The sequence below is a fragment of the Peromyscus eremicus genome, chromosome 12 (genome assembly GCF_949786415.1).
Source record: "Peromyscus eremicus chromosome 12, PerEre_H2_v1, whole genome shotgun sequence".
NCBI lineage: Eukaryota > Metazoa > Chordata > Mammalia > Rodentia > Cricetidae > Peromyscus > Peromyscus eremicus.
Genome location: NC_081428.1, coordinates 71,757,731 through 71,814,807, shown reverse-complemented (window position 1 = coordinate 71,814,807; position 57,077 = coordinate 71,757,731). Strand labels below are relative to the sequence as shown.

The window sequence follows — 57,077 nt, the reverse complement described above, 5'->3', positions numbered from 1 at the left end:
TAACTGTAGCTGTAAGTTTCTCTGGTCCCACCTTGCCTTGAGGTCCTGCAGCCACTTTATAAAATAATCATTCAGAGGCTTATATTAATTACCAACCGTATGGCCTATGGAAGGCTTCTTGCTAGCTAGCTCGTTCATCTTAAATTAACCCATTTCTATTAATCTATGTTTTGCCATATGGCCATGGTGTTACCAGTCTGATAGCATCTTGCTGCTCTGTGGGTGGCCAGCTCGTGTCTCCCCTTGCTCTCCTTTCTCTATCTCTCTTGGATTTTCCCACCTGGCTCCATCCTGCCCTGCCATAGGCCAATGCAGCTTTATTTATCAACCAGTCAGAGCAACACATATTCACAGCTTACAAAAAGACATCCCACAGCACTTCCCTTTTTCTGTCTAATCAAAACAGAAGGTTTTAACTTTAACATAGTCAAATTATATACAACGAAACAGTTATCAAGCAAGAATTACAGTTACAATATCTAGTCTATTTATATTTGACAAAATTAGAAAATATTCTACCATCTATCCTACTTTTGTGAGTCTAAAGTCTTATATCTTATTCATCTTTTATCATGACTAAGGAAAACTATAATTACAGCTATCTAGTCTTTAACTCCATCAAAGACCCCAGAAGGATATAATATTACCTGAGTAAACAGGAAGTGCATTGCAAGCAACTTCCATAATTCTAGAAATGACAGAGACAGCTGGCTGCCTGGACAGTCATCCAAAGTTCCTCTGCAACGTTGGGGCATCCATTTTCAGCCTATAGGCCTATAGTCTCTCAGTCACTTTTCCCTGTGTCCTGGAGAATGTCTGGCAGTCTCCTCTGCAAAGCAGGAACCTGAAGGACCATTTTGCTTTGTTTTGACAAAATTCAGTGGTCATTTTCCTATGGGTTCTGTATATCCAGTTTATACAACATACTGTCAAGCAGTCCAGGCAAGAGCAGTTTCTTGTCCAAGTGGCTAACTTTGTGAGAAAGCAAACTCCATATGGAGTTGCTTTGATGCCCATCATCTTCTCTGAAGTAGATTGGTGATGCCAGGACAGACATATCTCATTGTGCAGAAAAATCTAAGTTTTAAAACATTTTAAGGGCTGGAGAGATGGCTCAGCCGTTAAAGGCTAGGCTCACAACCAAAAATATAAGAGTTCGGTTCCCAGCACCCACGGCTGTCTCTCCAGCCACCAAAAAAAAAAAAAAAAAAAAAAAAAAACACATTTTAAATGCCATATTCTGTAGGTCTTTGAAGTGTTTGAAGATTACCTACCTAATTGAAATATACTTTTATATACCTAAAAAACTTAACTAACATGACTATAATTTTGATTATTATACATGACTATTAATGTGTTTATTAATTACATTTTATAATTTTTTAAAATTTTAGCTATTTAGTTATTTTTGTTTTGTTTTGTTTTGTTTTTGAGACAGGGTTTCTCTGTGTAGCTTTGGTGCCTGTCCTGGATCTCACTCTGTAGACCAGGCTGGCCTTGAACTCACAGAGATCCACCTGGCTCTGCCTCCCAAGGGATAAAAGGAGTGTGCCACCACTGCCCAACTACATTTTACAATGTTAAATAAATTGCATAAACATTGTACCTTAAACAAGAGAAAAAATATTCATACAGTATAATAAAATTAAGTTTAAATTTGTATCAATAAACTAAAATCTTTAGTAATGTAAAATATTTCAAACAAGTTGTTGTTCTTTAAAAGTAGATTCAATAATTTACCCTTTTATCCTATCATATCTATGTCCCCTGCAGCTGAAATTTTCCTGTGTCCTGCCCGGTCTGTAGCTGCTCAGACCCAAGTAACACACAGAGGCTTATATTAATTAAAACTGCTCAGTCATTAGCTCAGGCCTACCACTGACTAGCTCTTACACCTAAACTCAGCCCATTTCTGTTCATCTATATGTTGCCATGTGTTCCGTGGCTTTACCTGTGTGCCATTACATGCTGCTTCCTGGACAGTGGGCTGGCATCTCCTGACTCAGCCTTCCTCTTCCCAGAATTTTCCCTGTTTGCTTATCCCGCCTATACTTCCTGCCTGGCTAATGGCTAATCAGCATTTTATTAAACCAGTATACAAAAGCATTATCCCACAGCAGTCCCCTTCTCTTCTTTAGAAAGAAATTGCATTTATAATCAACCCCCTTTAAATATAAACAAACATTGATAAAGAATATTTTGGAAATTTGGGTGTAGCTTCTCATACTACTTCCTGCTGATTGGGGCATTGACAATCTTATGGGGATCCTGAGAAAATTAAGAATTATAGTTAAATTTTGGCTGTATAAGTCTGTGAGGCTATACTGACCTTTCAGGGAGTCTTGGTTGATCAAACCATATTAGCCCAGAAGCAATCCACAGGTTCTCATCTTCTGTGGAAACAAAAGCAGAACCTCTTTTCCAAAGCAACGTATCCTTAGACACAAATTTTGAAGTCAAGACACCTATAAAATATACATATTGGTTTAACTGAGTATCCCCTACAATCATATGTCTGGAGTTAAAAATTTCAAAAACAACATAATAATATGTAGTATCCAGATTCTTTGTGTAATTTCCATCTTTATGTGGCTTAACGTTCATATTATTCTTTTTTTCTTTTTTTTTTTTGTTTTTTTGAGACAGGGTTTCTCTGTGCAGCTTTGTGCCTTTCCTGGAACTCACTCTGTAGCCCAGGCTAGCCTCAAACTCACAGAGATCTACCTGACTCTGCCTCCTGAGTGCTGGGATTAAAGGTGTGCACCACCACCATCAGGCTTAAAGACTTTATTTTTTAAAGCTATTTATTTACCTTTATATAACTGTCTATATTCCTTTTCTTCTCTCTTTCAGTCCTATGTACATTTTTACACATACTGTAAACCTTTTAGAGTTCTATTCCATCTGAATCTGTCATCACTTTTTTACTATTGATTTAAACTACAGTGTGGCTAGGACTGAAGAGGCAGCCCTGGCTGCTGGCTCTGCCCACTTCAGCTTCCCAATATGGCAGAGGCATGTTTATTGATAGCTCTGGGGAACCACGCTTGCCACCAAACTCTGGGAAACAGTGGTTCTATGCCTCCATACAGCCACATGTAGCCCAGAAACGCTTTTTTTCTTTTCTTTTTTTTTTTGTCTATACTAGCAAAAGCTAAATCCACCATGCAGTGTGCTGCATGGCATGGAGACACCTCTGTGTACCGAGGATGGGAATCCACCATGCTGTGCTCAAGCCTGAATGCTGTGGCATCTCTGTACCGTGGCCTGCATGAGAGACACAAGTAGGAAGCTGTCTTTGGCTCCATTATTGTGTGTTTAGAAGCCCCTTTTAAACTCTTTCAGGCCTTATGGAAATTTAAGAGCCCCAAGTTGGTACACCAACAGGTGCAGACGTAGACAAGGCACAGAGTCAGAGTGACAACAGAAAACTGTAGATGAGATTCCCTGTCCCGTCAGCCAGCTCCCAAATAACCACACAGAAACTAATTAATTATATGCTTGGCCGATAGCTTAGGCTTGTTACTAACTAGCTTTTACAACTTAAATTAACCCATATTTCTTAACTACATTCTATCATGTGGCTCAGTTTCTTTCCTCAGGACAGCATGCTCATCTTGCTTCTCTCCATGTCTCCTGGCAACTCCACCCTTCTTCATCTCAGAGTTCTCTCCTGTCTGGAAGTCTCACTTAACCTCTTCCTGCCTAGCTATTGGTCATTTAGCTCTTTATTAAACCAGTGAGAGCAACATCTCTTCACAGTGTACAGAGGGATTATTCTACAAAATTTCCTCTTTTTGTCTAATGAAAAAGGAAGGTTTTAACTTTAACATAGTAAAACTATATACAACAAAAACAGTTATCAAGTAAGAATTATAGTTACAATATCCATCCTTTGTATTTGGCAAAAATATTCTATTATGTCTTATCTTTGTGAGTTTAAAGTTTTATACCTAATTTATTTTTTATCATAGCTAAAGAAAACTCAACTATTAACTCCATCAAAGATGCCAGACATAATATTACCTAATGGCAGGGACATCTGGCTGTCTGAACAGTCACCCAAAGTTCCTCTGCAATGTTGGGGCAACTGTCTTTGGCCCACAGGCCTAGTATATCTGACAGACATTTCTGAGAAGCAGGGAATTTTGAAGGGCTGTTCTACCTTATCTTGGCAAAGTTTGGCAGTTGCTTTCTTTTGTGTCCTGCTTGTCTAATTTGGATAGCATACAGTCAGCAGTTGAGACAAGGGCAGTTTCTTGCCCAAATGGTTAGCTTTTGCTACAAAGAAAGCAAACTCCATGCAGAGGTTCTTCGATGCCCATCATCTTCTCTGAAGTAGATTGGTGCTGCCAAGAGCAGATGTGTGTGACTGCCATGAAAAGCCTCAGGTTATTAAACATCTTAAATGCCATATTCTGTAGGTCTCTGAAGTGTCTGAATACTTTCTATCTATCTAAATATATCTGTTTAACCCTGAAAACATACCTAATATGAGTACAAGTTTGATTATTATAGATGACTAAGTACTAACCTGCATTTCTTAATTGTACATTACATTTTTAAGTGAGCTGCATAAGCACAATACTCCAAACAAGAGTAGAAACATACATACAGTATAACAAAAATAACTTTAAATTTGTATCAATAAACCAAAATCCATACCAATGTAAAATATTTGAGGTTAATAGTTGTTCAAATGTAGACTCAACAATCTACCTTTTATCTTGTCATTTCTATATTACATCCCCCTTTTGTCCTTTAGAAAGAGATTCTTGAATGTAACTCCTTTGTTTAGCTTTTTTTTTTTAAACCATGACCAGTAACAACTTGTAACCAACCCCCCCCCCAAATGAAGATAAACATCGATAACCCACAGAATGACCAAAAATTACCCATTCCACCTCTTGGGAATGTGGGTGTCATGTTTTCTAGACTGCTTCCTGTTGTCTGGGGGCATTGGAATTCTTAAGAGACCCTGAGAAAACTGGGACAATGGCCAAGCCCCAGGAGAGTCAACTGTATTATTTGTTGTCTAGTCTCTGTGCAATGGGAAAGTTGCAAGGCTTATCTGAAGTCCTGGCTGGAGTAGTCTGTGAGGCTGGACCATCTCAGCCAGCAGCCTTGAAGCTGTTCAGGATGCAGAACTCTGAGGAAACTGCAACAGAGGCACTCTGAGAGGCTGGGTCACCTGGGCTACCCGTTTTTATTGATGTTTGGTCCCCTTGTGAAAAGCCAGTGAGAGGAGCAGAATACAGTGATGGTGCTGTCACCACTGACATCAGCCCAGGGACAGGACCAGAGTCTAGTTGAGCTTTATTCAAAGGATGAGAAAAGGTAGCAGGTTGACATCTTAAAGGAATGGCCCTCACAGTGCATCCCCTCTTTTAGAGCAGCTAATCCCACCTTCAGCAGGTGGTGGGCACACTCCTGAAATTACTGATGCCTGTACCGCAGTTACTACGGCCCTCGCTTGTCCACCTGGTTATGGCCTCCCTGGGCATCTAGACTCAGGCACTTTCTGTCGACTGGGTCTGGGTAATGTTTTTGCACTCCTTCAGGTACCAGCTAGGCTGGAACGTTAGCTCAGAACAAGTAGACTATTCAATTAATGTATACAGATCTCTTTCTAGAAAGGGCATGGTGCACAGAAGCACCCACCACCACCACCCTTGCTCTGCATGAATCATTACTGGAAAACTGCAGAGTCAGAGTGAGTGAAGGACCTAGTGGAAACAAGAAAGCTTTACCAGGGAGGGGCACTGTACACGGGTGTGGTGCTCCTACCTGCTTATAAATGTCACGCCAGGCAAGAAACGGCACTTCCCGTTTCTCTCTGCTGGCTGGCTGGGCTGCTCGCCATCACCTCTTTCTGTGCCTGGGAACATGGCCGACAGGAAAATAATCGCAGTGTTTGGAGCAACAGGTAAAAAAAAAAGTATTTTGTTTGTTTGTTTGTTTTTTGAGACAGGGTTCCTCTGCATAGCCCTGGCATAGAAATTCATGCTAACTTTGCTCACATTTCTGACTTCCTGGTTTTAGCTTTTGAGGCTCAGAGGGTGAGCAGAACCAACAGCCCTTGTGCTTAGTGTTTTTGATGTGAGCAGGTTAACTTGACTTTGTGAAAAACTATCCTTAGAAAGATAAAGATAGTCTTCCCCATCACTGGCTTACTTCTTGGTGTAAGTCTCTTTTGAAATTGAGCTCAGCGTGAGGTACTGCTCCCACTCACTGCTGGATAAGCTGCAGAAGCAAGCAGGAAGCAGGGAATGTGGAAGCCTGGCCACCACCACCGTGACATGAGAAGCCTGTGCCTTTTAAATCAGCCTCCACTTTTCCTCTCTTCCCCAACAGTTTGAGCCATCTTGGCAAACTGTTAATCAAATCAGTTGAGACCTATACCCCCAGCCTCTTAATGATCCCTTTGAAAATGTCAGCATATGGTGTCTCAATCCAAGGACAATACAGTCTTGGTTAATGTCCTCCAAAAACCTCCTCCCCAATGAGAACTCCTAGACCACTGGCTTTCCTTGCTGCTCCCCTTTTCCTTTTAAATTGGTTATTGTAGTACATTGTGTGTGTGTGTGTGTGTGTGTGTGTGTGTGTGTGTGTGTGTGTGTGTGTATGAGAGAATTGTGCAGGTTGTGATCCTGGACTTGGAAGCAAGCCCTTTATCCACAGAGCCATTCTGCTGGCTCTTCCTTGCTGTTTTTCAAATGCATAACCCTCTAGAGTTTTTGCACCTGCTCCCCCAGCCTAGAAAGATCTTTCCTGTCATTCACTCTGTTTTCTCCCACACAGCATTCAGGGCTCCGTTCAGATGTCACCTTCATGGGTGTTTCCAGACCTCCATTTAAAACATGAGATTTTGCTCTAGCCACGTCACCATCTGGATCCTCCCTACCTTGACCCGTCTTTCCTGTCTTTCCACACTGGAAAACAAGGTCCACATGGCCAGGGAGGCAGGTTACTCATGTGCCAAAAGGAAAGAAAACGAAGAAGAAGGAAAAGAAAAACAGGTTGAGGACTTTCGAGATGGCACACGCCTTTAATCCCAGCCCTTGTGAGGCAGGCAGATCTCTGTAAAGTCAAGGCCAGCCTGGTCTACATATAGAGTGCTGTGCCAGGCCAGCCAGGGCTACAGAGTGAGACCATATCCCTAAAACAAAAACAAAAGCAGAGTATGGCGAGAATGTTTTTCCTGAAAGACAAAAGTCATGGAAAGATTTTGAGCAGAGGAGTTGGCCTAAGTTTTCCGGGGAGGCTAGGAAGGAAGTCTGGTGAGCAGTAGACACTGGGACCCTTCTCAGGGGCAGGCCGGTGCCTGTGGGCTCAGGTCCGCTGGTTTGCTCCGCTGCTGAGGGGGGTTCTGGTAGCTGTGCAAACACGACATTCTGAACGAGTGCTGTCTTTATTCAGCTTTTTGTTTTTTATGTTCCAGCTGTTATTCTGCTCCCACTGTTTTTATAACACACAAATCTTGTCTGACTGAAGATTTTGTTGTTGTTGTTGTTGTTTTGTTTTGGTACTTTTTGTTTTTCAAGACCAGGTTTCTCTGTGTAGCCCTGGCTGTCCTGGAACTGGCTCTGTAGACCAGGCTGGCCTGGAACTCATAGAGATCTGCCTGCCCTTGGAATTAAAAGTTTGTGCTACCACTACCCAGTGGCAAGTTACTCTTAAAACAAATCCTAGTCTTTCCCTCAAGTCATTCTGGTTTTTAAATAAACTTATTTAAAACAAAGACCAAAAAAGAAAAAAAAAATCAGCTGGGTGTTGTGTTAACATGCTCCTGACATCCCAGCACTTGGGAGGCAGAGGCAGGATTTCAAGGACACTGTGGGTTACATTAAATCCTGTCTCAGTGAAAACAAGCAGAACACCAACCAAACCAAAGAGAGAGAAAGAAATCAGATGCAGTTTTTTGTTGTTTGGTTTTTCAAGACAGGTTTCTCTGTGAAACAGTCCTGGAACTCCCTCTGTAGACCAGGCTGGTCTTGAACTGATCCGTCTGCCTCTGCCTCCTGAGTGCTGGGATTAAAGGCGTGAGTCACCACTGGAGATGCAGTTTTCAAGATTTAAGTATTATTGTGTTGGACTCAGAGCTCTGGAAACTCAGTCAATATCCTTGGACCCTGAGAAATTATTTTCTAAGATAGTTTCCACACTTTCATTTTGAAATTCCTCTGGGCTCAGTCTCCTCACATTTCTTTTTTATTTTCTATTTGTCTGTCTGTTTCTCTCACCCATTCCAATTTTGGGCTCTGTGGCAATTTTATGTCTCTTTAGGGGTTTTTGTTTGTTTGTTTGTTTTTAGATAGGGCCTCACAGTCTATGCTAGCTTCAGACTCTCAGTGTGGCTGAGGCTGGCACTGAACTTCTGATCTCCTGCTGCTGCTTTCTGAGTGCTGAGTCACAGGTGTGCACCACCACACAGCTCTTCCCTTTTGAAACTTTTTTTTCCATTATAACACACTAAATTTCTCAGAGATTCTTCTCTAGAACACCTCTCACCCTTGCCCCCATGTGTATAAGTTTTTGAGACAGGATCTCTTGTAGCCCAGGTTAACCTTAAAGCTTACTGTGTAAGGATGACTTTACACTGATTCTCCTGCTTTGATATCGTGAGTGCTGGGATTACAGGCACAAGCTTTCCATCCCAGTTGTTGTGACACATGCGGGGACCCCAAGGGTGTCCCGTGCATGCAGAGAAACATGCTGGCATGCTGGGCAGATGCAGCAGCGGGCTGACGGGTGACCCATTCCATGGGGGCATGGCAGCGGGCTGACGGGTGACCCACTCCATGGGGGCATGGCAGCGGGCTGACGGGTGACCCACTCCATGGGGGCATGGCAGCGGGGTGACGGGTGGACGTTCACAACCCAGAGGTTGCATCTGCACAGGAATTGGTTTGTTATAATAGAGAGGTGAAGAGAAGACAGGAAACAGGGAGAGAAGAGAGAAAGAGAGAGGGAGAGAGAGAGGGAGGGTCGAGGGGTGCACACCTCGTGGGAGTGGAGGGAGAGAGAGGAAGGGGCAAAGTTTTTCCTGAAGAAGAGGCTTCTACATCAGGACGCAGGGTGGCCCCAAGGGGTGGGATTCCAAGGGGGCAGGTCAGAATATTAACATTCCCCCTTTTTCTTTATTATAAAAAGAGGTGAGTTATGGGAGCAAGTGGGGGAACAAGGGCGCTGAATTCTCATGGCTACTTCAAGCTGACAAGGGGTGAAGTGGGGAGGGGGGAACCAGGAGTCATGCAAGGCTGCAGATCTCGGGAACGTTCCTTGAGGGAGCTGAGGAGGCAGGTTGCAGCAGTGGTGTTCCAGGAGAAGAGGGAGGCGCCGGGAGGGGGGAATGGCACACCAAATCAGGGGTATAGAAGTCATGGCATCTGCCATTTCTCAGGCAGGAACAGTGAATCTGCAAAACATGCTCAAAAAATAGATGGAGTCAGAAATGGGCTCTGGAGATTATTAGTTTTCGTCAGACCAGATTTCTTGATGCAGTAGCAAAACTTTTCCTAGGAGCCTGTAGGTATGTGTAAGACAGCTGGAATGGATTTACATCATGGCAAAAGGTTTAAAAATCCATTTTGGAACTCTAAAGAACTCTTTGTAGTCATTGTTCTATCAATTTATCAAAGCTACATTTATCAGCATTAAAACTTTGAACCTCTTGAGTTATATCTGAAACCAGGCTATCCTGTACCATGAAGTCTGTGAATGAGGCATTCTGGTCTGTATATTGGAGAATATATATATATATATATGATCTTTGGATTGGAGCTGTTAAACTGATACCCTAGTCATCAAACATCATCAGACCTGAGAAGGATAAATTTAGGAAGTGAGACAGCTTTCCAGCTACCTAGGCAGCAATCCCAAGTCTCTCCATGGCTGGGGGGTCGGGGTGGTGCAGAAGCCACAAAGGAAGCACTTGTTCAACTGATAGGCCCAGAAGATCTGATAGATTTTTTTTCTGTGGAGTAGAAATTTGGGGAGACTGATCCACCTTGACTGTGCAGTATGGGGCACTTCGGTCCTCAGTTGTTCCACTTATTCACAGTCTGGACAGGATGTCAGCTTTTCACCGCATGGCCAGCCTTGCCATGAGCTTCCAGGTTCTTCTGCAGCCATCTGTCTTCTTGGAGGAGATACAGGATGCTGCCAGGAGCTGACATGTCTCTTTATCATAAAAAGGCTTTTATAGTAAATGCCACATTCTCAGATCTCTACAGGTGTTTGAGGACTAGGGGAACAAAATCTGTTAGATGTATTTATAACTTTGAGAGCTTATATATGACTTAAATCTGAATATACAGGTTTCCCAGTTAGTTACAGCTTAATGAAGTTAACAAAAACAGGGGGGCTGATCTCTGAGTATAGCCAGATTATAATACTGAAATCCAGATCATAGAAAAGCAAGTAATGAGCAACCAAGAAAAATTTTAAATCCTTTTAAAATCCTGAGCCTGTAACCCAAAGCATATCAGAATTGTATTAATGTTATAATCTGAAATTTAAAATCTTAATATAACATTACCACCTGCATGTGGTTCTGCTGATGCCCTGGAGGGCAGTGCATACCTCTTCGGACCCTGCCCACACTAGCAGCAGCGGAGGAATGAATGGCAGGCCCCAACTGGACTTCCCTCTGCCCAGATGGCTGGAGCCTGAGAGAGGCAGCTGGGGAATGCCAGGTCAAGGCTGGAGGACTTTTCCTCAGCCCATAAAACAATGGTGAAACAGTGTGTGGTGGGAGGTGATTCTCTACCTCCCTCCATACCAATGGCCTGAGCACCGGGCACCCCGCCCACGCTGCCCTTAGTGAAGATGGCGGTGAGGTCATATGACCTGCCTGTTTTGACCTTAGCCAAGATCAACTAGACCACATGGTTAACCTTATTTAAGGTGGCACCACCTGATCATGTGATCACCACTATCAAATATGGCACCTGACTTATGTGTTCATGTGTGTTTTTTGTTTTTTGGTTTTTTGGTTTTTTTTTTTTCGGTTTTTTTCAAGACAAACTGAACAGATAAGGAACAGGTAAAGTGAAGCATTTAAAAGTTAGTCAGAAACAAGTTAGTGTGGCCATCTCTCAAGCCCTGGTAGCAGAGAGGAAAGGCAGGCTAATGGAGGGAGGAGGTGCTTGGCTCTGAGCAGTGGAGGAGCAGCCAGTGGGGCGGGGGAAGGGCTCAGAGCCAAAATCCTGAGGGTGGAACAGGAGGTCCTGGAAACAGAGTTAAGGGACAGAGGGGAAAGATCTAAGAGATAAAATTACAGACAAGGAGAGGAATTAGCAGCAAGGGACGGGCAGAGAGAGAGAGAGAGCTTTCCCTGGCGGGCAATTTTACATGTCTCAGAAAGGAACCTGGTAACAGGTGATGATGTAATTGCTTAGCAGAGGCTGGAGTAGCATGGGGAGTTGGTGATGAGGAAGGAGCTGGGATAGGGTAGGCATATTTTTCCACAATGAAGAATAACAGCGCAAGATAGCTGTTGCTGGAGAATTTCTCTCCAGCTCCCGCCACCAAGTCCCGCCAGTCCCAGAGCCCACTTATAAAATAAACACACAGACTCTTACATTATTTAAACTGCTTGGCCATTAGCTCAGGCCTGTTATTGTCTAGCTCTTACTCTTATATTTAGCCCATTTCTATTAATCTTTACTTTGCCACATGGCTCATGGCTTACTGGTACCTTACATCTTCCTTGTCCTGATGGCGGCTGGCTGTGTCTCTCTCCCAGCCTTCCACTCCCCAGAATTCTTTTCCTTGTCCAGCCTATACTTCCTGCCTAGCCAATGGCCAATCAGTGATTTATTTACTGACCAATCAGCAACACACTTGACATACAGACCATCCCACAGCACTTCCCCTTTTCTTTTCTTAAAAAGGAAGGTTTTAACTTTAACATAGTAAAATTACATATAACAAAACAATTATCAAGCAAGAATTACAGTTACAATATTAAAGAAGAGATCCTATCTATCTTATATTTGTAAGTTTAAGGTTTTATATCTAACTTATCTTTTATTATAACTAAGGAAAATTGTAAGTATCTAGTCTTTAACCACATCAAAGACCTCAGAAGGATATACTACTACCTGAGAAATGGAGAAGGATATAAGCAACTTTTAGGAGTCTTGTAGGGTAGACAGAGACAGCTGGCAGCCTGGACAGTCATTCAAAGTTCTCTTGTAAAGTTGGGGCATCTGTCTTCAGCCCACAGGCCTAGAGTCTCTTATTCACTTTTCTCTGTGTCCTGTAGAATGTCTGGCAGTTTTCTCTGCAAAGCAGGAACCTGAAGGACCATTTTGTCAAGCAAAGTTCAGTGGTCACCTTTGTATGGGTCCTGCATGTCCAGTTGATCAGACAGTCCAGGCAAGAACAGTTTCTTGCCCAAATGGCTATTTTTGTCAAGGTGAAGATAAACTCCGTATGGAGTGTCTTCGATGCCCATCCTCCTCTCTGAAGTAAATCGGTGCTGTCAGGAGCAGACATGTCTCACTGTCCAGAAAGTCTAAATTTTTAAAACATTTTAAATGCCATATTCTGTAGGTCTTTGAAGTGTTTGAAGACTATCTATCTATCTGAAATATATCTATGTATACCTAGAAGACTTAACTAACATGGCTACAAATATTATCATAGATGACTAACTATTAATCTATTTTTTAATTATCCATTACAATTTTAAATGAGTTACATAAACATAATACCTCAAACAAGAATAGAAATATATATACCGTATAACAAAATTAAGTTTAAATTTGTATCAATAAACTAAAATCTGTAGCAATGTAAAACATTTTAAACAAGTTGTTACTCTTTAAAAGTAGGTTCATTAATCTACCCTTTCATCCTATCATATCTAAACTATCCCCCTTTTTGTTTTAGAAAGAGATTGTATTTATAATCAACCTGATTTAAATAAAATATTGGTTTTTCTCTGTCCCACACCAGAGGGCTCTTCTGATTTGGGACATAAGAATCTCTTAACCATTTTTTTTTTTTTTTGAGCAATATGTCTGGGTTTAGAGGGGGAGTGAGCCAATTCCATCTCTAAAGCCAGCTTGGTATATTTGGGAATTTGGGCGTAGCTTCTCTTACTACTTCCTGCTGGAGGGGGGCGCTGTATCTTATGGGGACACGAAGAAAATTTTAGGATCATGGAGTAGTCCATGAGGCTGTATCGTCTGAGCCAGTTGCCTTGAAACCATTCTGGATGTTGAATCATCTGGGCCATGGTGTCACTGGAGAACTTTCAGGGGGTCTGGGCTGGTCAAACCTGATGTATCTTAATCTGGAACAAATCCATAGTCTCTGGCTTTCTGTGGAAACAAAAGCAGAGACTCCTTTCCAAAGTAACATATCCTTATATCCAAATTTTGAAGTCAAGGTATCTTTAAAATATACATTTTGGCATAATTCAACAGCTTTTACCATCAAATGTTTTTTTGCAGTTAAAAATCCCAAAGACAACATAATCCAGATTCTCTGTGTAATATCCATTTTTATGTGGCTTATTTTTTATATTACCTTTACTGTCTCTTTAATGACTTTATTTTTTAAAACTATGTATTTGTTTCTATAACTTTATATATCATTTTTTTTGTCTCTTTTAAGCCTACGTATCTCTTACATACATTGTAAACTATTACATCTGAATCTGTCTTATTGTGAATCTCTTGCCTTAAACTGCAGCAGCTGTGGCTGCTGGCTCCGCCCACTTCAGCTTCCCAACATGGCGGCGGTCCGCTTTCCGCCAGCTCTGGGAGCCATAACTCTCAGAAATAGTGGGTCTACACTTTTACCAAAGTAGCGTGTAGCCCAGAAACCTCTTTTTTTGTTTTGTACTAGCAAAGGCTAAATTCACCACACAGTTTAATGTGCTACTTGCAGAGGCCTCATTCCCACCATACTGCAGGTCGAGAGCGCACGCTAGGAACCCGCCAGTAGCTCAAACCGGCAGCTGCCGCTTATTTGAGAGAGACAATTAGGAAGCTGTTTTTAGGTCCGTTTTAGAATCTTTTTTCTAAGTTTTTAGGTGGAAACTCTTGCCACCACGTTGGGCACCATTTGTTGCTGGAGAATTTCTCTCCAGCTCCCGCCACCAAGTCCCGCCAGTCCCAGAGCTCACTTATAAAATAAACACACAGACTCTTACATTATTTAAACTGCTTGGCCATTAGCTCAGGCCTATCATTGTCTAGCTCTCACTCTTATATTTAGCCCATTTCTATTAATCTTTACTTTGCCACATGGCTTGTGGCTTACCGGTACTTTACATCTTCCTTGTCCTGATGGCGGCTGGCAAAGTCTCCCTCTCAGCCTTCCACTCCCCAGAATTCTTTTCCTTGTCCAGCCTATACTTCCTGCCTAGCCAATGGCCAATCAGTGATTTATTTACTGACCAATCAGCAACACACTTGACATACAGACCATCCCACAGCAGATAGCCAATGGACTATCATCACAGAGGCTATGGGCCATAAAACTGAGTGGGCACAGGCTGCCTCCACATGCCGTCTCATAGGAGCAGGGGCCGAGGGGCTTAGAGCCCGAAAGACATGTGGTACCAGTGAGAGAAATGAGACTGACCTCCAGCATCCCAGAGAGTCAGTGAAAACTAACGAACAGCGCAAGATAGCCAATGTACTGTCGTCACAAAGGTTATGGGCCATGGAGGGCACAGGCCGCCTCTATATTCTGTCGCATAGGGGTGAGAGCCGAGGGGCTATGAGCCCCAAAGACACGTGGTGCTGGCACTGTGATGAGGGAAATGAGGGAATTCCTCATTTGTGGAAAAATGGCCAAAAGGAAGGCTTACTGAAGCTAGCGCGGGGGTGTGGGGGTGTGGGGCCCCACGGGACACAACGACGATGACACATGACACTTATCAATTATGCCAGTGTTGGATGAAGTGAGTGTTGAAGGTTCTAGGGCTCCTAACGTGTTTCAGGCTGATGGCAGGCAGGAGAATGGTATGATATGTTATTCGGGGACCCCAAGGATATCCCCACATGCAGGAAAACATGCTGGCATGCTGGACAGTTGCAGCGGCGGGCTGAGAGGCAACCCATTCCAGGTGGACATTCACAACCCAGACACTACATCTGCACAGAAATGGTTTATTATATTAGAGAGATGAAGAGAGGATAGGAAAGAGAGAGAGAAGGGGGGGTCGAGGGTGCACACTTCATGGGAATAGGGGGAGGGGGAAGGGGCAGAGGTTTTGCTTAAGAAGAGGCGGCCCTAAAGGGCAGGATTTCGAGGGGGCAGGTCAGAGTATTAACACCAGTTTATGTGGTGCTAGGAACTAAACCCAAGGTTTTGTGCATGCTTAGTCGGGGTTACCATTGCTGTGATGAAACACCATGACCAAAACAAAAGGGGACAAAAGGGTTTATTTGGCTTACTGATCATCATTGAAGGCAGGCAAGACAGGAACTCAAGCAGGGCAGGAACCTGGATTTAGGAGCTGATGCAGAGGCCATGGAGGAGCCTGCTTACTGGCTTGCTCAGCCTGGTTTTTTTTGTTGTTGTTGTTTTGTTTTTTTGTTTTTTTTGTTGTTTTTTTTTTCAGAACCCAGGACAACTAGCCAGAGGTGTCCCTGCCTCCCGTGGGTTGTGTCATCCCCCACTGATTACTAATTAAGAAAATGCCCTACAGGCTTGCCTGGCTACATCCTGATCTTATGGAGACATTTTCTCAGTCAGGACTTCAGTGGTGAAATAGGCAAACAGTACCATCTGAGCTACATCTTCAGTTCTCCTGAAACTTTAAAAAAATACCCTGAAGTTTAGAAGTTTGTCTTTGGGTTTCACTGTGATGTTCTCATCTCTACATGTCATTATACATTTGTTCTCATTCACCACTCCCGTCTTTACCCATCAACCTTACTCTGTGTGTGTGTGTGTGTGTGTGTGTGTGTGTGTGTGATGTGAACAGTGAGCAATGAACATGGATGTGTAAATGTCTCAGCAGCGTGTTGACTATGTTCTTTAGATGTATACCCAGAAGTGGTACAGCTGAGTCACATGGTAGCTTTACATATTTTTTCAATTAGCTTGACTTATTTATTTATCTTATGTGTATATTTCTGTGTGTGCATGTCAGTGTGCACATATTACATGGCACGCTTGTGGAAGTCAGAAGACAACGTGCAGGAGTCAGTTCTCAACTTCCACCACGTGGATCTTGGGGATTAAACTCAGGTTGTCTGGGTTGGCAGTAAGTACGTTTAGCTGCTAAGCCATCTCACCATCCCCATTTTTAACTTGTTGAGAAGCCTCTATACCGATTTCCATGGTGGTTGCACCAGTTTACATTCCTGCCAATGGAATACAAAGGTTCCCCTTGCCCCACATCCTGCCTCCAGCATCCGTCCTCATTTGTTGTCTTTTGATAGCCATTCTCACTGGGGTGAGACGGAGTCTCAAGCAACACTAATTTGCATTTCCCTGATGGCTATGTATGCTGAACGCTTTTTCAAATATTTATTGGCCCTTTGTATTTCTTCTCCCATCCACATACCAATCAGGTCCCACTCTGCTTAGCTTCCAAGATCAGATGAGACAGGCCGAGTTCAGGGTGGTGTGGTTGTAGACTATTTCTTCTTTTGAGAACCGTCTCTTTAGTTCATTCGCCTATTTATTGATTAGGTAACTTTTTATGGGTTTAGTTTTTTTTAGTTTTTTCATATATTCTAGCTATTAATCCCTTGTCTGATATATAGTTGAGAAAGATTTTTTTCCCCACTTTCTTTTCTTGGCTATGCAGAAGGCTCTTAATATCTGTTTGTTTTGTTTGTTTGGAGACAGGGTTTCTCTGTGTAGCCCTGGCTGTCCTGGAACTCATTCTGTAGATCAGGCTGGCTTCGAACTCATAGAGACCCACCTGCCTCTGCCTTCTGAGTGCTGGGATCAAAGTCAAGTGCCACCACCGCCCAGCAGCAGCTTGTGATCTCATCCGTTGATCCTTAGGATGAGTTGCTATGATCCTGGCATCCCTGCAGAAAGGGTCTGACCTTGAACTTACAAATGCTGAGGTATAGACAAGTATCATTATGTCTGACTTTTGTAAAATTATTCTCAGCTTCTCTTCTTGTGGGTACCCACCTGATGTACCACTGATCTAACCCTAGAGGAAGAACTACCATTTCACAAGCTGGCTTTGCCCATGAGCCTCAGGTGGTGGCCAGTAGCAAATCGGTTAAGGGTAAATGAATAGGTAGCCAAAATTTATCAGATGTTTGAGAAAAGCCTCCCCATGAAAATTAAAACAAACTGATAAAAAGAAAACAGAATCAGTAAAGGGGAGGGAATGGTTGAAAAAAAGAATGAGCACTCAAGATGGGAGGATATCTGGGCTATGGTGTAGTTTATTGGTAGAATATTCAAGTCTCAGAGTCAGCAGGGTGTGGTGACAAACACCTGTAATACCAATACTTGGAAAGTAGAGGAAAGAAGGTCAGGAGCTCAAGATTAACTTGGATGCATTGTGAGTTCAAGGCTATTCTGGACTACAGGAGGCCCTGCTCAACAACAAAATAAATAAATAAAAACAGAATCCCCCAAGAAACAAGAAAGCTGAACATGGTGACACTGGCCTGTAATTCCAGCGTGCAGGAAGCTGTGATGGGAAAATTGCTAGAAATCCAAGGCCAGCCTGGGTTACGTAGCTAGTTTCAGGTTAGCCGGGCCTACGGAGTGAGTGCTGGGCCAATTTAGCAAGATCTTCTGGAGGGAAAAAAAAGCTAAGTGTGGTGTTGCATGTCCTTAATCCCAGCACTTGTAGGGCAGAGGTAGGTGGGTCTCCCTGAGTTTAAGGCCAGCCTGGTCTACATAGCTAGTTCCAGGTTAGCCAGGGCTGGATAATGAGGCTGAGCAAGCCATGAGGAGCAAGCCAGTATGCAGTGTTCCTTCATGGCCCTGCTTCAGTTTCTGCCTCCAGGTTCCTGCCCCGACTTCCCTCCATGGTGGCGTGTGACCTGAGAGTTGTAGGATGAAATAAACTCTTTCTTCTCAAGTTGCTTTTGGTCGTGGTGTTTTATCATAGCAATAGAAACCTTTAACAATGGCAGAAATTGGTACCAGGATTTTGGAATATTACTATGACAGACCAGATCATGTTTCTGAGACCATTGTGGAAGGAGTTAGAAACTTTGGGCTAGAAAAACTACTGAGTGCTCAGTGCTTAGTGAGCTATTATGGGAATTTAGAAAATAAGGTTGAAAGCAGTGCAGACAGAGGAAGAAGGCTTGTGAAGTTTCAGAGGGAAGTTGGAGTGTCCCTTAAGACTTGATGGGGCTGTCTGACATTTTGAGTTAAGAGTCTGTGGGTCATTAAGAATTAATGGATTAAGACTCTGTGGGTGTGGTGGCGCACACCTTTAACCCCAGCACTTGGGAGGCAGAGGCAGGCGGATCTCAGAGTGAGTTCCAGGACAGACAGGACTACACAGGCAAAAGGAGGAAAGGAAAGGAAAGGAAAGGAAAGAAAAGAATCTGAGGTTCTGGTCAGCTGGGGCTGAAGAACCAGCCGTGATTAAGAAGAGAGCAGCATCACTGATTTGAAATCTTCACTGAAGTGTTTCCTCAGAGTCAGCACACAGACGCTGTGGTTCAGAGCCATCAAGGTGCTGGCAGCCAAACTTGGTACTATGTAAGAGTCTTCCCAGGTGGTGATAGTTCTGAAAGCATGAAGAGGTGGGTCATGGAGAGCAGCTGAAGCTCGGTCCTGTTGGAGGCCAGGAGAGACCATTGAAGATGCAGCCACAGTTGCAGTAGAGGAGAAGTTGAGGCTTGATACTATGTAGACAGTCAGAGCCCCTGAAGCCAAGAGGCTCTTGGCGAAGGTGCTGCCCAGCTGCCACAGAAACACCTATTGTGGAGATGTCAATACCATGGAAGGACCACCAAGGACAGCAGCAGCTGTGGCGTGGAGCCTGCCCGAGTCTGAAATGTTCTGTGTCTCACTATGTGTAGACGGCAGAGCCTGAGAGGAGGAGCTTCTCAAGCCCCTTGCAGCCAGGTGTCTGACACTGTACCGCTGGACTTCAGTTTTGCTTTGAATGCAACTGTTTCCCGGAGTAAGAAAGTATGTGACTTAATTTTTTTGTTACAGGAACCCAGTCATGAGACCTTGCATATTTTAGAGAGACTTTGAACTTCTGAAGAGACTAAGCTTTTTTTTTTTCCCTCCGGAGACAGGGTTTCTCTGTGTAGCTTTGCGCCTTTCCTGGATCTCACTCTGTAGACCAGGCTGGCCTCGAACTCACAAAGATCCACCTGGCTCTGCCTCCTGAGTGCTGGGATTAAAGGCGTGTGCCACCACCACCCGGCTCTGAAGAGACTAAACTTTTTTTTTTTTTAAGATTTATTTATTTATTATGTATACAGCATGTATCCCTGCAGGCCAGAAGAGGGCACCAGATCTCATTACAGGTGGTTGTGAGCCACCATGTGGTTGCTGGGAATTGAACTCAGGACCTCTGGAAGAGCAGTCAGTGCTCTTAACCTCTGAGCCATCTCTCCAGCCCCCGAGACTAAACTTTTGACTTGTGTTTTTTTTTTTAATCTTGATAATTTTTTTTTGTTTAATTCTTTTATTACATTTATTTATGTACGTGGGGGCACACACCCCTGGACAAATTTAACTTGTAATTTTTAAAGATGGTGGGACTTTTAAAAGGTGGAATGTGTTTTATATTGTGATGTTGATATTAATATGAGATCTTGGGGATAAACAAGAAAGGAAAGGTTATAGTTGGTAGTGATGCATTTTTGTGTCTGGTCGACAAGACGTCAGTTGTGCTGGTTGGGTTTTGCCAACTTGACCCAAACATAGGCAGAATCCAAAATGGTTAGCCTCCCAGGGCAGTAGACATGTGCAAAGAACTATCCGGGACAGATCTCCAGTCACTTTGATGGAGAAATCCAAATGTCAGTAACCCAGCACAGCACCTGGCATATATTACAATATTCAGAGAACACAAATTAGGTGATTAGATGATCCTATTACAATTGATCATGGATGACAAAAAAACAACAACAGCAAAAAGGAAAACTTAATGGAAGTTTTCAAAATGTTTTATAAATATAGACTAAGCTTGGGGAGATAGCGCTCAGTAGTAAAGCATTTGCTAAGCATATGTGAAGCCCTGGGTCAATCCTCAGCACCAGAAAAATTTGAATAGACATAAATATTATATATAACTGGAGAGAGAGAGAATCATTCAAGGGGTGAGAACTAAAAACAAAAAGCCCCCATAGTTTCTACGTCTGCATAATAGTGTTTAATTGTTTAATTGGGGGTCTGCACTTGACCTGCTTTTTCCATCCAGCCTCTCCTGGCCCTCTCCACCTTATGGCCTGGATAGTTTGAAAGCCATGCGATGTCTAAAGTTCCCCGTGGTGCCTCCAGAAGTGGGTCCTTCAGTAATAGCTCCATGTGCAGATGGAATCTTCTAGTGAGTGGGTTTTTTGTTTGTTTGTTTTTTTCTGATCCTGTGTTTCTTCTTTTCCTGACCTTGCAGGGGCTCAGGGTGGCTCTGTGGCCAGGTCTATTCTAGAGAACAAACATTTCGCATTGAGAGTACTGACCAGGGATGTGACTCGGAAAAACGCCCTAGAGTTTCGGGACCTTGGTGCTGAGGTGGTCAGATGTGATCTGGATGACACTGCATCTGTGGAAGAGGCCTTGAAAGGGGCCCATGGAGCCTTTGTGGTGACCAACTTCTGGGACCATCTCAGCAAAGAGAAGGAAGTGTGTCAGGTGGGAGCCGAAGCATTGCTTCTTTTCCCCCTGAAGTCCCCTCCTCTTCTCCCCCCACCCACTTCTGTCTGTGCTAGTCTCAGTTTGGGGCCCAAAGTAAGCCTCGCCCTGCAACATTCTCCTTGGCACGTAGGAAATATATGCACTTTAGGTACTTGCTGAGGGTTGGTGTTTGAGAAGAGTCGCTTAATAGAGCCAGCCGTTAACTCCTCCATATATTACTGTTTGTAGGAGCAGGGAAGGGATGCCCCACATACATTGAGGTTACTTGGATAGCAAAGAGGAAGATGAAATATGACCGGTATATTTATACTTCAAGCAGAGAATATGGGGATGAATTAGTAAAGGGTACAAAGAAAAAGAAATGAGCAAGCAGGTAAATGGAGTAATAGCTCCAGGGTAAGGAGGGTGTGTGGGGGAAGTATGTGAACCAGTACTATGTGCTGTGACTCAGCTCTGCTGAGCAGAGATCACACCCCAGCCACGACAGTGGGATGAGAAAAAAAAAAGGCAATTGTGCCTTTGCACAGCAGTGGAAGAGAGTTTTGTGTGCAGGTTTGTGCATGTGCAAGAGGAGAGGAGAGACAGTGCTACATCTTTACTGTTAGAGACATGCTAGGTTGATGAGTTAAAAAAAATGGGGCATACAGCGTAAACACGTTCCCTCAGGGTTAGGGAGCTGAGAGATGAAAAACGCTTACTCTGCAGTGTATTAACCAGCATGTAGGGGCAGCAAACTGGCTTTCATTTGTTACTTTGTTTTTATTTTTGTGTAGGCTGGCTTTGTATTGGTAGCCCAGGCTGGTCTCCAACTTATAGCAATTCTCCTGTCTCAGCCTTCCAAATGCTGGAATTATAGGTGTGAGCCACTCCAGCCAGCCAGGAACTGTTTTCTTTTAGATTATAGGCTCTATCCTCCTGTGAAAATTCCCTCTCCCTGCCTCTGTGTGTGTAAATTTGAAAAACTTATCAAGTTTTAAAAAAGTTAAGGAGAGCATCAGCTACCTGCAGAAATGATAAAATTCAGGAAAGTAAATAGTGGGTAGGAATGCTTGTTTAATTGGTCGTGCCACTTAATGTTTGCCGGATTAATTTTGGAATGTCACATAGTATTAAGTTCTGGGAGGGCGTGTGCCAGGTGCTCTGCCACTGAACTCCACGCTCAGCCCTTTATTTTTTAACTTTTTATTTGGAGACATGATCTTACCATTTGCCCCAGCTAGTTTGAATTCAATCTGTAGCTCAGGAAGACTTTGAATTTGTGATCTTCCTGCCATAGGCACCCAAGTAGTTGGGATTTCAGGTCCGTGCTACTAGGGCCCAGTTTCCCTACCTGCCCCCACCCCTTAAAAGTATTTCTTGAGCCAGGCAGCGATGACGCACGCCTTTAATCCCAGCACTCAGTTCAAGGCCAGCCTGGTCTACAGAGCGAGATCCAGGACAGGCACCAAAACTACACAGAGAAAGCCTGTCTCAAAAAACCAAAAAAGTATTTCTTGAATTCTCTTTTTTTTTTTTTTTTTTTTGAGACAAGGTTTCTCTGTGTAGCCCTGGCTGGCCTCGAACTCAGAGATTTGCCTGCTTCTGCCTCCTGAGTACTGAGTTAAAAGGTGCCGGCCACTACAGCCTGGTGTGTTTCTTGAATTCTAATTTTGACATTTACACACATACACACACGAACACCCCAAACCTGAACCTAAGGTTATTTGTCACTTCTTAGCTTCACGTCTCCTGACTGCTACATGAGGGTTTATAGGTAAGAGTGAGACAGCAACAGGAGGGAAAGAAAGGGGGTGTGAGGAGGACGGAGGAGGAGAAGGGAGTGAAGGAGGAGAAGAAGGGAACGTTGGAAATTTAGAACTAAAAACAACAAAAAAAGAGAATCCATGAGCAAGGTGTGGGGAGGGGGAGGGAAGGATAGGAGAGTGAGAAAATATACATTTATGTGTATATGGATTCCTCCATTTTTCCACAAAATGCAAATGGTGTGCAGATATCAGGAAAAAAATATAAATGTGTGTTTGTGTGCAAAGGATTTAATTTTGACCTTCAGGGAAAGCTGGTGGCAGACGCGGCCAAGCGCCTGGGCCTGAAACACGTGGTTTACAGCGGCTTGGAGAACGTGGATCGCTTGAGCGGGGGCAAGCTGAAGGTTCTCCACTTCGATGGGAAGGGGGAAGTGGAGGAGTATTTCTGGTCCATCGGTGTTCCCATGACCAGCATCCGCTTGGCAGCTTATTTTGAGAACTTCCTCACTGTGTGGAAGCCAGTGAAAACCTTGGATGGCTACTACACCCTAGGTAAACGCCGGGTTGCCGGGAAGGTCCACCGTCAGCTGTTCCTGCCCCCTTCCTCCCCTCCTGTTTTCCCTCCATCCCCCACTTCCTGCCCCCTTTCAGTGGACACACTGGTTTTCTTGGCCCTGTGACCTATTTAGAGGGCCACTAAACTGTCCTACACTTCCTAGTGACAGCCACACCCCAGAGGCCACGATTGGACCTGGTATGCACACAGGTGTAGATGGAAGTTTCTGACCTGCTGCAGCTGCTCCCAAATAATCACTCAGGAACTTAATATTAATTGTAAGTGCTTGGCCAACAGCTCAGCTAACTCTTACATTTAAATTACTAGCTAACTCTTACATTCAAATTAACCCATATTTCTTTTTTTTTCTTTCTTTCTTTCTTTTTTTTTTTCAAGACAGGGTTTCTCTGTGTAGCTTTGCGCCTTTCCTGGAGCTCACTTGGTAGCCCAGGCTGGCCTTGAACTCACAGAGATCCACCTGGCTCTGCCTCCCGAGTGCTGGGATTAAAGGCGTGCGCCACCACCGCCCGGCAACCCATATTTCTTATCTACTCTCTGCCAGGTGGCTCACGGCTTGTTACCTCATTTTTTACATGTCCTGCTTCCTTGGTGTCTACTGGCGTCTCCTCTTTGCAACTCCTCAGACTCCTTCTTCCTCCCAGAATTCTCCTGGTCTGGTTCTCCCACCTAACCTTATTCTGTTCAGCTATTGGCCAGTCACCTTCTTTATTAAACCAATCCAAGCGACAAATCTTCACAGTGTACAAAAGGATTATTCCACAGCACACAGGTGGAATAATCCTTACTTTTCTAGTCCTTCATGATAACAGTCCCCATGTATATAGTTAGCTCCGTGTCCTCAAGCCTCAGCTTCTTCATGTCTCTTGGGAAAGCTAAACAAGATGACGACTAGGAGTCCTAGCTGCTTTAGCTGACCTTCAGCAGCAGTCGAGGACAGGATCCCATCATCAGAGTTAGTCTCCAGGGAGCATAATCTCCCAGGAGATGGGTCCCCAGCCTGCTTCAGCACTGACTGCATAGGGTTAGAGTGGCCCTGGGTGAAGAGGTAATGGCCACTCCCATACAGGATCCCAAATATTCAGACTGCAGCACCGGTGTCTCTGAGCCTGTCTCTACTGTGGGAAGAGCTGACATTTCCTAAGGAACCACCAGCTTTTCATAGCCCTGTGAGAGCTAGTGACTGCATGGTTCCATGCCCTTCATGCCTTCTGAGGCCTGCTCCCCGAGTGACCTCTTCCCACAGCAGCTGCTTTTCATGCCTCTTGTTTAAGTGGTTAGACTTGATGAAGTGACTAGCTTGGAGTGGAGGACCTGCCGAGGACGTGATACTACAGCTTATTTTTTATTTGTTTTTGTAACTAGCACTGCCCATGGGGGATGTACCGATGCATGGGCTCTCTGTCGCCGATGTCGGAGCAGCTGTCTCTAGCATTTTTGCTTCTCCAGAGGAGTTCGTAGGCAAGGCTGTGGGCCTCAGCTCAGAGTCCCTCACAATACAGCAGTACGCTGATGTTCTGTCCCGAACTCTGGGGAAGGACATCCGAGATGCCAAGGTGAGTCCTTCTATTGTTTGAGATGTGGTTGGCTTCTTTTTCACTTTTAAAATTGATTGGCCGATTGGTGTGTGTGTGTGTGTGTGTGTACATGTACATGCACATACCACATTGTGTGTGTGGATGTCAGAGGACAACCTGCAGAAGTCAGTTCTTGTAGTGAAGTTCTTTACCAGGACTGCCAGGCAGCTCTGTCCCCCCAGCCAGCTCACAAATAACCACACAGAGACTTATTATTAATTATAAATGCTCTGCCAGTAGCTTAGACTTGTTTTTAACTAGCTCCTATAAGTTAAATCAACCCATTTCTATTTTTTACTTGCTGCCACGTGGTTCATGGCTCATTACCTCATTTTGTACATGTCCTGCTTCCTCTGTGTCTGGATGGTAACTCCCTGACTCTGCCCTTCTTCCTCCTAGCATTCTCTCTGCCCCTAGCCATCTGCCAGTCAGCTCTTTATTAACTGATGAGAGTAGTACATGTTTACAGTGAACAACAGGATTATTCCACAGCAAGCTCTCACCTTCTACCACATGTGGCTCACAGGTTGACCTCAGGTACTTGCTGAGTCATGGGCCCAAGACAGGGTTTAAGTAGCGCAGGCCGTCCTCAAGCTTGATGTAAATACCCCACCCCAGATGCCCTTGCGCTGGAATCGCAGCAGCCGCAGTCATGCCTGGCTCCAAAGGTGAGTTCATTGATGATCAGTGTGACCACAGGAGGCTACCTCAGCTAACATCCCCCAATCCATACATCCATTAGATTTATCGGTGGATTTAGAGGGAAACCAGACTCCCAGAACAGAATGAAAAGGGTGCTACACTAACAAACCTTCACTTCTTCTATGGCTTTATTTATTTCATTGGCTTGCTAAGTAAACTAAATTACTTTCGTAGGGAAGGAATTTAGAATCCAAAGATCAAGGTACAACTTTTCTTTCACCTGCGCTGGACCCACTCCCCTCATTGCTCCCACTGTGGGGGGGGGGGCAGGTGCAGGTGGGGGCAGGGAACACAGGCATTCTAGTCTCCTAGCCTCAGCTTCCTCACTTGTAGATTGGCACTACAGAGCCCACCTCAGGGTGCCCTTGTGAAAATGAGACAGGACACATTTAGTCTACCTTAGTGATCAGCACACAGTAGGGATACATCAAGTACTGTGTGCCCACTGCTAAGCACTTGGAGGAATTTATAGTGCCATCAGGTGTTAACTGTGTCATCCTGACTATCTGTAGGTGCCAAGAGGACATTTTGTGCGAGAAATGGGTTTCAGGGCTGGAGGGTTGGCTCAGCGGTTAAGAGTCTTTTTGCTGTTCTTTCAGAGAGCTGGAGTGTGTCTCCCAGCTTCTGCACTGGGAGGCTCACAATCACCCGTAACTCCAGCTCTAGGAGGACCTGACATTCCCTTCTGTCCTCCTTGGGCACCCTCAAACACAGCCGCATACACATCAACAATAAAATAAATCCTTAAAAAAGGAATGGGTTTGAAGAGACTCTTGAGGACACTTAGTGAGCTGTCCATCACCTACAGTGCCATGAGTCTCATAGGAGGCGTCTGGTCCAAAGCGTGGCAAGGACAGCTCTTCACAGACAAGTGGGAAGGATCGGTACCATTTCCTCACACAGGTGTTGGCAGGGTGGGGGATAGAAGAGACTTTCCTGCTGGTGCAATGACTGAGCCTAATAGTTGCAACAGAAACCATATGGCCCACAAAAGCCTCAAGACTTTATGTGTGGTCCTTTAAGAGATAGTTATCTACCCTGGGTATCATCGTTTTGTTTGTAATAAAGATGCCCCAACAAAGGCAACTTAAGGGGGAAAGGGCTTATTTGGCTCACAGTTCCAGAGTACAGTCCAGCATTGCTGGAAAGTCACCCACCGTGGTGGGAACTTGAAGCAGCTGGTTACATTCTATCCACAGTCCAGAGCAGATAGCAACACATTAATTCCTGCATGCTAGTGCCCAGTTTGGTTTTTTCCTTCTCGTTCAGCCCAGAGCCCAGCCAAGGAAACGGCTGCCTTCCTTCATTCAGGGTGAGCCTTCTACCTCAAATGACCCAATTAAGATAATCCTTCACAGGCATGCCCACCGGCCAAGCTAATCCAGACAATCCATCATTGAGATGCACATTCTAGGTGATTCTAGACAAACTCACCACAACAGTGTGGTAGCTCACACATCTGTAATCCCAGCACTCGGGATGTAAGGGCAAGGAGGATTTTTGTGAGTTACAACCTGAGCTATAGAGTGAGACTGTGTCTCAACATCCCCACCCCAGAAGAAAGTTTACTGAAGTCTCGCAGTGGTGGCCTACCAGTTTAATCCCAGAACTTGGGAGGCAGAGGCAGGCAGATCTCTGTGAGTTCCAGGCCAGCCAGATCTACAGAGCAAGCTCCAGGACAGCCAGGGCTACACAGAGAAACCCTGTTTCGAAAAAACGAAACAAAACAGAAAAGAAAGCGTATTGACCCTAGTTCCTGAATATCCAAATTCCCCCTCAGAAATGGAAAGCATATTCCTGTCAGCATCAGCAGCTCTTGGTGTAGGGTGTCATTTGGATGGGGGAGTTGGGTAGGGGGCTTTAAATACACACACACACACACACACACACACACACACACACACACAATCTCCCTGGCCAGCCACTCACAAGAGGAGGGGTGTTGGTGGTGATTTTTGTGTGGACTTCCAATTCACGTTGGGTGTTAAGAGTTGTAAGGACGGGCGCTGGAGAGATGGCTCAGAGGTTAAGAGCACCGACTGCTCTTCCAGTAGGTCCTGAGTTCAATTCCCAGCAACCACATGGTGGCTCACAACCACCTGTAATGAGATCTGGTGCCCTCTTCTGGGCTGTAATCATACATGCTGTATACATAATAAATTAAAAAAAAAAAAAGAGTTGTAAGGACACTAATAGATTTTTTTATTCTGGAAAAACCATGATAGGTGTCAGTCAAGACATAAAACAGCTATATTTTCAGCCAGATGAACACACCTTTAATTCCTAACACTCTTGAGGCAGGGGCAGGTGGATCTCTGTGAGTTCAAGGCCAGCCTGGTCTGCAGAGTGTGTTCCAGGGCAGCGAGGGCTACACAGAGAAACCTTGTCTTGAAAAACAAAGAAACAAAACCCAAAACAAAAGAGAACAACTGTATCTTTGAAACTAGGATATCTTTGAAACCACACAAAGTTTCCTAGAGGAAGTGAGTTCTCCCAAGCCAGAGAAGGCAGTCCTAACTCAAAGGTAGGCTCATGAGAGGTCTTGCAGGGTCTTGTGCATACATATATTCCCTAGTGTTCCGTCTCCTGGGGCATTCACATTGGGTCCTGTTTCCTTTTTCTCTTGATGGTTTGACCGGAATACGGACAAGACAGAGGAAAGGGGAAGCATATGGATAATGGGATGCAAGGTATGTTCATGATTACAGGACTGAGTGAACAGAATTTTGGGTGGCTCTGGATCTTCCTAGCATTTTAGATGGATGCCTGGTCCCTGGAAGTTCTTGGACTATTTATTTGTTTTCTAATGCAGTTGAGGCTTCTCTAGCACCAAAAGTTCCAGGGCACTAGGAGCAGGAAGTTCTACAGGATGGTTAATACTGTTGTCTTGATGGTTAATTCTAGTCTGTCTTGAAGACAAGCCCACATTGGCCCTCAGGTAGCAAAAACTCTTAGGCATTATGTTGATTTTGGGAAAGAAGCATCTGGCCACAAGGTGGCGCTCCAGCCCTCCTGGTTTGGTACCCTCGGGCCTCCAACCTGCCCAACTGTAGAGGGGGAGCCTGTGGGACTGAGGGATTCAGGGTAAGCAAAGTCCACCAGACCCTCACCAGTTAGTTGTTCAGGACTGCCTGAACTGTCTGTCCAACCCCCGGGAAACACGGATCCCGCAGAAAGTGAGTTGCAAGAGAACAGATCTCAAAAATCCTTTAAAAATCTGCAGCAACAAATCCCTATTTAATGAGATGTTAGTTGTCATAGTTACAAGATGACAGTGTGACTTAAACAGATTTCCATGCTCCTAACATACATTATTCTGTTTTCAAACTCAAAGTTTTAAGTATTTCTCTAATTAAACAAAAACATTTCTTTAAAAAATGTGTGTGTGTGTGTGTGTGTGTGTGTGTGTGTGATGTGTTTGTATGTTCACATGCATGCAGGTGTCCTGGGAAGCCAGAAGAGTAGCTCAGTGTGAGTGATGAGACCCAAACCCAGGTTTTCTGCAAGAACAGTATGCATTCTTAACCACTGAGCCATCTCTCTAGCCCTTATCTTTCTAATTTCAAAAATAACAAATGCTTATTAGGGTAACTGAAGCAATTATGAAAAAGAAAAATGGCCAGGCAGTGGTGGCACACGCCTTTGATCCCAGCACCCCAGAGGCACAGGCAGGTGGATCTCTGTTGAGTTTGAAGCCACCCTGGTATACAGAGGGAGTTCTAGGTCAGCCAGAGCTGTTACACAGAGAAACCCCATCTCAAAAAAAAAGAAAAAGAAAAAGAAAATAAAACCCACCCATTAATCTCTCACAGATAACAAGGTCTGCTGGTTTACTCCAATCCTTTTCCAGTACATGTAATACACACACACACACACACACACACACACACACACACACACACACATATAATTTATTTAAATTTATTTTATGTACACTGGTGTCAAGGTGTCAGATCCCCTGGAACTGGAGTTACAGACAGTTGTGAGCTGCCATGCTGCCATGTGGATGCTGAGAATTGAACTCTGGTCCTCTGGAAGAGCAGCCAGTGCTCTTAAATGCTGAGCCATCTCTCCATCCCCATATAACATACCTATTTATCTATACTTAAAACAACGTTCAATGCCATTTCACTCAATTTTATGAACATTTTTCTATTTTGCTAAACTTCTTCAAATATATTAATATGATAATATGTTTTTATTCTGTTGATGGACACATATGTTGCTCTTTAATTTTCTTTCTTTTCTCCTTTCCTGTTTTTTATTTCTTTGAGATAAGCTTGCCTGGAACTCACTATATAATGCAGACCAGCCTTAGACTCAAAGCAGTCCTCAAAGAGCTGGAACAGGAATTTTCATTATTAAAAATGTCATATGATAATCATGGATCTAATGATCTGTTTTGAATTTAGAGGAAGTTTATTGCCAGGCCGAGGTACACACCAAGTCCATTCTCCTCAAGACACAGAAGCCACGCGATTGTGGTTGTCCATACATTTTTATTTCTCACCCACATTGTTCTTTTCTTTTCTTCTTGGTTTTTCAAGACAGGGTTTCTCTGTAACAGCCCTGGCTGTCATGGAACTCACTTTGTAGGCCAGGCTGTCCTTCAACTCACAGAGATTTGCCTGTCTCTGCCTCCCAAGTGATGGGATGGAACACCACCACTGCCTTGCCTCATGCATATTTTTCTAAGAACAAGGGGAGGGCCAGTGGGATGGCTTTGCAGGGAAGGCAACTGAGAACTCTGATGATCTGAGTTTGATCCCCTGGCCTCACAGGGTGACAGGAGAGAGCTGACTCCTGCAGGTTGTTCCCTGACCCCCACCCTGGTGCTGCACATGCGTGCATATATATATATGATATATATATATCATATATATACATACATATGTATACACACACATATATATACATACACACATAAATAAATACATACAAAAATTTTAAATTAAACAAAAAAACAAGCAGAACTGTACAGTCACAGATCGTCTCTGCAGGGAGTGCAGCTTATATTGATCAGACATTAGGGAGGATACCGTTTCTTCAGTAGAGGCAGTTATCTGCATCTAGTTAGTGTCAGGCAGGAGTCAAGGACAGAGGGCATCTCAGTAAGCATGGGATGTGCTCCATTGTTGTTTGGGCTTGCCTGGTCCTGGCAGAGGCTAGAATGTTTGAAGGGGAAAAAAACAAAACAGATGTCTAACCAGGAAAGGAGAAAATGGATGGGCTATCAGCTGAGTAAAGAGCTGCTGGCTGAGGAACTAATGCCTGTGTAGCCAGGAGGGCAGACCATCCTAGGGGCCTGCCGGGGGAATCCGGGAGAAAAGCAGATGAAGCCTCCTGAAGATGCTCAGATTTACCTTATCCAGATGCTTGGACCTGAGACTGCAGAGCCTCCAGCATCATCAGGTGTAACACCACCAACAGGGGCTGCGGTCAGAACCTGTAATCAAATACATCAGTAACTCGGCAGAGAAGTGCTTGCCTAGCTCCACTGAATGGCGCACTTAAAGACGATAAATAGTTTCACATAGTTTGGATCAGAATTTACCATTCAATCAGTTCACCAGTCAGTTTTCTGACAAACTGTGTGAGAGAAGTACTTCAGAGTTAAAGAGTGTGGGCCTGCATCCCTACTGAGATGAATATGTAAAACTATTTTAAACGCAAACCGTAACATTGACTGCTGTCTTCCTTTTTCTTGAAAGATCACGCCAGAAGCTTATGCGAAGCTGGGATTCCCCGGAGCAGAGGAACTGGCCAACATGTTTCGTTTCTATCAAATGCAGCCCAGCCGGGACATCAAGCTCACCCATCGTCTAAACCCCCAAATCAGAAGCTTCAGCCAGTTTATCTCAGAGAACCAGGGAGCTTTTAGGGACATGTGAGGAGCCTCGGTTGTTGAGGCTGCATGGTCTCCTGTCCCCCAGATCATGTTGTCCCTGCAGCACAACATTCCCCTTTACAGAGCAGCTAGGTTGAGGAGATGATTGTCTGTACCATCCGAGGGTCTCTATGCTTTCTCTCCAGGAGAGACACTGCAGTTGAGATTCGACACAGCAATTTCATTCTCCTAAAACTTTCCAGCTAGTGATTAATGGTGGTAGAGCTGTGTGGTGAATTGAGAAGTCCCAGAATACATTGCCTACTCCAGATCTTTTTGTCCAAGATCCAAGTTGTCAGGGACTCAGAACATCTCCCTTAATATAAATGGGAGGTCACTCAGCTTTCTTCTGAATGAGGGATTTCCCTTCTAAAATTTCCCTAGCAGCTTGGTTTTCTCAAAACTTTCAGCAAATTAAAAACAACCTAAATAACCATCAAATGATGAACAGACAAATACAGTGTTTTATGTATAGGAAAATATTATTTAGCCCTAAAGAAGGAATGAAGTACTGATATATACAACAACATGCTGAGTTTTGAAAACATTGAACTAATTGGGGAAAAAAAGCCAGACAGAACAAGATAAATATGCATGATTCCAATTATGAGAACTATCTAGATGGGTACCTTCAAGAGACAGAAAAGGTAGACGTAAGACTTGGGCAGGGAAGAAGTGTCAGTGCTTAATGGTTACAGAGTTTCTATTAAAGTTGATTAAAGAAAAAAAATTTGGACAACAGAGGCCACAGATGCACAATATTGTGAATGTAATTATTGCCAATGAATTGTGTGCTTAAAATGGCAAGTTTTAAGTTGTATATACTATGCCACAATACAATTTTTCCAAAATGTAAGTATTACAGCCCTGAGGGGAGAGGTTTCCTCCATACAAGTGTTGCAGCTCCAAGGGGAACGGTATCCTGGAGGTTGAGAGCCAAGAAATACCACGAGGTCACACAGCACAACAAACCTCACACAAGAGATTTATTGGGAAAGACACAAGAGGGTGGCTGCCTCCGCTTGGGAGAGAAGCAGCAGAGAACTGAGTGGGAGGCAGGTTTATAGAGAGCTTCTTGGGAGGTGGAGTTTTCCAGGGTGAGGATTGGTGGAATTTCAAGTCCTGAGCTTGGGTGGGCTCAGGGATTGGTGGGTTTTCAAAACCTGGAAAGGGGCTTGGACTTTTTACCCTACACAAACAATTGTAATATTCAAAGATTACATGCAGGGTTTTATGCAAGAGAGAGTTGGAAACTGGCCATGCAGTTTTAGTGCAGGGACCCTAAAGGCAGTAGTTCTATTTTTTTATTATTATTATTATTATTATTATTATTATTATTATTATTATTATTTGATAAGTTTCAGGCCCCCTGAAAGCCTCTCCGCTATCGCAACAAACCAAATCAGACCAAATTGGAATGCCCAGATTTAATGGGTAAAGTGCTCCCAGGCGATTCCCTGCCCGTCCCCCCCCCATCCCCCCTCCCCCACACACAGAGGAGACAGGGATGTGAGATCAGAAGAACCATGAGTCTGTTTTCTGGGATGCGCTTATATACCCTGTGGGAGTCGTCCTGAGCCTCTCTGGGGGAGGAGCTGTGTTTGGCAGGCTTTGAAGGGGCGGGTTTAGGGAAAGAGATGGAGGAGGGAGCCGAGGTGGATCTTCTACCAGACTCCTTCCAAACATTAGTGATTGTGTGTGTGTGTGTGTGTGTGTGTGTGTGTGTGTGTGTGTGTATGTATGTGCCACAAAATACATGGAGGTTGGGGGCACTCTGTGGAGTGGGCCCTTTCCTTCCACCTACGTGTGTTCTAGGGATTAAACTCTGGTGGGCAGGGTTGGAAATCACCTTTCCTTGCTGAGCCATCTCTCAGTCCCTAATTCTTGCTTTTGGTTACAAGCCTGACATGTCCTTGGTCTTGTCTTGGTCAGAGGCCAAGAATGCCAGGAGGGAGCTCCGGCTTCTCATCGGGTTTGTCCTTATTGTTCCTGCCTCTGACAGAACCTAAATGAGCACTGAGAAACGATAAATGAAGATTTGACCGAAACCGAGAGGCACCTGGACATGGCTGGTGAGACAGCTGGACCGACCAGCGGTATCCCAATGCTGGTCTGTAAGTCCGGCAGAAAGCCCTAGACTGGCAACTCAGTGGGCGTCTCACTCCTGTTCTTCACCAGCTCTCTTCATCTTAAGAACCTACATAAAATCCTAGCACAAAGCTCTATACTCACTCCATTTTCTGTACAATTTTTTTATTGGTTTTTCAAGACAGGGTTTCTCTGTGTAGCCCTGGCTGTCCTGGAATTCACTCTGTAGACCAGGCTGGCCTCGAACTCACAGAGAGATCTGCCTGCCTCTGCCTCCTGAGTGCTGGGATTAGAGACATGTGCCACCACTGCCCAGCTAAGGGCACAAGTTTTTAAAACAACTTGAGGACCATGTACCCACACAGAGTTTTTTGTGGTGATACTGTGTTCCCCAAAATATTGTGCACCCTAATAAACTTATCTGGGGTCAGAGAACAGAACAACCACTACATATAGAGGCCAGAAAATGGTGGCACACATGCCTTTAATCCTATCACTTGGAGGGCAGAGATCCATCAGGATCTCTGTGAGTTTAAAGCCACACTGGAAACAGCCAGGCATGGTGACTCACGCCTTTAATCCCAGGAAGTGATGGCAGGAGGCAGAAAGGTATATAAGGCGTGAGGACAAGGAACTAGAGCTGGTTAAGCTTTTAGGCTTTTGAGCAGCACAGTTCAGCTGAGAGGCATCCAGTCTGAGGAAATAGGATCAGCTGAGGAATTGGCGAGGTGAGGAAGCTGTGGCTTGTTCTGCTTCTCTGATCTTCCAGCATTCACCCCAATAACTGGCTTCAGGTTTGATTTTATTAATAAGACCTGTTAAGATACTTGCTACAGAGTTTGGACCTCTAAAAGACCTACATTTTGTATTGGCCTTTCAGCCTTCAAAACAGAGCTAAATCAAACACTTTTTTTGTTTTTCGAGACAGGGTTTCTCTGTGTAGTTTTGGTGCCTGTCCTGGATCTCACTCTGTAGTCCAGGCTGGTCTCGAACTCACAGAGATCTGCCTGGCTCAGCCTCCTAAATGCTTGGATTAAAGGCATGCACTACCACCGCTTGGCTCTCAAACACATTTTTTATGAAAAAAAAAAAAAACTTTAAATAGAACTTTCTGGGGAATGTTGTATTCAATGGACAAGCATGAGCATTAGTCCTCAAATTCAACCAGGCAGAGGGGCACACACCTGTAATCTCAAGACTCGGGTGGACTGCCCAGAGTTCAAGACCAGTCTGAGTTACATAGTAGATTCCAGCCAAGCCTGGGCTACAGTGTGAGGTCCTGCCTCAAAAGACCAAGACCTGAACCATAAGAAAACACCAAGAACCTCTACAGTTCAGCTTTGTTTCAAGATGGAGCGATCACTCTGATTCATTCGCTGACCCACCCATGTTATCATCATTCATTCACCAGCTGCCCTGCAAACTCTGCAAACCGTGTTTTAGCAGTGGGGGTGCGTTTGTGGCCTTCTCCCTCCTCCCGTGTGTTTTCTTACCGAAGTGGTCCATCAGCTAAGGATGATACGGCGCCTTCTAAGTTTTTGGCTACATTTATGACAAGCCCAGAGTTGAAGTAGCCATCTAACCGTTTGGCTCCAGAGCATCTGCCAAGGGTGAGGGCAGGGAGCTGGAGGTGAGGCCTGGCAAGGACCGTGAGAAATGAGGAAAGAAGAGCTCTCAGCTCAGGGTTAGCGCTTTCCATGCCATACTTAATTGTCTTATTTGCTGTTCTTCTGGCGACGAATGACTTTTATTTGTTTTGTTCTTTCAAGACAGGAGCCCAGGCTGACCTTGAATTTCCTGGGTAGCAAGGATGACCTTCAACACCCGATCCTCCAGCCTCCACCTCCCCACCTGCTGAGACGGCAGGTGTTCTGGGACTAAACTTTTTCTGGGGAGATGTAACATACAGGTCTACTCACCCCAGATAGGAAGCCCAAGACAGACCAAAGTATGGATACCACCAAAGTCCAACTTGGTGAACTATGACTTTTATTGGGGTTACTTACAGGAGTGTGAATGAGGAGTTACGGGAGCAGAAATGACTCAAAGACAGTTGCATTACTAAAGCCCACCCCAGCATGAGTGACAGCTCACAAAAGCGAGGAACCTGGAGCACACTGCACAGCCTGCAGGCAGCTTAATAGGTTGAAGAGAGTCCTTTCCAAGTGACCTACGTCTTCCAGGCAGTTGGTCTGGTCTCAGAGTTTGCAGCTTGGCTTGTCTGAGTGGCCTTCTTTGCAGCTCAGTTGAGCTCCATCTGAGAGGGACTCTGGGTGTTTATTGTTTATTCTGGCAGGAAGGGGCCTAGTGAATCTGGTCAGTTTCAGGAACTTCCTGAAGTCGTTTTGAGTTGTTTACCTTCCTTTTCAAGGAGCTTCTCTGTAGGATGGGATGTGTCAACTTCAGAAGAAACTGTCACACAATAGATGTTAATACCACTCCACTTGCTCAGTGATCTTGTTGTCTTCTCACCAACCCCCCACTCCTGGCATATAAGTGATCAATAACTGTTGATCGAGCAAGATAGTAAATAAAGTCAATTGCATAGCAATTTATTAGGCTTTGGTTCAATCCCTAGCACCACATAAACCAGACATGGTAGTGCACCCCTGTAATCCCAGTACTCAGGTGATAGAGGCAGGAAGACCAGAAGTTCTAAGTAGTTACTGGCTACATAGCAAGTTTGAGCAGGCCTGGAATACATAACGAAGGGACACTAGCCCACTCCAGCATACGGCCTGGCAGGCCTTGCCCTTCTCCCCATCCCCTCTGCCACGTCTGTTTCCCCTCTATCCAGAGGCAGTCCTTTGTCCCTCTGGGACCAACACCCTTTTCTCCTTCCCCTTGTCCCCTTCCGTGTCTCCCTCTTCCACTTTCCCATTACCACCACATCCTAGCCCATTCTAACACAGACCTCCCCTTTCCTCCTCTTAAAAATCACACCTGCAAGGTCATTTGCTGCCTGAGTCAGAAAGCAGCCATTTTAACTTTTCTTCCCGGCTTAACATGGGATCTCTCTGTGAAAACCAGTGTTTGGGTGTGGTTTATGCCTGCCTAATCCAGGGTCCAGGAGGAATGCTGTACAGGGTTCTTCTTCACAAAAGACTCTGTCTCTAAAAGTCACAAAAAATAAAGATAAACAAAGGTTGGGATCGCAGGGATGGTTAAAACTAGCAACTACAACTTGAAGGGCCAGGGGTGGTCTACTTCTGCAGAGGCAGGGGAGCCTGACTTCCCTAACACATGCGACACATGTTTCTGGGAGCAAGCAAGAGCAGGGATGGTATCACAAGGTGCTCTCATTGGTTTAATAAAGGGCTAAATGGCCAATAGCTACACAGGTAGAGGTTAGGCAGAACAGAAAAATCTGCCTACAGGGAGATCATGGCCTGGGATCCGACTCAGTGGAAGGCCTTCAAGACGGCAAGCAGCCTTTCTGCAGACATTTCAGTTCTGGGGTCATCTTTCTCGGTGCTACTTTAAGCACTCAGCACAGGAATTAGGTCTAGATGCATTGCTGAAGTTGGAAAAAGAAACCCAAACTAAACTAAAAATAGGTGATTTATTACTCATCTGGGTGGACCATGTGGGAAGAATGGCTGTGATCCCTTAAATAACTCTCATGTTCAGCAGGATGGTGTGTGGCTTCTTCCTATTTGGGACAAGGCAGGGCCAGTCACAGGCTAACTTCCACTGTTCTATAAGAGCATAAGTACTTTTAGGATGCTCAGCCAAGCTTTACAGAGGCAGTGAGATCGTCCACTTTAGGGACCTCCAACTCATACAGCAGGTAGGGAAAAGAACTTCACGTATCAAACTAAGACATTTGAGGACAGCCAGGGATAGGGGTGCTTTTAATCTCAGCACTCAGGGTTGCACTCTGTGAATTCTGGGCTAGCCTGGTCAATGTGGTGAGTTCAAGGTCACAGGCCACAGAGCTACAGTGGTGAGTTCAAGGTCACAGGCCACAGAGCTACAGAATGAGACCCTGTCTCATTGAGAGAGAGAGAGAGAGAGAGAGAGAGAGAGAGAGAGAGAGAGAGAGAGAGATCCAATTAGTCTCCAGGCCAAAGAGACAAAGGCTTCTTTGGGGAGTGTTGTAGGGTTTCCACTAGAGAAGACTGCTTGGGCATGGATTTAAGACAATTGAAAGTTTTTACTACCTGGCCAGTGACTACACTGGATGTTTAGGATCCCAGTATAGCCCCGAGTCTTTCTTAGGGTGAGCTTTTAAGCACAAAAATCACACCCTGGGTTGACATACTTCAGTTAACAAGAACAGTTAGCCAGAAGGAGTAGTCCTAAGTCAAAAATCAAGGTTAGTACTTTTAGAGACTTTCCCAGAACTATGGACTTTGATGGGCTGGCCTTTGTTCTCGTCTTGGTAGGTGGTGCCGTCTACATGTTGAGTTTTATGACCTGAGTGGTACTTTCATCATGGAGTCAGTTGTGCTGAGGTCTGGGGGCCTGTTACAGGAGCTATTTAGGCTACAGACTTGGGGACCCAAGAGACCATGCAGGTAGAAATGGAGCCATGCTACACAGTGAGCATGAGCAGATAGCCTCTCATGTTTGGGCATGGGTGGTGGCAGAGCGAGAAGGAAGGGGCTTTTGCTACATACCCATGGTTGTCCTAGAATTTGCTCTGTAGAGTTGAACTTGAGGCAATCCTTACATCTGTTTCCCAAGTGCTGGGGTTATAGGTGTGAGCCACTAAATTCTGCTAAGAAAGAGTGTCACTGAAGACTAGAATCCTTCCCAGAATCCCCAGCTGTGAAGTCAGATAATCCTGGATTTCATTGCTAAGTTAAGTGAACTTGGTCAAGTTCTTTGACCCCTGGGCTTCCATTCTGCCTCCTCACAGACTACAGGGAGAGCCAAAATGCAGAGAGGATGAAAAGCCCTTTGTATGGTACTTGTCAGAAGGAAGTGATGGAGAAACAGGACCATTCTTGCCCCAGACTCCTTCATGTGCTCCACCCCTCCCAGAGTTCTGATGTGCCGTGACCAGACCTACTCCCCATGATCCCTACCTGACTCTCAACCTTGACCTCCCGGACTGCCTTAAGCACCTGTGTCTAGTCCTTACCATTCCCAGGTGCCTGCCACTAGATGGCAGGACAGGTCTAGCTGAGAAAGAGTTGCTTGAACCTCATTCCAGGTAGATTTTTTTTTTCAGGGCTTTTTGGGGAACAGAGTCAAAGGAGATATGTAGAGCGTATTATAGACCTTTGGGTCTCTCGTTTCTAGGTTCTCAATCACCTCCATGGCCTGGAATCTTCTCTGAGTCTGGCACTAGAGCTGTGTCTGTGGCTAATGAGGAAGTCCCAGGAGAGGAAACCGCTTATTGCAAAGTCTCCATCTAGCACTCTCTTAGCCCGCACAGAAGGAGCCCTCAGCAGGACAAGCCTTCAGTGTGGAGAGAGGGCTTCATGGCCCTGCCTCATGGCCTCAGAACACAGAGCCCGGGAGCTGGGCTCTTTGCTTTATTGTTGTGGGGCCCGCTACAGCTACCATCTCCACCCTCCTCCAGCCTCTTCCACCCCAGGCACCCCGGCAGCTCTGAATTTGATAGAGGCTGCACAGAGACACTTTTGGAAAGAAAGCAGCTGAGTAGCCATCCACCTGGGCAGCCCTCCACCTGGGCTTGCTCCGGCAACATGAGGCTCCTTAAGAAAACGAATAGAGAGGCAACAACATGGGCTTTTATGATTGGCCTTGGAACTCTGTTTATCCCAGGCTGGCCGAGTGGGGACTGTGGGTATCACGTGGGAAGCGGCCTGATCAGGGGAAGGAGTCATAACTGGATGGCAGAACCTGCCCTTTGGAGGAAGTGTGGGCCTATGACCACGGGGCTGCAGGGGCTGGGCTGCAGGGGCTGGGCAGCTGCAGCTAATGTCTGTGTCATGACAAAGGACAAGCCCTTGGCCACGGTGGAAGAGGAGGAGCCAGGGGACAGCTACTCATTTGTGGTCTGCATTTCAGGTCAGCCTCTTCTCCTTCAGCATGAGTGTGTGTGTGCACGGCAGGAGACAGTGTCTGCTCTTCCTGGCGCACAGCTGGGCCTCACTTCCTAGTGCGTTCTGAAGTGAGCTGCAGCTGTGTGACTTACAGATGCTCCACGGATGAGAAACGGTGCAGGATGTTTGTAGGCCTGTGCACTGCTCCATCATCTTCCCTGGCTCTGGACTGATGCATACAGAAAGTTACGTTAGGGAACAGTGGCCCCAGCTACCTAAATTCCATCTTGAAGATAACCGCTCCCACCCACCCACCCACCCACAAAAGGCATCTCTTTAAGGGGCTGCGGCAATGGTTCATCAGTTAAGAACATGTACTGTTCTTCCAGAGGACCCGAGTTTGGTTCCCAGCACCGGCATCAGGCAGCTTACATCCACCTGTGACTCCAGATCCAGGGCGAACCGATGCTTCTGGCCCCCTCAGCAGGCACTTGCTCTCAGGTGTTTCATGTACATATGCACAACTGAAAATAGTAAAAATTAAAAAAAAAAAGGTCCCGCAGGTTAGAAATACCTACTTCGAACTTTATTTGAGCCAGAAATAAATTTCCATAGTACTAAAGGCAATTTGCATTAGGCTTTGCTTATTACAATGATTCTCATTGCCAATATATCAGCTTATGCCTATTTTACAAAGAGGGAAGCGGGTTCAGGCAGGTCAAGAAATTTGCATGAGGTCACACAACTAAAAGTAACTCGCTTGAATGAACCTGATTCTCCAGCTCTCAAGCCCAAATCCTGTCCATAGCAACGCAGTGTCTGGCATGAGGGATCAGTTCTACAGTGCCTAGGCTGGGATTTCTCTCCCGACTGTAAATCACCTCTCTGTGCAATGGGAACCTCAGTTGCAAACCAGAGAGAGGAAAGACTCCAGGACCCCACTCTATACCAAGCTGCTTAGGGGGAAATCTGAGCATCACCACCACCACCCCAATCTCTTTCTGGGAACCATATAGGGTTGTGGGCAGAGCAAGCTGCAAGGACCGGGTCCATCCTCAGGAGCCTGGAAGCTCTGAAGAGCTTTTGATCCCTCTCGACACTCCTGCTGGTCTTCTGTCCATTATCATCTGTGTCCCTCCAATCTGGTCTCAGAGGTGAACTCTGTGAACCGCCCAAAGAGGCCCCTTTGCTACCTCTTTGTTCAGGGACAATGGCTGTGGTAACAAAAGAAAATCAGATGGAGGTGAAGGTTTATTTTTAACATTTCTGAGGCCGAGTGGGAATTTAACATGAGAATCAGAGTTTTGCTGTCCTCGATTTCCAAAAGTGGTGCTTTTGGCTAGCCGGAACTCCAGTGTGCTTGGATCCTTTCCAAGGGCTAGGGGTGGGGGTGGGTGGGGTAGACAGTGTAGTTTTCCTGGGCCTTCTTTTGGCAAGAAATAGATGTTTGGGAGCTGGGAATGTAGCTCAGTTGTTCGAGTGTATGGTTGGCCATGCCTGTAATTTAAGATCGTTCTTGGCCATATGACAATTTTGAGATCAGCCTAGGCTTTGTGAGACCTATCTTAAAAATAAATAAGTAGGGCTGGAGCGATGGCTCAGAGGTTAAGAGCACTGCTTGTTCTTCCAAAGGTCTTGAGTTCAATTCCCAGCAACCACATGGTGGCTCACAACCATCTGTAATGACATCTGGTGCCCTCTTCTGGCTTGCAGGGATATGTGCAGACAGAACACTGTATACATAATAAATAAATAAATCTTTTAAAAAATAAATAAATAAATAAGTAAGTAAATAAATAAATAACGTTGATTTTTGTTTGGAGTTAGAGTTGAGCTTGTCCTCCTTGATGTGATCAGTTTAGGAAGCCAGGCTCCTCAGGCTGCCCCCTATATCTACTTCTTTACATGTCAATCAAATCAGATTGACACTTGGATACAAACTGTAATGAAGAGGGGATCTGTTGGGCACAAAGGCACGTGGCTTTAGTTACAGTTGGGAGGCTGAGACAGGAGGGTTGTACATTTAAGTGTATTCTGCTTAGGAAAAAAAAAAACCCAAAAAACAATCAACCAACCAAACAAAACAACAAGAAAGAAAGGACCGTTCTTTGAAACTCCCAGCCAACTCCGTGGCCTTACTCTTTTCTTGGTCCCTGTGGAAGCTCACAGGTTGACCTGGGGTGCATGTGCACCAGCTGGGGTGCCTGAGAGCTGCTGCAGGAAACTTACCTGCCAAACCCTCTTTTGGCTTACCTCACTGGCTCATCATCAGCTGTGCTCGATGAGGGGGGCGTCAGCTCAGAGCTGCTCCTCAGTGGCAGAGTGCATCACTGCTCCAAAGCTTATTGGCTGTCCATTGCCCTGTGGTGTATCAGCATTCATTTTCTTTTCTTTTTTTAAGATTTACTTTATATATATATATATATATATATATATATATATATATATATATGAGTGTCTATCTGCATGTACACCTTTACGTCAGAAGAGGGCATCAGATCCCACCATAGATGGCTGTGAGACACCATCTGGTTGCTGGGAATTGAACTCAGGACTTACGGAGGAGCAGCTGGTGCTCCTAACCTCTGAGCCATCTCTCTAACCTCCTGAACATTCATTTTTCTTTTCCCTGATTTTTGCCATATTTGGGGTGAGGTGGGGGGAGTGGGAGATCATCTAGTGCTGGCTTTCTCCCGAGAACAACAGCTACATTTATTTTTCATATCTGGATCTGGAAATGAGAAGTTACAGGCTCATGGTAGCCACAATTGCAATAGAATGTGTCAAGGAAATAAAACAATTACTAGAAATGATTAAAAAAAAAAAGAGTGGCTTGCTCGTTTTTATGGACGTAAAGCTAAAGTGGCCTGATCGGAAATAATCCCCCCCACCCCCTCTTTCCATTCTTGCACCAGCAAGTTTGGGCAGATCTCGGCCTGAGAAAGAGGGAGGGAGGAGAAGGTGGCCTTTCTTCTTCACCTAGTAATGTGCTTTGCCTTGCTCACATTGGGTGTCTTTGTTTGGAAAGTGGGAAAGATGGGGCCGTGATGGGAAGGGAAGTGTGGGGTGAGGCGGCGGAGTGGAAAAGCATGTCTGAGGAGGGCCGAGGGCAGGCTTTAAGGCTCGCTCTCTCAGATGGGGAGGGCAGCCCGACGGAGAACAGACAGGCTGGGAACTGAGCCCTCCTTATCATCATCTTTACCCTCCAGCAGCTCTGCGGTCCTCTGACTGGTCAGGCCACCACCATCCTGCACTTCTGGATGGAGAGATTGGCAGTCCCCGAATTCCTGTCCCCGGCTAGCAGCACTTATTCCATGTACCCCGCAGCCCCCCATTTTTGTCACCAGCAGCTCCTATAATACTCAACATGGGTGAACTCAAGGCCACACCTCTCACAGGCCACTTCTTTTGTTTTCTGCTTCTTGGCTTCTCCTCCTTCTCCCTCTCCTCCTCCTTCTCCTCTTCCTGTCCTTTTGAGATAGTGTCTCCCTATGCAGCCATGGCTGACCTAGGATTTACTCTGTAGACTAAGCTGGCCTCGAACCTGTAACTACGCTTCTGTCTTCTTCCTCAGTGCTGTGACTACTTTTGAGCCCCGACACCCAGCCTGTTCTCTCACTTAAAATATTAACCCTTTGAAAATTTCATACAATTATTTCGATCATATTTACACCCCATTCCTTCCCGATCCACTCTACCTATGTACCCCTCCCCCAGCTTCCTGTCCTTTTTATTTTCAGTATCCCATTGGCTCCATTTGTGCTGCTCACGTACTCCTGGATGTATCTCTTCCCTCTCTCTCTCTCCCCCTCTCTCCCTCCCTCTCTCTCTCTTCTCTCTCTCTTCTCTCTCTCTTCTCTCTCTCTTCTCTCTCTCTCTTCTCTCTCTCTCTTCTCTCTCTCTCTTCTCTCTCTCTCTCTCTCTCTCTCTCTCTCTCTCTCTCTCTCTCTCTCTCTCCTCTCTCTCTCTCCTCTCTCTCTCTTTCCTTTTTGAAACAAGGTCTCTCTGTTTCTAGCCCTGGCTGTCCTGGAACTCACTCTGTAGACCAGGCTGGCCTCGAACTCACAGAGATTGGCCTGCCTCTGCCTCCTGAGTGCTGAGATTAAAGGCGTGTGCCATCACCGCCCGACTCATCTCTATTTTAACAAGGACTGCCTGAGCACAGGAGTGGAGTCACCACTGATTCTTCTGTGATTTCCACGTCTTTCGTCAAAAAGTCTCTTACATTTTCTTATGGTTTGAACCTGAAGGAAGTACTGCTTTTGTGACCTTTTGTAGAAGAACGAACTGAGACATGGTAGGCTACAGGGCAGAGTCTGGGCTGAGGTCCGAGCAGTGTGGCTCCAGAACCGGGACATGTGACCGGGAGTCCATTGCCTATCGGTGCAGCCAGCCCACACGGATCTTAGTCGCTTTGCCACACGCCCTAAGCACCCCCCACCCAGGGTTTTTTTCCCTTGGGAATGCCCTTCTCTTTCTTATGTCACCCTTGTTTCTGACAGAGGCTCCCTCCCCCCATGAGAAGGAAATGGGATCTGGACTTAGTTCTCTGTTTAAGTCTCACTTTCCATCTGTCAAACCCTCGTCGACTCTCAGTTCCCCCATGTCTCCGTGGCGTGGCGCATCGCTGTCTCCCTCCCAGCTATTCAGTTCCCCCATGTCTCCCTCCCAGCCATCCTGAGCACAGATGCCTGTGAATGCCCTTTGCAAGCTCTCCAGATGCAAACAAACCCCTTCCGTGTCTTAAAGCAAGGGTACTTCTATGCCGTCCGCATTTCAGCAAAGCTTGCTTACACATTCTCTTGAGCAAATGCCTCTTTCAAACTCAGCGTCCTCTTCTGGGGCGCGGACAGAACACACCTGCTTTATAGGTTTGTTGGGGGGGGATTAAACACAAGAGTGTTTTTTAAAGAAGTGGACATTGTGTGTTCTTTAGCCCTTGGTCTTTCTTCAACTGCTGGTGAAATGTTATTTCTGCCTCGTGTTAGAAGGGGAATAGTCTGAGATCAGACCTTCCCACTCCCCCCATTCTCTGAGTGAAGGACATTCGTCTCCTGGTTTAATTCCGCATCAATAGTGTGTTATTTGTTTATCAAAGAAAGACACCACGCAGGTTCCCTTTTGTCTCCCGCGCGGCCCTCCACCAACAGCCCCAAGCCAGTTCCGAAGCAGCAGAACATTTTGCAGACTTCGCAGCTCTGTGACCCTCAGAGTGCTTGTTCAGCTGAAATGACTTGTGTCTGGCCCAGGCCTTCTCTTTTGACTTTGGCAAGCGCACGAGGGAGTGAAAAAAGCTGGGTTAGTGTTAGGGCTGGGATTAGAACAGATCATACCGTTAACACTTCTCTCTTTGCTAACTATATGAAGTTCAAGAAAAGCTTTCTGGGGAATGGCACCAATTCATTTGCCAAAAGCTGAGATGGGCCAAGGAAGATGTAGTCAGCATTTGGAACTGCCTTGCCTTAGAATTTGACAGCCAAGGTGGGGGAGAAGAATCTGCTGGGGAGCGGGCGACCATGTGGGTAGTTGCAGAAGGAATCTGGAAGGATTCAAGATGCTGAACAGGCTTGGCTCCTGGCACTCCCGCCCCCACAATGTCTCTCAAGCCATCTTTCTCTCTTCCAGCACAGAACCCTGACCAGGTCCTCGTCACCCTCACCAACCAGAGCTATAATTTCTGATGCATCTCCTTGTCCCCTTGTCTGTCCTGAACCCTGATCCCAGTTTTTAATGAAAGCTGTTCAAACCTCCCCAGTGCTTATCAAGTCAAGGTGTCACCTTTTAGCATAGTGTTCAAGCCCCTCCCCCCAGAAGCCATACTGCATTCTCTCCTCACATCATCCTTCATTTTCTCCGAAGACTCTAGTACCAGCCAGCTAGGTCCATGCCATCCTCCAGATGTGACATGACATGCCCATTCTAGCTGACCTACTCTGGTGCCTCTGCCCAGATTGCCCCGTGTCTGTCTTTGTCCTGTGGGGCCAGGTTCAAATATTGCCTCTTCTGCAAAGTTCTTCTCAGCTCCTCCAGGCAAAGCTCACACCCATTGGTCTGCTCTGCAGACTCACGTACTGCGCTTGTGTGTGTCAATATGGGACCTTGGGGACAAGAATATGCCTTGTTCATATTACGCACCTTCTACTTTGTGCCAACTGTCTTGTTCAGCATATGTTACTTTATTTATTATTTACCTAGCAAGCTGATGGGACAAACTCCCATGATGCCAGGAAAGAGCCAGAGCAGTAGGCTGAGTGTATGACTGTGTCAGGCTCACTGATTCTGTCCACACAGGGTATGGGTTATGCCTCTGTGTTCATCATGGGTAGCTACTCACTGTGAGCATGTCTGTCTCTAAGAGAGTATCCCAGTTGGCAAGCTTTTTAGCCCAATTAAGTTTCCTGCATTAGTTACTTTCCTGGTCACATCGTGTCCACAGTCATGAATGTTATCCTTCAGCTCACTTTCTCCTTTTGATTCATTCCAGGACCCCAGACCATGGGGTGGTGCCACCTACATTCAGGGTGGGCCTTCACGCGTCAGTTAAGCTCTCTGGAAACACCTTCATGATCACTCCTAGAAATGTGACTAGATTTTAAATCTAGTCAAGTTGACACTGAAGATTGGTCATGACACTCACAAGAGTTATCTTCATTGTGTGACAGATCCTCTGGGGACTCTGGAGCACATTCTCATTGTGGTAATGACCTCACATGAAGGTCTTAGTGGACAAGAGTCATATACAAGGCATGAAGCTTGATAGGTTCTGCTAAGTCTGGGAGCATCAAGGTAGGCTTTCTGGAGGAGGTGATTGTGGAACTGAACGTTAAAGGATGTATAGGAGTTAGGTAGAGGTGGTAGATGTAATGGCCATGGGTATTCAGAACTGGAAGATCATTGGTGGAGTGGAGAGGAGGGATCTATCAGTGGGGAGGATGTTGGCATGTAAGATGGTTTTGGAAGTTAGACATAGCAATTTAGGGTACTGCTGTGGGATGTCGTTCTGTATGCTGTGAATATGTGTTGCTCTGATTGGTTGATAAATAAACCACTGATTGGCCAGTAGCTAGGCAGGAAGTATAGGCGGGGCAAGCAGAGAGGAGAATTCTGGGAAGAGGAGGGCTGAGTCAGGAGTCGCCAGCCAGACACAGAGGAAGCAAGATGACAAGGCAGAACTGAGAAAAGGTACCAAGTCACATGGCTAAACATAGATAAGAATTATGGGTTAATTTAAGCGTAAAAGCTAGTCAGTAATAAGCCTGAGCTAATGGCCAAGCAATGATAATTAATATAAGCTTCTGAGTGATTATTTTATAAGTGGCTGCAGGGCTGGGCAGGACCGGAGAAACTTTCCAGCTACAGGATACAACCTGGAGAAACATCTGGGCAGAGGAACAGTGTGAGAAAACACACAGAAAAGTAGACAGCTTGCTGTAACGGTCATCTCCAAGAAGGTTATCACCAGGCTGTTAAGAGAGAGACTGTGAGAGAAGTGGGATTGGAGAGAGGCAGTAGTCTGGGTCAGGGAGGGTCTCCATGTCTCCTGAGAGTTAATTTAGAATGACATGGTAAGACTTGCATTCTGTCCAGGTTCCAATGATCTTTACCTACAGCGAGCTCTGCAGACCTGGAGACAGGGACTCCTACTGACCTCTGTATTAACTAGAAAGACTCAGCAGGTTGCTCACTTCTTTCTTTTCTGGTTCCATGCTGGTATGATCAAACTAACTCACCTAGTAGCAAAGGGAGGAATTTAGGTAATCTGGGGCCCCACCATGCAGACATGCTGTCCAAGAACAAAGAGTGCTTTCTATCTAGAAAACTAGTCAGGAGACATTCCTCCTCTGAAGGAACAGCCCACACATTCCCTTCCTTGCTATGTGTTCTTAGAAAGTGAAATTCTGGACATAGGGCCATTCTGATGGGCCATTCATGCTGGGAATTGAGAGGCTCCTGGCCTCCCCCAAATTAGCCGGAGTCTTATGCCATCGTCCACAGGAGAGAACTGTGATATTGCCTATTAGCCTCCTCCTGAGCCCAGAGGTTGGTCCAATCATCGTCTCTCTGTTCCTTAGCTCTGGCTTTGCCAGAGATGAGAGTCTGCTAGAATGTGGGACTCCTGACCAGGCTGGTAAATACTTCAATCCTGGGGATCTTGGCTCCCATGCAACATATACAAGAAGGGCTCTGGAGTCACCTCATCCCTTTCTGGGTTGACTCCATTTTCAGTCTGCCTTGAGCTTTGTGATTCCAAGTTGTCCCTAGCTCCACGAGGCAACCTATTTAGTTGGTGTCTAATGAGAAAAGGGCAATAATTTCTTTCTCAGGACCGTTAGCAAAAAGCCTCATAACGCACTACTGTCTTTCACCAGGTTCTGCGCCCATTTCTGAGCTCCCCATTGCGGCGATGGTGGAAGGAGCTGATGAGCTTGGGGCTGGGTTTCCTGTTCCATTGTTAAACTATGGCTAGTATCTTGTACGCTTTCCTGGCTGCCGTGACAAAATGCCCGACTAAAGTACCTTTGCAGACCATGGTTATTGACCTCCGACTCATCGTCGGAGGGTGCTGGCCTCCACGCTGGGGAAGGCAGCAAGAGCAAGAGCAGCTCTAGCTGCGGGGGAGGATGGTGAGGCATGGCCACACCTCACCCACAGTCAGGGAGCAGAGACCGATGAACGCTGCTGCTGAGTCCGCTGCCTCCGTTTTTTTTTCCCCTTTTTATCCAGTTCAGGACCTCAGCCCACAGAATGGTGCCGCCCACATTCAGGGTGGGCCTTCCCTCCTCGGTTCATCCTCTCTGAAACCATCCTTCCAGGTAATTCTAAACCAAGCTGACAATGAAGTTGAACCGGCTCAGACAGCTCCTTCCGCCATCGCGGCAATGGTGGACTCAGAAATGGTGAAAGACAGTAGTGCGTTATGAGGCTTTTGCCAGCGGTCCTGAGAAAGACATAATTGCCCATTTCTCATTAGATGCCAACTAAATAGGTAGCCTCGTGGAGCTAGGGACAACTTAGAATTATAGAGCTCAAGGCAATCTGAAAATGGAGTCAACCCAGAAAGGGAAGAGGTGACTCCAGAGCCCTTCTTGTGTACCTTGCATGGGAGCCAAGATCCCCAGGATTGACGTGTTGACCAGCCAGGTCAGGAGTCCCACATTGGAGCCACAGGCTGGAGGCTGGGTAGGGAATGGAGTTGTGGTTATCTGCCCGTTAACAGAAACCGGTGACAGAAGGAAGTAAAGTCAGATGGTAGGGGCCTCGTGGAGCGTGGTGGCACACACTTGTAATCCTGGCACTTGGGAGGTAGAAACAGGAGAATCAGTTGAAGGCCACCCTCAGCCACATAGCAAGTTTGAGACCAGCCCAAACTACATGGGATTCTACCTTAAAAATGTGAAAAAGACAGCAGGGTTCTAATTGTAATCTACAGCAACCCAAGGCAAGTGAAGTTTGGGGCTGCGGAGGAAGGAATTGATGGAGTGACTAGCTGAACAGACTTGGAGACAGCTTCTGAATCCTGGGGGATCTTTGCAAGTGACTCCATGATGAAACTGGAGGTTGTGTTGGTTGTAACTACTGCCTTCGCCTGTCCTACTCTGGAATATTTTAAATGATCTACCCCAGTAACTGGGCTAAGCCAATCATGATGTCTAAGCAATCAAAGCAGAATGGGGAAAAGGCTCAGCTCTTGGTGACATTGTTCAGCACTTGTAGCATACAGTCCTGGAGACACCTTACCTCAGGTCAGGGGAGACTCTTGGTTATTACCATGTACGTTGCTTCTTTTCTAAGTTCCAGTTCTGATTTGATTTCTCTCTCTGTGTGTATGTGTGTGTGTACATGCATGTATGTGTGTATGAGTGCTGGTGTCTGAGGATCCCCTGGAACTATGACATGGCTGCTGGGAACAGAACTCTGGTCCTCTGCAAGAACAGCGACCTTTCTTAACTGTGGAGCTATCTCTCTACCCCTTGTTTGTTTTTTTTCAAAATGAATTTCTTTCTTTTTAAATTTTATTTTGTTCATGGTTTTGGCTCAGGCCCTGTTACTTTGTCTCAAAGAACCCAGATTGTTACAGACTCAAACACCTTCAGATTCTGCATTTACTTTGGTTTTCTCTATATAGCTTCACACCACTAAGGGTTTGCAAGTGGAAGATGCCATATCCTTAATGGCTCTAAAAGTCACAGGGAATGGCTTAATTGATCTACTATGAATAGCTTATTTGCTTAAGGCCATGCTATGTTCTGAATTAGCTATGGGCTAATTATCTCTTCTCTTGGATTAAACAGCCAGGGGACAGTGTTGACAGAGGAAGGGAATAAACATTGCTCCTGGCAGTGTGTGTGTGTGTGTGTGTGTGTGTGTGTGTGTGTGTGTGTGTCCTCTTTGCATCTTTGCTTACTACTATAATGCCTTTTGAAATAAAGTCCTTAGCTCTGGCTACCTTGAAGGCCTCAAGGAGTCCAGCACACCTCCCACAGGTGACCCCACCCATCCCACTGAACCCAGTCCCCTCAACTCGAGGACCGTGCAGAACCACATACCCCCTATAGGCCTCTTGGACTAACACACCTACCCCCAACTTTAGGTTGACAAGAGCTTACTCAAGTGGACATGGAGAGCCACACCAGAGGGCAGCAGAGAAGAGGACCATCGAGGGTTGTACTGACCCTTGGATAGTGTCTGTCTATATAAATAGCAGTTTCAAAAGACTAGGGGCAGGGCCTGTAGCCCTCAATACAATTTCCACCAAAGAAAACAAGGTCCTACCCCTCTTAAAGCTTAATTTGCTCCTAAACATTGTATACTTACACAGAAAGAAGAAAGGTAATTTGAACACGAAGAAAGAAAGATGCAATTAACAAACTACTTCAGATGCCCAAGACCCAGTGAAGAAATAAAAGTATCATGAAAAACCAAGATAGTATATTGCTATACCCAAAGTTACTAATCCCGTAGTAATGAACCCCAAAAAGAATAACTCTACAGAGTGAGCGCCATGACAGCTAAGGCTGTTACACAGAGAAACCTTGTCTTGAAAAACCAGAGAGAGAGAGAAAGAGAGAGAGAGAGAGAATTGCCAAAGAAAAACTTAATTGAAATAAAAAACCCAATAACCCAAATAAAACCCTCAGTGAAGCTGGGCATGGTGGTGCACACCTCCAGCACTTGGGAGGCAGAAGCAGGCAGAGCTCTTGTGAGTTCAAGGCCAAGTTGATCAAAGTAAGTCCTAGGCAAACAAACAAACAAACAAAACCCTCAGTTCAAAGCTCAAGAGTGGATAATATAGAAAAAAATATCAGGGCTGGATGACAAGGTAAAGAAATCACATTGTAAATGTCAATACTAAGGTTATACACATCCATGAACAGAACACGAGAGTGCTTTGGAACATTGTGAAAAGACCTACCCTCAGATTATGGGCACAGAAGAAGGAGAAGAACACCATCTCTAAGAGATAGACTAATTTTTTTGTAAAATTAGAAGAAAAATGTTCACAACTAGAGAAAGAGATGCCCACCTAGGTACAAGAGACCTATAGAAATCCAAATAGAAGACCAGAAAATAAATTTCCCACAGCATATTGTGCTTAAAACATTAAAAACACAGAAGTAAAAAAGGATATTAAAAGTTGCAAGAGAGAAGCCGGGTGGTGGTGGCACACGCCTTTAATCCCAGCACTCGGGAGGCAGAGCCAGGCGGATCTCTGTGAGTTCAAGGCCAGCCTGGTCTACCAAAGTGAGTTCCAGGAAAGGCGCAAAGCTACACAGAGAAACCCTGTCTCGAAAAACAAAAAAAAAAAAAAGGATATTGAAAGTTGCAAGAGAGAAAGGCAGGCCCACCAGAACAACACCTAGGTTGTTGTTTTGTTTTGTGTTTCTGGACAAGGTTTCTCCATGTAGCCCTGGTTGTCCTGGAACTCCCTCTGTAGATCAGGATGGACTTAAACTCAGAGATCCATCTGCCGGAGTCCTGGGATTAAAGGTGTACATCATAACTGCCTAGATATAACACCTGGTTTGGGGGCAGAACTTTTAAAGCCAGAAGGATGTGGAAAGATTTATTCCATGTTCTGCAAGAACACAACTGTAAACACAGGCAAAATTTCCATCAAAATTGAAGAAAAAAGTTTCTCAATAAAAACAGATTAAAGGGGCTGGATGGGTCAGTGGTTAAGAGTACTGGCTGTTCTTCTAAAGGACCTAGATTTGATTCCCTGCACCCACATGGTGGCTCACAACCATCTGTAACTCCAGTTCCAGGGAATCTGATGCTTCCTTCTGGCCTCTGCAGGCATCAGGCACACGTGTGATACACAAATACCCATGTAGGCAAAACACCCACATATATATATATATAAAATAAAAGTTTAAAAAGTAAACTAAAGGGCTGGAGAGATGGCTCAGCAGTTAAGAGCACTGGCTGTTCTTCCAGAGGTCCTGAGTTCAATTCCCAGCAACCACATGGTGGCTCTCAACCATTCATAATGAGATCTGGTGCCCTCTTCTGGCCTGCAGGCATGAAGGTAAGCAGAACACTGTATACATAATAAATAAATAAATCTTAAAAAAAAAAAAAAGGTAAACTAAAAGAATTTATGACCACTAAACAATCCCTACAGAGGATACTGGAAAGATTACTTCTGTGTGAAGGGAAGAATAAACACACCCAAGAAGTTACAGGAAATAAACAACGCAGGACAAGTAAGCAAAAGAGGTCTAGGAAAATAACCACAGAATCAACAAAATGACAGGAATGCATATCTTCCAACAACAACTCTTAATATTAATGGATTTAATTCCTCAATAAAAAGACACAGACTAGCAAATTGAATTAAAAAACAAGAGCCGGGCGGTGGTGGCGAACGCCTTTAATCCCAGCACTCGGGAGGCAGAGCCAGGCGGATCTCTGTGAGTTCGAGGCCAGCCTGGGCTACCAAGTGAGTTCCAGGACAGGCGCAAAGCTACACAGAGAAACCCTGTCTGGAAAAACCAAAAAAAAAAAAAAAAAAAAAAAAAAGAATTAGAAAACAAGATCCATCTTTTTGCTGCCTCCAAGAAACACACCTCACTCGCAGGTGTGGTGACACATGCTTTTAATCCCTTTAAGCTCAGGAGGCAGACAGAGGTGGATCTCTGAGGCCAGTCTGGTCTACAGAGTGAGTTCCAGGACAATCAGGGCTAAGAAACCCTGTCTTGAAAAACAAACAAACAAACAAAAGAAATAAAGAAAAGAAAAGAAACACACCCTGTTATGCCCAGATTGGGACCCCAAAGACTTCACCACAGACTTTAGGTTCAGAATGCAACAGCATGGTTTATTTCTGTTTGTTTACAAGCCGCGGGCAGGGAAGCTCGATCCAAAGCACTCACTTGTAGTCCTGAGGCCAGGAGGAACTTGCTTTTTCTTTGTGTGGCTAGCTTTTTAAAGGCAAAATCCACAAGCCCTTCAGAGGGGTTGGGGGAGTTTTGCACGGGTGCAACTCGGATTGGTTTATTTTTATCTCTGTTCTCTTTTAATTGGGTGAGGGTATGTAACCTTTGAATTTACTGGTTGGTGGTTACAATTTATTACCTTGGGGGCAGTCCAGCACAAGCCCCAGGCTTTGTCCTTGAGCCACCATGAGGGCTGGCTGACCAAGCACGTACTGCACATAACTCTAAGTTGGTGAGGGGCCCCAGAAAGTAAACATCTGGCTGAACTTTGAGCAGTCAGAGTACGTGCAGAAAGGGAGCTACTGCAAGGACTGTCTTTTGTTCATGGCCCTCCCAGAAACTGCTTGCTCAAGTCTCAGGAAACTGAAATTGAGGACTGATCTCTGAGAGAAGACTGAGCAGCCTGTTATGGCATCTGCTTGGTCCTTTCACACCCCACTGTCAGTTAATCATAGATACTATCATAGGGTAAAAGGATGGAAAAGGTATTTCAAGCAAATGGAACCAAGAAACAAACAGGCATTGTTATTCTAATGTCTAACAAAACAGACTTCAAAACAAAACTAATCAGAAGAGATAAGGAAGGCCACTTCATACTCTTTAAAGGAACACTCCACCAAGAGGACATTACTATTCTAAACACATATGGACCAAACCCAACTTCATTAAAAAATATAATGTTATGAGCCTGGAGAGATGGCTTAGTGGTTAAGAGCACATACTGCTCTTCCTGAGGATCTGAGTTCTATTCCCAGCACCTATATCATCAGATGGCTTACAAATGCTCACCTCAGACCTCTGTGGGCACTTACATTCATGTGCATATACCCACACACATACACATAATTAAAATAATAAAAATAAATCTTTAAAGATTTTATATATAATACTAGAACTAAAACTACAGATTAACCCAAACACAGTGACAATGAGTGACTTTAATACCCACTGTCACTCATAGGCAGGCCATCTAGACAGAAACTAAACAGAGAAACATAAGAGTTAAATGGTATTCTAAATCAAACAAACTTAATTGTCTGTTTTAGGGTTTCTATTGCTATCAAGAGACACCATGACCATGGCAACTCTCATAAAGGAAAACACTTCATTGAGGTGGTGGCTTACAGTTTGAGATGTTTAGTCTTTTATCCTCATGGCAGGGAACATGGCAGATGGGAGTATGGTTGTAAGCAGGCAGACATGGTGTTGGCTACATCTTGAACAGGAAGTGGTCTGTCTCACTGGATGTAGCTTGAGCATATATGAGACCCCAAACCCACCTCCACAGTGACATGCTTCCTCTAATAAGGCCACACCTCCCATTAGTGCCATTCCCCTTGGGGGCTATTTTCTTTCAAAACCACTATACTGTCCTACTAGTTTTACGTCAACTTGATACAGTTGAAGTCATTCAAGAGGAGGGAATCTCAATTGAGAAAATGCCTCCATAAGATTGGGCTGTAGGCAGACAAGCCTATAAGGCACTTCCTTAATTAGTAACTGATGGGAAAAGGCCCAGCCCATTGTGAGTGGGAATAGCTCTGGACTGGTGGTCCTGAGTTCTATAAAAAAGCAGGTTGAGCAAGTCATGAAGAGCAAGCCAATAAGCATCACTCTGTGGCCTCTGTTTCAGTTCCTGCCTCTAGGTTTCTGCCCTATTTGAGTTCCTGCCCAGACTGCCTTGGATGATGAACTGTGATATGGAAGAGTAAGCCAAATAAACCCTTTCCTCCCCAAGTTGCTTTTGGTTATGGTGTTTCCTCACAGCAATGGAAACACTAACTAAGACACTAACACATCTACAAACCATTCCACTAAAATAGCAAATAATGTACATTCTTCTCAGCAGTCCATGGAACTTTCTCCAAAATTAATCATGTATTAGGATACAAAGCAAGTCCCAACCAATGTAGAAAACTAAAATAACATCCTTCACCCTATTGAACCACAGTGGACTAAAGGTAGACATCAACAGCAATAGAAATTACAGAAATTGCCAGGCAGTAGTGGCACATGCCTTTAATCCCAGCACTCAGGAGGCAGAGTTAGGTGGATCTCTATGAGTTCGAGGCCAGCCTGGTCTACAGATCGAGATCCAGGACAGGCACCAAAACTACACAGAGAAACCCTGTCTTGAAAAACTAAAAAAAAAAAAAAAATTACAAAAAGTAACAGATGCATGGAGAGTAAACAACATACCACCAGATGATAACTGGGTCGAGGAAGAAATCAAAAAGGAAATTCAAAAATTCCTAGAATTTTTTTTTTTTTTTTGGTTTTTCGAGACAGGGTTTCTCTGTGTAGCCTTGCACCTTTCCTGGAACTCACTCTGTAGTCCAGGCTGGCCTCGAACTCACAGAGATCCGCCCGCCTCTGCCTCCCGAGTGCTGGGATTAAAGGCGTGCGCCACCAACGCCCGGCAAATTCCTAGAATTAAATGAAAATAAAAACAATATACCAAAATCTATGAAACATAATGAAGGCAGTTCTAAGGGGAAAGTTCTCATCAAAACAATTAATAACTTAATGATGCATCTGAAAGCTTTGGAAAAACAGAAACAAATAGGAAATGGGAAGAGATAATCATATCAGGGGTGAAATTAATGAACTAGAAATTTAAAAATATAAATAATCAAAGAAACAAAAAGTTCTTTAACTTTATTAATTGAAAGAAAGAGAAAGAAGACTCAGTAAAATTAGAAACATAAAGGAGACATTATAATGATACGAGGAAATTCAGAGAATTGTAAGGACACACTTTAAAAATTTATATACTATAGTAGGGTACAAATGATCTGATTGGGGAAATGGGAAAAGGGGGCTTTATAGGGAGGAAGGCTAGAAGAAGCAAACACAAAAGGAGGGAGGCTGGTAAAATAACAACAAGAATGTCTGAAAAAGTCATAAGCAATCATACTATTAATTACCTAAAAAAAACTTACGCCGGGCGGTGGTGGCGCACGCCTTTAATCCCAGCACTCGGGAGGCAGAGCCAGGCGGATCTCTGTGAGTTCGAGGCCAGCCTGGACTACCAAGTGAGTTCCAGGAAAAGGCGCAAAGCTACACAGAGAAACCCTGTCTCAAAAAACCAAAACCAAAACAAAACAAAACAAAAAACTTACAATACATATAATTCTGTGTATCAATATACATATATAGCTTAAATGAACTTTGGGGCTGAAAATTACCCCCCAGGAACCAAAGACCACCTGATAAAAACCTCAATACTAGACGAGAAAAGCTCTCTTTTGATGTGTTGGTCAGGATTTTCCAAGGGACTCCCAACACATACAGACTACTACTAATGCCCTTGGTTATCTACCAAAAGGTGGACGTCCCTATTGCTATTGCATAAGACACCGTGTATTCAGAAACAGGGCCAGAGACTCCTTCACTGGAACTAACCTGAACCCCGCCTCCCTGAGGACTAGTTTTCATGGTAACAGAAGGCACCATGTAAGCTTCCAAAGGAGGGAAGCAACTTACAGTTATACCCAGATAAGACACCTTGAATCGCAAGAATGACCAGCATGACATGATGATATCCTAAATGTGCAGTAGTGGCACATTTACCATGGCAGTAACCAACAGTTCTCTAATTGAACTTAAGACCTATACAACAAGAGGGAAACCATGCCTGGTACTGGAAACCTAGCCAACAACTCAGTCCTAATGAAGTGATGGATCTTGGAAGAGAACCTACAGCTACCACTTGACTAGACCAGCATAATCCCTATCAACATTCTAAACATTTATCTTTATATCCACAGATAAGTGTGGTCCTTACCCTTCATCAAGGAAACTTCTCTTTGTAACAGATGGAGACCATTAGAGAAAACCACCACCAGTCAAAATGCAGAATTGTGGAGCCCAGTCCCAGTGGATATGTCTACAAAACATTCCCAAAATAAGGCTCAGGAAACATTGTGGGAGAGGGGGTGGAAAGTTGTAAGAGCCAGAAGACCAAGGAGTTTTCTGTGAGAGTGCATCTCCTACTAATGTCAGATGCTACACTCATAAAGTCCCATCAACATGACTACCTAAGCATGAGCTGAACAAGGAGGATACCAAAGACATGGCAAAGTGAATTGAGCCTACAAGGCCTCAATATTTATATCCATATCTATATCCATACATACACACATATATATGCATGTAATAACAATAAGAAAAAGGCCAGAAATATGAAAGAAAGCAAGGATGAGTACATGGGAGGGCTTGGAGAGAGGAAATAGAAGAGAGAAGTGATGTGATTATAATTTCAAAAATAAAAAAATATAATTTCCTACCAAGCTAGAAAATCTGAAAGAAATCAATGGAT

General features: G+C 44.9%; 1 protein-coding gene across 1 annotated transcript; it reads left to right on the top strand.

Annotated features, from left to right (window-relative positions):
- The first annotated feature begins 5,886 nt into the window (after positions 1 to 5,886).
- On the top strand, positions 5,887 to 32,012 carry LOC131922267 (nmrA-like family domain-containing protein 1). Its single transcript, XM_059277032.1, has 5 exons — positions 5,887 to 5,926; positions 20,543 to 20,781; positions 22,835 to 23,081; positions 24,469 to 24,659; positions 31,094 to 32,012. The coding sequence occupies exons 1-5, from the start codon at positions 5,887 to 5,889 to the stop codon at positions 31,271 to 31,273; spliced, it is 897 nt and encodes a 298-aa protein (XP_059133015.1). The 3' UTR covers positions 31,274 to 32,012.
- Positions 32,013 to 57,077: the final 25,065 nt, after the last annotated feature.

Excerpts from the sequence above, each read along its gene's own strand:
- LOC131922267 (XM_059277032.1), top strand. The coding sequence starts at position 5,887 with ATGGCCGACAGGAAAATAATCGCAGTGTTTGGAGCAACAG. Across the intron at positions 5,927-20,542 it reads CGCAGTGTTTGGAGCAACAG|GGGCTCAGGGTGGCTCTGTG; the intron begins GTAAAAAAAAAA and ends CTGACCTTGCAG. Across the intron at positions 23,082-24,468 it reads GGATGGCTACTACACCCTAG|CACTGCCCATGGGGGATGTA; the intron begins GTAAACGCCGGG and ends TTTTGTAACTAG.